The 65,458-nt window shown below is 37.9% G+C and overlaps 2 protein-coding genes across 2 annotated transcripts; both read right to left on the minus strand.

Moving 5' to 3' along the window:
• Nucleotides 1–227: 227 nt before the first annotated feature.
• LOC135466570 (heat shock 70 kDa protein 12A-like) lies at nucleotides 228–7,025 on the minus strand. Its single transcript, XM_064744121.1, has 8 exons — nucleotides 6,679–7,025; nucleotides 5,916–6,114; nucleotides 4,395–4,469; nucleotides 3,244–3,369; nucleotides 2,706–2,908; nucleotides 1,952–2,120; nucleotides 1,218–1,346; nucleotides 228–778 (listed from the first exon to the last, which is right to left on the minus strand). The coding sequence occupies exons 1-8, from the start codon at nucleotides 6,955–6,957 to the stop codon at nucleotides 300–302; spliced, it is 1,659 nt and encodes a 552-aa protein (XP_064600191.1). The 5' UTR covers nucleotides 6,958–7,025; the 3' UTR covers nucleotides 228–299.
• Nucleotides 7,026–22,970: 15,945 nt separating this feature from the next.
• LOC135467327 (uncharacterized) lies at nucleotides 22,971–52,999 on the minus strand. The gene is made up of 7 exons (XM_064745096.1): nucleotides 52,954–52,999; nucleotides 46,611–46,711; nucleotides 39,465–39,567; nucleotides 33,169–33,502; nucleotides 30,210–30,420; nucleotides 27,853–28,050; nucleotides 22,971–25,369 (listed from the first exon to the last, which is right to left on the minus strand). Exons 1-7 carry the CDS (start codon nucleotides 52,997–52,999, stop codon nucleotides 25,085–25,087), a joined length of 1,278 nt encoding a protein of 425 aa, XP_064601166.1. The 3' UTR covers nucleotides 22,971–25,084.
• Nucleotides 53,000–65,458: the final 12,459 nt, after the last annotated feature.

A 65,458-nucleotide genomic window follows, 5' to 3' on the forward strand; every position in this document is an offset into this window, starting at 1 on the left:
TTCACCTGGCACCTGTCTCGCAACAATCAGTTAAGTTATACATGCAGTGCAGGTGTATATCTTGTTACATTTCAGCTTGAGGAAACAACTCCTAAACTGAAACTCATTCTTTTCTTTCAGTATTATACATTTACAACCACAACCAAACTTCTCAGTGGTCCATTTGTGGTTACATATGTAAAGCAACCACACAGCATCACCACTCAGTAATGAAGTCTTTTGTAGTGTATTATTTTGTCCAAATCCTGTGATATCATAAAGCTGCAAACTGAATGAATTTTGTAACAAATGATTGCCGTTTATTTGCTAAGGAAATCAATTCCTGCTCGCACAAACTTTCCCGTCGCCACATCAAGGGCTGTAACTTTGATCTCTGTGTCACCGAAGAACATCCTTGTTTGAATTTCTCGTCTGTTTGGCATAGGCTGGTACTGGCTGTCTGTTAAATCTAGACAGAGTGTTCCACAACGCCGCACTCCATCATCTGTCACGAATCTAACATCAGGTCGCTCAGAGCAGAAGATATTGATGATGGTTGAGCGCTGGCCTGGTCTGGCGGGTGTGTAACTTCTCAACACTGTGTCTCCCAGAGACACCTCCTGGTTGATCTTGACGAAACACTCAAACACATCCGTGCACCAATCAACTCCATTCTTACTTAGCTTTTTCTCCTCCGGGTGTTTCGTTGGATCAAACCGGTTGAGGACTCCAATCCCATAGGTCAGCCGTGAGCGGCGAATGTTAACCACTGATGGGTCCCACCCGAAGAGAACAGCACCTGAGGTTCAATTCAGACATTTGTAAGCAAAACAAAACAGCACGTTCCAGATGAGTACATGTTGGATTCAAAAAATGAAATAAACCCAGTGTCAACCAATGATGGCTTCTGCACAAACAGAACAGCATCTAAGGTTCAATTTAGATATTTGTAAGCAAATTATAACAAACATTTTCTGTATTAGTAGGATTCAAAGAAGGAATAACACTGTCAATGTTTCATTTCCAAAATTTATAAAACTTGAGACAAATATTTTTATCTATTTGTGAATTTTAAATATCCTATATACTGCAACATTGTAAAAATTCACCAGCCTTGAACCAAACACACCATTACAATAAAATGTACTGTATGTATTTCCAATGGTGCGGCATAAAACACCAATCCCATAAACAATTAATCATTTCCAAGAAGATAACAGGTAATTAACCACACTCACCTTCTAATATGGCCAGCGATACGCCCTGTGGTATGATAACTCGTACTATGTGCCCAAACTCCTTTCGGATTTCACTCTGTAGGATTCTGGACTCGGCAAATCCTCCGACCAAGAACAGGTAACTCAGGCCTGCAGGATCAAACATCATACATTACAAATGACAGAATGGGAACAACAACTAACAGCAAAACTGTCTGTGCTTGTGTACATATGTTGTAAAATATGAATATATAAAAAACACGACTACAACAAAACGCAGCATCTTTAAAGTGAAACTATTTCTACACATGGACTGGGTGCATGTATATGTGAGATTAATATACTCCTCTATGCTAATGCAGATTATATTATGTGAAAAGTTTAAGAATCTGGTCGATGAAAGTTAACTTACAAGAGTTGTTCCCCTCAGTCCGACGAAGGCACAAGTCAGAATGCCATGCAGATGTACATGCAAGAGTTATTCCCCTTGTACCACAGACAGTTAAAACACGGGACACTCACTGTGTTTTGGCACTTTTCCTAAGTTAGGTACATCCATACAAGACATTGTTGTTACATTTTAATAATACCACATGTAATATGTGCCTTACACAAAAATTAGCATACATTTAATAAATTTCTAAACTTCTAATCTATTTATCTATAGAAATATGCTTAACTCCAAACTATGAATGGTCCATTGGCAATTCCTCCCAACTACATACAAACGCACACCCAGACAGCAATAGGCTCACCTCTGGCATCTGGGTTGTTCATGATGTCCCCGATGGTCTGCTTGATTCGGTTGAGGGTGGGGAGAAACAGCCTCCTCATTGCCTCTGGGGCAAGGCGTAACATGCCCTGGGAGGACCAGCGTATGTTGGGGTCACCATACTTCCTCACTGCACTCTCTACCTGACCACCCTGTTTAACACAGGTATGAAAATGTAAGGTCCTTGATACACTTCAAATGGCTTTCACTTGGATGTAAAGTCTGACATGATTATACTACACTCAACAGACTTGTGAAAAACCAGTCATGTTGTAAGTACCTGAATGGATCATCCAATCCCAAAATGAGATTTACACTAAAGCCTTCACAGCTGACAATCCTGCTACTTCTTTTCTCTGGGTTCATGGGTTCAGCATAAGCAAATATATCATGTATATCTGATGGCCAGGAATATGTGTCTTGTGTGAACTTTGGTGTTATCATGTCATTTACATGGTTAGCATTTTTATAGTGCTTCCCCAGTCACTGGAAATTATAAAGACTTGTTTGTGAGAGGGAATCATCTTCATGACATGTCTGAAATAATGTTGAATGCAACAATGGATGGCAATTAAGCAAATAAAACAGCAAAGTGCCATTTTCACACAGTAAAGTGTGGTGAAGCAAACTTCATGGTTAAGATCATGGTTAAGGGGCAAAACTGTGCAGAAGTTTAAGTGAATCGTATATTAGCCTTATTTCCTAAACATTGCACATTGGTATAACAACCCACATACCTTTGATTTCTTATACAGGTCTATGAATGAAAACGGTAGTGACACATTGAGGGAGTTAGGTTTGTCCGGACATGCTGACCGTTTACGAGATTCAAACGCAATCATTAAGTCATCCCACCCTGCAGGTCTCTTCTGCTGAAAGTGCTGGATAAAATCTGTGCCGAAAATCCCACACAACAGGTTCTCAAACTCAATGTCCACACCTGAAAGTCAAGAAGCAGTTCAGTTATTTTTATTACACTGACAAATGTCCAATTCCTCAACAGTTCAATGTCAAGGTTTATTCATTTCTTTCCTTTTTTTCAGAATACTAGCTCAAGGGAATCATTAAATATGAATAACATATGCACAAATATAGCTGGTTTCAAATTTTATGTAAGATGACACAAAATCTCTCAGTCTGTACAAAAAACTTCATCCATATTGGATAATACAAGTATGTGGAGGAGTAAGTGCATGTAGACCACAGCTGAACAGCAATATACGAACAAACAGAAAGTATGGGATGCTAGGTTCATGTATGACAGTGAGCACGCACCCACAGATCCATATGGTCCCCCTGTGGCCTTGTACAGCTCCCGCAGCCTCCCCCTGTTGTCCTGGATTTCATGCACTGTTATGTCTACAGTCCCACCTCCACAGTCTACCACCATGTAGCGGGTACCTGTGGGACAAAAGCCTCAGTCAATACACAATACACCGTAACTGTATATATAGATATATGTGTATATATAAATATTTATCCAACATACTGAACTTTAGCTCTTGAGTGTAATCATTTTGTTTTTCGACCATACCTCTAACCCCATTCAGTCAAAACTGTCAAAAATATAAAATGAAGTACCAGTATCTCCTCCAAAAGATGTTTTAATTTTCCAATTCTGAGTGTAAATTTTTATAAACCAAACCAAACCAAACCAAACCAAACAATTCCATATATTATTGCATGCAAATGTTGATCTTCAAACCATCACCACAATATGTATGCAAACTCACATGCAATGGCTATACATGTTAACAGTTCTTAACATAAAGGTTTAAGTGTTGCATTTTGTTACTATGATGTACACAAATGTGAGAACTGTTGATGAGATCAGTACATGTAAATTTCCAGCTGATGAATCTATCTTTGGGTTACAGGCACTTCCTGAGGAAATACCCATATGATTAACAATCAGCGTTGGTCACGACCAGAAATAACACATGAACTGAAAAACCAGGATACAGTATTTCCAGGTGAGCAAAGTAACATGAAAATTGTATAGGGGAAAATGTTACACTACGGGGAGGATATACAGAATGTAACAAAGGCTTTGGGTATCCCATGGGAATAAGTGTACAAATAATTATGATATATAACATAAAAGATACACAAGTACACAAGAAACTGTGACATATTACACAACAGATGAATACAAATGTACACAGAGAAGAGTGACCTAATTTCCAAGATGAACAAAAAGCACACAGAAATGTGTAATCTATTACATAAAAATGAAAAGTACAAGTAGAAGTGTAACACTGAATGTAAAGACAAAAGATGAACAGAAAAGTGCTTAGCTTGGGACTGTTTTATGGGGCTCCAGCAAGGATAGGTTCATAAGTTTTCCATCAGGGTGGACTGAGAAATGAGGGCTTTGGGTCCAAGTAGATGTCATATGTGAAACAAGAAGTGTTGTTGTAACAAACCTTTGGTAAGATCAGATTCCTTTGTTTGAGGAAAACCTGACAGTGATACTGACTCGGAAGCTTTGGTGTTAGGATCTGAAAATAAGGCAGTGGCCATTTATGTACTACAGGATTTGTTTACTCTTTCTTATTCTACACTTTATTGGACAAAGAAAATGGGACACAACAAAAACAGGCCGGAGAAGGCGTTAACAGACTTGTTGATAATTGTGCAGTGTGTAACCATGTGCAGGTATATGAAGGGGGATAATACAAGGTGTGGCCATGTCCAACAGCATGTGCCTTGTGCAAAATACGTAGTGTGGGCGAATATTGTTTCTTAGGAAAAAGCATACTGATAGAAGAAATAAAAATAAAAAAAAATAAAAATGCACATGGAAAATTAACAATTACAATTATTATTACATTATTACAACACAAGTAGCATGGAAAATTAAATATAAATTTAGGTCTGCATGCAAAGCAATTCATCAATCATCTTGGAACAAAAAAGAACATTATTTATATTACAGTAATCAGGCTTAAGCAAGTTGAAGTTTTCATGCCCATTTCCATATGTAAACTTAATAATTTGTTTACACGTAGGATAAACAAGCTACATTCTTGTCATCGTGGTACAAATATGCAGTTTCAACACAAGGTCATGCAGGTGCAACCAGTTTCAACACAAGGTCATACAGGTGCAATCGGTTTCAACACAAGGTCATACAGGTGCAATCAGTTCCAACACAAGGTCATACAGGTGTAACCAGTTCCAACACAAGGTCATAGTGACATTCCATATCAAAACTTTGAAACAAAACATACAAATTCTGAAAACAGGATCCATGCATGCATGCAGATGATGGGAAAGGTTCTGGAATATGTGGCATGCATCTCAAAAGATAAACACAGACAGACCAAAGACATTAACCCTACATAAGGTGTAGTACAGTAGGGTTCAATAGGCTGACACCATTTAAAAAGTAAACACATCACAGGTGAATACAAAGTGGAAGTGAATTCATAGGGTGCATTAAAGTATTAATTTTCATGCCTTGTGAATAGTACAACAATGGCCAGGTAGATATAGATATGAACTATCTTGTGGTTTCCCTTTTCTTTCACCAGTAGGCCTACAGTTTTCATGCATGGACAGTTAAATATCACAAGGACCAGCACACAATGTAGTATATCATGTAAAAATACTTTGTTCAGTGTCTTATTTAATAACCTGAATATATCAGAAATCATAAAACCAATTATCAAATCAAGTCAGCTGAAAGTGCTTCTGTCTCTGGAGCACTCTGTTACACTACACTGTAGAAACATTTCATACTGACTATGACAGATATACTGTTCACCATATAGGAGACTTTGTATTAGTATTAATTCATTTTAAAACATTTCTTTCCTTTGTAAATCATTATAAAAACATGCAAACAATAACAAAAGGTAATTTTAGAATTATTTTTACTTCTGGACAAAATTAAAACTAAAGCAGCATGCTTTGATAGATCAAAACATCCAAGTTCTGCCCACCTTCCTTTATATCTGGTAAGGCATGGTCAAGGTTTTTGGGTTGGCTGGTGGCTCGCCTTGGTACCATCAGAGGCAGTGGTGATGATCGGGGGTCGGGGACCATCTGGTGCATGCGGAGCTTCCTGCAGCACACAGACGCAGCTTCGGGTTCTAAGGCAATCAGCAGCTGAGTAGGGCAATCCTCAGAAGCGATTCCTGCCTGTGGTGAGGGATACATTACATGGAATCATGCAAATTGCTGAAAACATGAAAGCTTATGAAAAAGTAATAGAGATTTTATTGGCTTGGCTTTTAAACATATAACATTATATCCGAGCATCATATGCCACTGTTGAGGAAACCCTTCTCCAAAAAATCTTGATAAGATTTACCAAAAGCAAGAAACAAGCTGTCTTTGCTTTATCACAGCTATTTTGTCCTTTTGAATATGGGACTTGGCAAATACAATACTACTCCAGGTCATCAATGGAACCCATCACACTGCAAACCTTATAAACACCGGTTTCTTGTAGTTTTAAGCTATTACGAAGTTTTTATACATTCATACATTGTGTTTACATGGTTGTGCAAGTATGACCAGTGGTACCTTCAAAACTGTCAACAACTTGATGGTTCAAAACATAAGTTTACCTTGTACAAATTCATGTTGTCAACGTATAGTATTTAATAGTTATGATTTTTGGACTTTTGCCCTGAGACATAAAGTAAGCACACCCATCCTACCCAAGTCATACTGATGACAATTTTACGACAGTGTTCTCACCTTGTATGCAGCCTGCCTCATGAACTGTTTGGCCTGTGCTCTCCATATGGCAGGTACTGTGATCACCCACCTGATGTCCTCGTTAAGCATGCGAGTACCTGACAGATCACTTAGCTCTTGGAGAGCATGTGTCTTGAAAAACTCCAAAGCAAAAGTGAAAATATTGAGAGCTGGGATGAGACTGCCATTGCTGGAACGCAAGCAGGTTTCCTTGTTTATTTCCTGTAAAAAGGTAAAAGGTATGAAGTTTGATCCTTCCACAACTTCCAACTTTAACATCAAACATGTAAAATATGACAGATTTGGGCATAGGAAAAACCGCCATGGCAATTTCTTCACTGCCCAATAAAACAGACATAAATTTCCCTGTATGGTACACAATTCTGTTGATTTATTCATATTAAATCCATTTACCTCACACCCTTCAAATGCTAAATGTCTATGAATGTACAGATGTATGTTTAAAGTTAAGAAATAACAACAATCATATGTCATGAAAACCACAAAGAATGCTCATAAGTCTGTTTCATCACAGTATTTGTCAATAAAGTTTTCTTGTATTAAATGTGTACTATGACAGGAATTCTGTTTATACAAACTGGAAGTGAATTCATGGGGTCCATTAAAGTATAAATTTTCATGCCTTGTGAATAGTACAACAATTCACAAGGTACGGTCTATATAAAGGTCACCTTAGAATCTAAACTTGTAAGAATCTATGTGGTTAAGTAAAAAAATCTTGTTAAAAAAGTACACATACTGTATTTCAATTAAACACTGGTATGTAAAATATCACTTTCAGAAGGGCAAAAATGCCTTAAAATGCTACTTTTGATGCCAGCTTCACAAGAAACTCTTAATTGGTCATCTAAGAGGGATGAATCAATTGAACCAAATGGTGCCACTCGAAAATTCTAAACTTTAGGTGAAATACACTATATTTAGTTATATATTTTAGTTGCCTTTATGGTCATGTTTCTTTCATACTGCCTTAATTCTGAATTCCCAAAATATCACACTGGTTGCGAAGAAAACTCTCCTGATGTATGAGAGAGCAGAGCAAAATCTTAACTACGTTGTTGTGTCAAGTTCCTCTTGACCTATTCTGATATCGCAAGCCCTATAAAAAACAAAAAACAAAAGCTTTTTGTGGGTAACGCCCAAAAAAGGAATTCTTTTGTAGCCAATCCAAATGTAACATCCCTGGTGAATCATGCAATGACATGTACATCTGTGTACTGAGAACATTAAACAATAGCCCATTAATGTCAACCTATTTGAGTGGCACAAAAAGCTTTGGTGTAAGTCAGACTAATTATTAGCCATTTCTGGCATTTCTTTTATTTGTATAGTGACTTTCTGGGTAATCCTGGGTTCCTGATCAAGAGGCCTTTACCAGTAGGTCATTAAATATGGTCAAGGTCTTGAACCTGTATTACGAACCATTTTAACAAACCTTAGTTCTGCAGAAAATGATATTGTCCAGGTTATGACACAATATAATATGGTGTCAAAAAGTTATACATAAAAAACTGACCTACAAATTTGTTGCCAAAATGGGTACTGGTCTAGCTAATCTTTTTTCGCGTTTTACTGAATATAAGAGATAAATGTGCTGTAGAACTGACAAACTCTCAAACACAGGCCATTTAGTCCTTGCATACTAAGCTGTTGCTAGTTAGACAAGTTTAGCAATAGGCTACCTGTATAGGTACAGGTATACACAATCTGATCCACTAATCTACTGCAGTTTCAGGTAATACACACCAATATTTCAGCATTTCATTTTTGCTATCATCACTTAGGTCCTGATGATAGCAAAAGAAAATGCAGAAATTACTGAGTCAACAGGAAGCTTTCATTTTTTTCCTGTAGTCACACTAATAAGTATAGGTATATATTCCGTGTACACTTTTTGTGCCTTTCAGCTAAGGTACATGTATACTGGTATGTTTTGTGCCTTTCATCTAAAGTATACATTATGCCAAATTTAACAATACACTACCAGTATATGTATACATCTTGTGCCTTTAAGCTTAGAACACATCTTGTGAGTTTACATTCAAGTACACAGGTTGTGCATTTGATTTCAGGTATACATTTTGTTAGTGCCTTTCAGCTAAGGTATATATTTTTGTTGGTACCTTTCAGCTAAGGTATATATTTTGTTAGTGCCTTTCAGCTAAGGTATATATTTTGTGCCTTTAAACTCCAGTATACATCATGTTGGAAGAGCAGTGACATATATAATATGGTGACTTTGATCTCTGGTACATGTATACATCTGACGCCTCAGCTCAGGTATACATCAAGATATACATCTTGTACTTTTCAGCTCAGGTATCCATCTTGTGCCTTTGAACACACACATTCAAATGTAAGCATTTCTCCTCCATCATGTCCAACACAGACAGACACAGAATAAGAATGCCTAGGACATAATTTAGACAACATTGATGAATACAGATTAGTTCACCAACCATTTACATGACTGAACTTGTTAAAGGCTAAGAAAGGTATGTTAACCAGGTCACATGCACCAGCAGGTAATAATAGATTAGTTAATTCCCAGTCACACCTGGTCTGATCAGGACAGGTGTAAAAGCTGGAATCAGGTGAAACCGTCTAATTTGGAGAACCATTACACCTTAATGCACATTTTACGGAGTCATGATGTCTAATGAATGTAAAAAAATTGTACATGTTTACTAAAGGAAACCCAACTTGTAACGGAAGAAGGTCATATTAGTAGAAACCCTCCATTGGTTGTGTTTCATCTGCCAAATTGTTGTACTTATATATGCACACATTGTGAACATCACCATCACACAGTCCAGTTTTAAACATACTTTTCCCAAAATATTTCTTCACCTTCCTTGTGGTCCATGTATGTTTAATGACATAGTTTATGCATTTGAAAGGATGGAAATTAGACAAACAAGTAAAAGTATCTTCAGATACAATTTTCAATGGTCATTCTTCTCATGGTTATGCCATTTTCAATTTTTGTTTCCCTTTATTTCACTTATATGACAGCAGGCAGCATTATGGCATGAGGAAACCCTGCAGAGAGCAGGGGGAACCCACCTTATGAATTTTATTCAGCCAGATAAAAGTAATGCTGAACTTCATCACATTTGTTTTGAAATTACTACAAATATAAAATGCCTGAATAAGTTTACTGACCCAAGTTAAATGTCAGACGCACATGAACAAATGGCTTGAATTCCCAAAAGAATATGTTCCCTTTTGCAATGTATGCCAGGTCATGTTTGGAATGTTACCTAGTTGAACCGTAAAATTTACAGGGCAGGGTCTCACATAAGTTTGTGGAATTTACATAAGTCATAAATGTCCTGAGCTTTTGAAGTATACAAAGGCCTGTTCGAATTTCTACTAGACAATACTGCTACATGATGATACGTACAAGCCGTGATCAATTAAGGTAAACATGTCAAAGAGTAGATGATCAATGAAAACAAATATATGCCTAACAGTAATGGTCATCAAAGTTGACTGAAATCCCAGAAAAATGTTAAGTAAATCATGCCTTTTTAAAAGTTTAAACTATGCAAACTGAAACCCATCTTCAAATTAACAATGTACATTCCTTTCCAATGAAAATGATTGACTAAAAGAATTTAGTTCAACTGCATACATGGTTTTGTTTTAATACACAAATTGGACAAATATTGAATAGGTTTAGGGTGTTAAAAAGGAAATCAAATATTCAATATTTTTTGGCTTAAAAATACATCCACATATCATCTGAATCAGTGAAATAAATGGAATATATCTGGAAAGTTTGAAGCTCTACATAAAAATATCACAAGGACCTCTGACAGAATATTAAGGCCTTGCACCTTCTACCCTTTGGGAAAATCCTAAATCATGTATGTTTTTTCGAGTCCAGCTAGACTTAAGGCACCATACTGTAGTATAGTACCATCTTGAACTCTCAAAGTAGTGCCATTTTTTGCTTTCTTGCAGCTTAAGGTTGTGGTAAGTGTCCCTGGCGGTGAAGACGAATGAATGGAAATTTTTATCATGGGTAAGCAAGGAAGGTGGTCAGAGTCTTTTGGTTCATCTTTTGTCAGTGACATAAATGGAATATATTTGGAAAAGTTTGAAGCTCTAACATTAAGTATAACAAGGACATCTGACAGAATACTGAAGACTTTGCACCCTTCTTCTACCCTTTCGGGGAAAATGCTAAATCAATGCAGGACCTTTTGAGTCCAGCTAGACTTAAGGCACTTACGTACTGTAGTGTAGTACCATCTTGAACTTTTCAAAATAGTGCCATTTTTTGCTTTCTTGTGGCTTAAGGTTGTGGAAAGTATCCCTGGCGGTGAAACCGAATGAATGGAACTTTTCATCTGGAGTAAGCAAGATGGTGGTCAGAGTCTTTTGGTTTATCACTCCGGGATCTCCACCTTCCCTTTTTCTCATTATGTGAATTTTTTCTTTCTCTTTATTAAAGCTGAATGCATATCCACTGTAGGTTGTCCCGAAGTCGATGGCTACCCACTACAAAATGATTATGAACTTGTCGAACTGGATACGAGCCAGTACCAGAGTCTATGGAACCTCGATGACTCCTCCCTGCAATGGCGCTTCGAAGGAGTCATCCGTTCCTATGGAAACGTCTTGGCTTCCGGCCAGCCGTTGATCTGACAAATTTGTGTGGCCTGGAATCTTCTTCGCCATTTATCCTTATTTTTGGGATAATGACGCGTTCTTGAACTTCTTGAAAAGGTGTCCTGGGAAGGAGCTGCTAATGGACCGGTCATCATCGGGTGTTGACCCTCCAGCAATGTCGGATGATCCGCTCGGAGATGTTTCTCCGAATCTCCTATGGTCATGTTGGGTTTTGAGACGACGACGCCATGATGTTTTCATATGACGTGTGTCCTTGAGCCTCACTATTAAACGTATCACTGTTCTTTCTTGTAGCTTTTGTAGCGTCTTTAGATTCGCCGTCGCAGTTCACATAAACATGCACTTCATCTGACGACACGGAATTCAACGTGTCATTATCAGACGTGCTGTAGGCACTTTGCTGCGAAGTGTTGAAAGTGCTGTTGGCGCAAACTTCGCGTTCTGAAAAGCTACAGTGCGTTTGGTCATCTTCTGAGTCTAAATGTGGTTCCAGGTCATGCTGGGGCGATTTCACATCCCGTGGGGTGATGTTTTGTCCCATGGTTACCGATCTTGTGGGTAGATATATCCTCCCATAACGGCACACTGTGTTTTTCGGCATGTCCGACAGCTCCATCCCTTGAGTTTATCTCATCTGCTTCGCCTGCGTTTGACTGATGCGCTTGCCCTGAGTCGTTAAAACTGCAATGCTCCATCCTGTTGTTTGTGAAAGAAAACATAAACATAACACCGCAAAATATTACCAGTTATTGTACTCAAATAATGCGACATCCTGTAATCATCTCCCAAGGTTAACACAACTATCGCTGCCTCAACTGCATTGCTTTGGCATACTAACCCTGTATATTCATCGTGTAAACACTGTCAACTATGCAGACATTGAAATGCCAAACATTTCTTGCCCCCCCCCCCCCCCACCCCAAACGGTATACATGGACCTGTATAACGGTATATGGATGTATATATAGTGGATCGGACAGCTAGTGTACAAATTTTTCAAAGCTATGTTTGCAGCATACAGCACAAGTTCTTCAAACTACCAAACGCCTAGCTGAAATGGACATACCTTGAACCTGCCTATTTAAAATACTTGCAGTGTTTTGTTCGGTCATGAAAAGCAGATAAATTTCGCACGTTAGAGTTGTCGCACCAAACACCTATACATGTCAACCTATATGGCACACCTACTGACGTATTAGAAACCCACAAGGCATGCATACTGTCGCCTGGCATTTCAGCTGGGTCTCCCTCAACAAGGCGTGCACTATTCAGGGCCCCCAGATGGTACACATCTTCACGTGGCGCCGTCATCAGCGGCCATCCAGCTCATTAGTGCGGTCCAAGAAACAACAGACCACTATACGTTGCACCCCCCGGGCAACCTCCCTTAAAACTCAAAACAAATGATACCCTTTTCAACCGGTTACAGGACACGCCTCCTCCCAACCAATCTTCAATGTTCAGAATACTTCGCCTTTAGAGCATGTGTTTATGTGCTTTAAACTTTAAAATGCGAATTATCGCAAAACCATTTCCCACAGTATAACGTTGGCACAAACCATAATAGAGCCAGAGAAAAGTTGTGAATTTAAATCGAGAAAACCATAGTAAAAAATTATTATTATTACAAAGCTTCATAAAAGTTGGTCGTTCCAATAATCACAAAACCAATGTCTAAATCAACGGTCAATATGCACAAACCACATAAAAACTTAGGCAAGGAGCAAGGTGAGTCATGACACAAGCAGAAATAAATAGACATATTTCTAGGCGGATTCTAACTAAATAGGTTGTATTGCGTGAAAAAAAACCCGCCATTTATAGCATTTTACACTAAACTAATGTCAGGTGAAACTGAAGAAACTGAATATGCCTTGGTCTACAACATCAAGCTTAGTTTTTACAAATCACAAATTGTTTTTACACTATAGCTGTGTAAGAATATGTTCAAGCAGATAGGGTTTTCGAAAGTTCTTATTCCTGCTACAGTTATAGATATATTGGCTAAAATGAGCAGACGAGGTGTCCCAAAAATTCTAAGAAATAGGTATCATCTTGTCAGTGATAAATTGATGAACACGCTCGTAGCTTGCGCAACCACCTGTACAGAACCACATCTCGTCCTATGTATTTTCCTTAACGCGTGCCTTTCTAATGCCTGTTTCGCTAGGAATTCAATTATCAACGTCCTTTCCATTCGCCAATGTCTTTTACGAACCGACATTTCTTAAGATAAAACCTTCAGTCTTGACGACGTCTTGAGTTTATACGAGGATATATCGCGACAATGACAAAACACAGGTCGTAAGAAATTGTCAGCGTAGGGCAAAGTAGTCCGGTGGTGTCAAGGGACATAAATAGGGAACAGAAGAGCCGGAGCCTGTGACGCTGATAAAGGCACGAGGGATAATGTCACAGTTCCCTTTTCCTTATCCCGTCTGTCTCTATCAGGAGGGACGAGGACACATTAACACTGACAACATCCACAACCCAGGCCCCCAGAACAATAGGCCGGTGCTCTCCCGGGGCACGGGTTCAGCTCTGGAGTGGCACGTTTGATTCTCGTACGTAATGACGACGTCAAACTTGACCATATGCACCTGTATCACATGCAATAATTTACCCACAAGACATACATGATCTACAACTGTACATGTGATGCACACCCGGTATATATGGGTATACAATGCGTTGTTTGGAATCATACTACTGCTTTTTCTGACAAAATTGTCATAATATTGTCACATTCTAGAAAAATCATACATTGTAACAAATGTGCAATAAGATTTCCCGCAACGTTCTATACGTATAGGTATGCACCACGATGGAACGGGACAAGTCAGCATTTAGTTATCTGCTTAATTCCGTTTTAGAAGTCGCAAAAAAGGAAAGATTCAAATTTTAAGCTTCTGACGTGACATTTTTCAGTCCCGGTACCCTGAAAACTTTAACCCACAAACTAATCTTCTTTTATGAGGGATATATTTAGTGGACACATAGTGGACCGTGGTTATAACCAAGGATTTTAGTAGTCCTTTGGATTACTGCTACTGTACAAAGAAAGGGTTGTTAACATTGGAAGTTGCGAATGAAGGCATATTTTAGAAGCGAATGAAAACTGTTTTTATTGCAGACTTTAGCTGAAGCACAATATACAGTTGAGTTTTCCTTTTTTCTCTCAAGTATTCAAAGTCTTGGTGATACAACAGCTGTTCTGGTGGATATCCCGCTGCTTTAATCCAGTGGTTACCAGCCTTTCTTTAATAGCTGGTCAGTCATTAGCCGTGTCCCATGGACTATCTACGGCCGAAATCGGAGTACAGCCGCAAAAATCTAAACATATCACTCCTCTGGCTGAGTTTTATCAACAGAAACATCCATCGGAACGGGTGTAAAGTCAACACCTTCTACGAGTAATCGCGCAGTGAGGGGTGGGTCATCAACACCCAAATGGGGATCAATTAGCTGGCATCAGTATATGATCAAGGAGAGATCTGGAGCTAGGAGGAGCTATTTCTGCACCAGGGATGATATTGTCAACATGCAATAATGATTAACACCTGGGTATCGGTGTAAGAGAGTGGGACTATAGGGGATAAGGCCGAAAATGCAGCTATTTAGGTACAGTAAACTTATAACTGGTACATTGGCCAACGTATTCCTGTACGAATGTGTCGTCAATGAGGCCGGTCTATTTATACTATACATGTAAGAAGGGAGCATCGTAATCAGACCAAAATAATAATGATAGTAACGTTAAACCAATCAAGAGCAAAAAATTTTAATAGAGATTAAAGCGATATACCAGGTTACGGCTTTGATTCGCTTCTTTAACGTACGTCGCTTTCGTTATTAACAAATTCAGATGTCACGACATATTAAACATGCATCATTATTCAACCCATGTAATGGACATCAGGGTACCAAGTAGAGATAAGCTATACTACTGCGCGGTCATGTCAGCCTTGTGTGGCATTTGTTTTCTTCCCACTTCCTACCGGAAATGAAATCTTTAATCTACTCCTAAGTATATTCAAAGTCCAATACTATGAAGTCATGTATGTTTTATATTTAATATACTGGGATGGACAAGTAGTATAAGTGAGGGTTCGGTAGTAAAAATACATTAGACACACTCGTGTATACGTGGTCCTGTATGACGTGTCACGTACACATTCGCAACACGGTATGTTACTGACATTTTTTAATGTACATATTTCCTAGCGTTCTAAAGCACAAGTTTGTAATTAGCCATGAAATGTAATGTAATGGCTGTAAAAATAAAGAAATCGTCTTCTGGTAGGCGTTTCTGAATTTCTGTTCATATGTATAGATGATCTCTGCTACTCCAACATTAGCGAGCTATGCAAATGAGAAAGGATTAAATGTAAGTTTTTTTTCTAATTATGGAACCACGCATGAGACATCTAGTCAATCGTTGACAGGCATTTCTGTGAAAAACATATTCTGCGTTTTTGGTAAAAAAATTAATGTTACATGGCTATTGCTTGCATAACTGGACTCTAATATGGATATCTGTAGTAGCGCATTATTTACATATTTCAGCTACATTCACAACACCCCATGTTTCCATGAGCAATCACACTAGCTACATTCGCATTGTGAATCCACATTCTCTAACGTGATGATATGGCTGAACGAATTGCTGAAATTCCAACAGCTGGCGTGACCGAAACCCTCAACAGAATGTAAGTCATTCATATACATTCACGTATAGATATGACAAAGGTATGTTACTTGTACAGCATTCAAAAAAATATAAACCTCAGTTCATCACGAGTATTTCCTTACACATACCAGGTATAGATTTAGTCCACTTACCTTTAACATTAGAAGAGCAGTTGGCCACAAGCACAAACTTTCTCTTCTCGGAAACCGACTGCGGCAGCGGGATGGCATTTCGCGTCTGTCTGTTGACGGATCCTTTTTTGCCAGGCGGTCCTTGTAATGTTGGCCTCTTCGTCTTGGCCACAAATTCCTCGACGCGTTCTACTTGAGCTTGTCCAGAACCTTTTTTCAGGTCTCCGTTGGCAAAAGTATCAGGCCGCTTGGTAACAGCGTACATTTTCCCACTGTATGAATCCACAGAACTGTTCAGAAACTCTGTTTCATACTGTTCGCAAAAGTCGTCTGAGTCATCAACGCTTGATTCCTTGAGAGATCTTAGTAAACTTTCGCTAATATGTTTTTTCTTAGATCTAGCTGACTTGGGTGAAAATTCCGTACCAGAAATCTTGCGGTTGTCCTCTGGGTTATTTAAGGGTGGGGTCGCTGGGGGTGAGGTGGAGAGCTTACCCCTTGTCCTCATCCACTCCATGTACACCTCGTCATCAGTCAGCTTGCGGTACTTTCCAGGGGAGGGCTCCCGCTGTAAAGCCGTGTTTTTGGTAGTCAGATCGTACCTTCGGAAATACGACATTGCGAAGCGGTACGCTTAGCTCTACCTGGGTAAAACTAAGTCTAATCTGTCCCCTAATGCGGGAAGATTGAAACGGTTACAGAAATCAGCCCGTGAGCGAGGTCCAAACACGGCGTTCCCTTCTCCGACAGCCAGAAGCGAAGTAGAAATAAGGATCGGCACTCGTAGTTCTGCGATGGTCCTGGTCGGATACCGGATGCCAGTCCCCACCTCCGCGTGGCACCGTAGGAGCAGGAGACTCAGTGGTCTAGAACTAAGCAGTTTCGGCTCGGTTGCCTAATTAACCAAATGAAACCCGATCCGATTTCCTCTGGAACCATTTGAATTGCATATCACTGAGAGGAGCGGATACCTTCAAATTATGTATATAGGCTACACAATACATCCCGCGTGACACAGTTTGGACCTGTTGACAGCATTGCCCGAGAACCCACGACCCTGAGCATTCAGCAATAATAAAAAGCCCGCGGCGCGAATATTTTGCGTTCCATTTGTTCCATTTTAATTGTACCCCAGAACATATATGTCTTTGTTTTATTGCCTTTTGGAAAGAGACGACACCCCAAAGAGGACGTGTAAAGTTTCAGACTTGCCGGAATCTCTAAGCAATTAAGTCCCGAAATTCTCTCAGGGGATGGAGTTTTGCGTTGGAAGCCAAAGAACGAGCTATGTTAATGAGCATGGCTTTGCCCTCTGGGACATGGAGTCAACTGCATGTACACACCACCCACACACCTACTCTGCATGCAATTGCCAGCATCCTCGCGTTGTTTGATTACACTCCAATATATCGTGTTTCAAGTCTGTAGTTTTTATTCCTCCGCATACCAATTTTATAACTGGTAGGATGAGTGTTTGGTTGGTTAACTGATGTGTTTTGACTGAATGAAAAGACGTGTTGACGTCAGTCAATTGCTCAGAAATCTTATTCAATTTAAGGTCACTTTTCATAATTCATGCTTCAAGTCAGACAACAAACGTTACAATTCGATAATCTCATTTGAAAAGACTACAGAGTCAAACCAGAGGAGCGAGCAAAGTGGAATAGTTAGCAAACGGTAAGTCGTAATCGGTGGAATACGTCTCTCGTCAGTTAACCTTTGGGATTTATTCTAACTATTCATGTGAACGCTTAAATAGCAGCAAATTACACGTCCCCTATGAGATGACGTTAATATATTGGACGCCACTGGTCTAGAGTTTTACTCAGAATGCTGCATTGTCATCATATTTAATACACAAACATCAAAACAATGTCTCGGGGGAAGCTTAGTGCACAAACACGACTCGAGATCTGTTTGAAAAACAACCTAAAACATCAGTTCCCAAAGAAGGATGGCAACATGTAATAAAGGAGCCGTCACTACAGTTTTCAATAATTCACGGATGACACTTTCATATTGTTGGTATGCATAACCTCCGAATCAAATTTCGAATCCGCGCAGTCAGAGAATAATTTTTCGTTCTAAAACAACTTACAGATATCTCAGTCGTGCTTGATTTTAAAAGTAGCATGTTGAAGTAACTTGATGAACAAGAATGCGTAAATAGCCCCTATAGCTCAAGCATTTAGCGGAATCACATATCAAATTCTGAACGTTCCGGCAATAGGTCTCACTATTCGGCATCAAGGATGAAAGGAATGTAACGTTTGCTTCGTAAACGTACATCTTCGTAATAGTGGGCGCCGTAGCAGACATTGGTATACCAATCGACAACCAAAATTGATCTTCTATGTCAAACATGTATGTTGAAGCACACAGGAGCTAAAGGAATGTCTGGAAAGCTTGGGGAAATATGATGGAGCAGACTGTGACGGAAACTGTGAAAACGTTTGGGACCTATACTTTAACGTAGGTTGTAAAAGAAATTCAGGGAAACTTGTCTGATTAGTTTAAAGTAGATTGCAAATGATTCTCTGGAAACCTTGGGAAACTATGTTGGAGTAGGTTGACAAAGAATCTCGAGAAACTTTAGTGGACCATATATGTTAGAGTAAGTTGTAAAATAAACATTGGAAACCTTAATTGGGGACGATGTGTTGGAGTACGTAGGAACAAAAACCTCGAGAAACTTTGAAAAACTATGTTGGAGTAGGTTGCAAACTCCGCAAACCTTACGGGACCATCTTGCAGTATAGTTTGTATAAGAACCTTGGGATACCTTGGGGAAAATCAATCGATTTCTAAGTAAATTCCATACATTTCACGCAATGTTCGAAATGTTTCAACCATGGGACGGTGTCTTGGAATGGGCTCCAGAGGAAACAAGTCATTTGGACCTCGAGCTAATACTTCATATGAATACATTATAATTAATTTAAGCAATCGTTAGGTTTCGTAGCTAGAAGATTTCGATAAACAGGTTAAATACTTCTCAGAATCTATTCACGTGTTATTTATGTTTGCCGCTTTTAGGAATAATTTCAGAATTTCAAATTTTTCAGAATGGTTAGATACATAGTTTTGGGTGTAGAGAAACTTTTTTGGGGTGAAATAAACGCGACATGTCATCTTCTCTCGTCGTATAGCGCTGCTAATTCCACATGAAAACATGTACTTAATTACGCTGAAATGCCAAGGCAGTCAGAAAAGATATACGAGCGAAGGAAACAAGGCAATATCCACATAGGACAACTGTCATCCGTTTTCTCTTATACAATTATGGAATGGTATATACATGTATATGGATATAAGGCGTCATTTCTTATCACCGGCAAATAGCTGTCATGTTGGTACCCTAAAATATTGAAAGTCACAAACACTGTAATCCTGCCTTTCAAATTTAGATTTACACTGAGTGAGTGGATGTTTATCATCAAATTCTTAATACACAAAACAATACACATGCCATTACATATGACCTACATGTATTTGTCTATAACTAATTTTGTCTCTGTGTATGTGTAGGCCCTCGGCTCGAGACAACCCTACAGACATTTGCCGACAAGAGCCAGCTCACGTCAGGAAGTCGTACACATCCGCTTTTTCGCCTTTGGCCGAAAAACCACTTTAATTACGCCGGTCCTGAGAATCTGGGAAAGTAGCGGGTCAAACTGAACTTAATGGACATATGAATATAAATAATATATAGTTAATATACAGCTGGGAGGCAAAACCATGTATCCCGATGGTGTGAAACTCGGACCCTGCAGGCTGGAAACTGCATGAAGGCGTTGTACCCTTTTTTTATTGGATTCGCTAAATCTGTTTACTGGTTAATGCTCAATTATCTAGGTGGGGGCGAAAGAGGGGAGGGAAGGGGTGTCGATTCCACAAAAGATAGTTTTGATGTTTTAAAATATAAAATTTCAGTTACCTGTAATATGATGCATAATTTATAGTTGCGACATAGTTGTCTTCACATAACACGTGTAATATTATCAAAATTTTAATATCCTGAATCCCAAAAATTAGACTTTTATTTTACTGATGCGTCACGACATTCTCAAGTATATTTCACTTGAAACACGTTGGAGATCAGATACATGACTGGAACAAAACAGCAACGCAAATACACAAACTTCTGACGTTCAGGTGATGACTCAGGCAATCAGGCAGGCCCTGGATTTGAGCACTTGACCACATGACCACATATATATTCCTATGTGGGTTCTAGATGGACGACATGTGACATTTGCGGTCGTTGGCTAAAAACCTGAGGTGGTCTCGGCCAATGCCCAGCACTCCATTCAGAAATATTCTTGAGAACGTCGTAATGTACCAGTAAAATAAATATAATTTTTAAATAACCCAACGAAATAAAGATGGTACTTTTGCTTATTTGTCAGTTTGTACATGAAATCAATTGATACGAATAATGTAACGCAGGCCATATTTTATGTTCTAAGTGACCTGTATTAATTTATTAACTGTCAATTGTTAACAGTATTCACTTATTTTTCGTAAATGCAACATTAGGTGTGACCAGTGTTCACTTATCACCCGTGGCTGTAATCAGTATTCACTCACTGACTAGGGGAATGACAGGCACTTGGTCAATCTTGACTGGTATTCACTTATTGCATGTGACCAGTATTCTCTCACTGGCTGTGAGCATGACCAGTATTCTCTCACTGCCTATGAGCAGGACCAGTACTCTCTCACCGCCTATGAGCATGACCAGTATTCTCGCACCGCCTATGAGCATGACCAATACTCTCTCACTGCCTATGAGCATGACCAGTACTCTCTCACTGGCTGTGAGCATGACCAGTATTCTCTCACTGCCTATGAGCAGGACCAGTACTCTCTCACCGCCTATGAGCATGACCAGTATTCTCGCACCGCCTATGAGCATGACCAGTACTCTCTCACTGCCTATGAGCATGACCAGTACTCTCTCACTGGCTGTGAGCATGACCAGTATTCTCGCACCGCCTATGAGCATGACCAGTATTCTCTCACTGGCTGTGAGCATGACCAGTATTCTCTCACTGGCTGTGAGCATGACCAGTATTCTCTCACTGGCTGTGAGCATGACCAGTATTCTCGCCCCGCTTATGAGCATGACCAGTATTCTCTCACTGGCTGTGAGCATGGCCAGTATTCACTCACTGGCTGTGAGCATGGCCAGTATTCTCTCACTGGCTGTGAGCATGACCAGTATTCTCTCACTGGCTGTGAGCATGACCAGTATTCTCTCACTGGCTGTGAGCATGACCTGTATTCTCTCACTGGCTGTGAGCATGACCAGTATTCTCGCACCGCCTATGAGCATGACCAGTATTCTCTCACTGGCTGTGAGCATGACCAGTATTCTCTCACTGGCTGTGAGCATGACCAGTATTCTCACACCGCCTATGAGCATGACCAGTATTCTCTCACTGGCTGTGAGCATGACCTGTATTCTCTCACTGGCTGTGAGCATGACCAGTATTCTCTCACTGGCTGTGAGCATGACCAGTATTCTCGCCCCGCTTATGAGCATGACCAGTATTCTCTCACTGGCTGTGAGCATGGCCAGTATTCTCTCACTGGCTGTGAGCATGACCAGTATTCTCGCACTGGCTGTGAGCATGGCCAGTATTCTCTCACTGGCTGTGAGCATGACCAGTATTCTCTCACTGGCTGTGAGCATGACCAGTATTCTCTCACTGGCTGTGAGCATGACCAGTATTCTCTCACTGGCTGTGAGCATGACCAGTATTCTCGCCCCGCTTATGAGCATGACCAGTATTCTCTCACTGGCTGTGAGCATGACCAGTATTCTCGCCCCGCTTATGAGCATGACCCGTATTCTCTCACTGGCTGTGAGCATGACCAGTATTCTCTCACTGGCTGTGAGCATGACCAGTATTCTCTCACTGGCTGTGAGCATGACCAGGATTCTCTCACTGGCTGCGAGCATGACCAGTATTCTCGCACCGCTTATGAGCATGACCAGTATTCTCGCACCGCCTATGAGCATGACCAGTATTCTCTCACTGGCTGTGAGCATGACCCGTATTCTCTCACTGGCTGTGAGCATGACCCGTATTCTCTCACTGGCTGCGAGCATGACCCGTATTCTCGCCCCGCTTATGAGCATGACCCGTATTCTCTCACTGGCTGTGAGCATGACCAGTATTCTCTCACTGGCTGTGAGCATGACCAGTATTCTCGCCCCGCTTATGAGCATGACCCGTATTCTCTCACTGGCTGTGAGCATGACCAGTATTCTCTCACTGGCTGTGAGCATGACCCGTATTCTCTCACTGGCTGCGAGCATGACCAGTATTCACTCACTGCCTGTGTATGTGTACCTTTGGCTTTGAGTTGTAAGTAATAATTTCCATATGACAACACGGAGCATCAGGTGTGTGCACACAAGTATATACTGTGTCTTCTTGGGGCAGGGTAAATTCTTGCTGTTACTAAAGTATCATGGCGACGACACCGGAAATGACACCCCACCCAGTCACATTATACTGACACATGGCCAACCAGTCATGTCTCCTTGCTTTAACTTCTCAGTGCTGAGCACTGACAGCAAAAAGTACCATTCAAAGTCTTTGGTATGACCCAGCCCAGGTTTGATCCCAGGTTTCCCGACAATGTAACCATCACGATACTGAGCGGTCTCAAAGACTGTGAATATGACCTTATTCACTCAGTAACGGTGGTTGTGACCAGAATGCATTCGCTGACTCTTGGGTGTGACTGAAGTTCAGTCAAAAAACTGTAGGCTATAACAGGCATTCAATCCATCAATGAACTAGACTTGGACTTTTTATTTTTATCTGACTCAATTAACCAAAAAACAAGAAAAACAATTGGTCTTCTTATGTTGCAAATCTGAATATCAAGTTTAGCACAGTCTGTGATTCACAGAAACAGTCTAAGAAACCATAAAAAGTAATGACCAAGTTATTGTAAGTAATGATAATTTGATAATCTCAATGATAGCAGAGAAATGAATCTAGACAATGAAAACGAAGGTTAGTGCCAAGTGAACATTATATGCATTATTATCAATGCCACTAGACTTGTCAGCATGTAGGTCTATCAAAATTTACAACAATTCTTTGACTTAGTTTTGGCATTTGTTAAACCTAAAAATGGCTCACGTTTAACATCTGTAACGTGTATAGATGACTTAGTTTTAACATTTATAATGCCAATATATGACTCAGTTTTAATACCTGTAAAATGTATAGATTACTTATTTTTGACATCTGTAACATGTATAGACGACTTAGTTTTAACATTTGCAATGGATAAAGATTTGTAACAATAACATATAGTACCAGTAGTGTAGCAGGTCTTTAAAAATAGTTATCACATCTCCATCTTCATATTTGCATATGCAAACTCTGCACTTGTCTGAACATGTAAAAATAACTTAGAATCTACCATGAAACATGCAGTAGGTCAATATGAATTGTTAATGCAATATACAAAAATAATGTAAACTATCCCACTTTGTCAAATGTTATTAACAATCAAATCAACTGAGGAGACACAGCCTTTCACAAGAGAAGAACGAACTGAAAAGTGGCTTTAAACAAACATATTTTTGATTATAAAATGTCATGTTGACAATACAATTCTCCAGGTATGTTATAAAAACTATATGAGACATTAGACTTGTGTGGTGATTGAGATATTCATGCGGATGCAGTATCACAACCACAGATTAACTCCTATCCAAATCATGCTCTCCCCATGTCAAACAAACATTTGTTTATTTATTCATTTATTTGATTGGTGTTTTACGCTGTACTCAAGAATATTCCACTTATACGACAGCGGCCAGCATTATGGTGGGAGGTAACCGGGCAGTGCCGGGGGGAACCTAGGACCATCCATAGGTTGCTGGCACACCTTCCCACATACGGCTGAGGAACATTTGTGAAAAAAGAATTAAAAATTCAATTTTTATACACAATATTTATGTGACTCAATCTTCTTCTTCTATGTTTTAGTTGCATGCATCAATCAAAATCCAAATTAGTGGGTGATAAATAAGTCTGTATTAACGGACTGAATATGTTATATGTGCATGCATAGAACCCAAACCTTCCTTCGGTCAGCCTAAAAGCAAGAAATCTGATTACACAGGATACATACCGAAACTCGAAAATAAATCAGACTTCTGTTCTCGACACTGAGGCAAGCTGCACAAATACATTTAAGGAACAAAAACTTGATGGAGATTTAAAACAAGATTTAACATCTGAGAGGACAAACTTGGAGTTCAACTGTCTTTGTGTAAATAAATTCCAATAGGCTTGCATGATTTCAAGGCACCAGTCTGGCTAAAAGTCGCAACTATTGTGTACGTATACTGTAACATTCAACGATGCTCAATCACACAGAGTCAGAAATACAAGGATTGAGAATTCAAAGTTTAGCACTTGAAAAGATTGTGCCCAATATCTTTAGACTTCAAAATTCAAGCTGCAATTAAAACCTTGATGCACATCCCTTGACAAGTTAAGTTCTTACATGTGTGTTTTTCTTTGTTCCATGTACAATTCTCATGTCCACCAGTCCTAACCGGTGAATATCACAGAAACTCTATATTACTGGCACAACACTATGTCTACATGTGTTGTTATCTATTAATTTTTCTTCTTTTCTTGGTGGTCTTGTAGACAGCATTCATACAATCTGCATGACTGCCTTTTGCATTTTCTTTGAAATGCAAACAGATTTCATATAATCTCCATCACTGCACTTCCTTCCTGTTTGCTTTTACTGAAGTAAGATCACAACACTTAGCAGAAGTTCACTATTGTCAAGTACACATGACAATCCTGCCATGCATTGTCCAGTAAGTCCTCTGTCTCTTAGTTTCGTAGCTCTGACTATTCTGATTAGCTTACGTGATGACGACCCCCTTCTGAACACATGCCCCGTCCTCTCCCTCCAGCAGAGCTGGCCAGATCACCGCTGAGATCTCAGTGTTCTCGGGGTCAGACTCCGCAAAACGGGTGTGGTAGTGAGGGTGGAAAGCCTTGGAGTCATACTGCAGAACAAACTGGGGATTTTGTACTGTCAGGGCCCAGGCCAGCTGCACAGAGTCTTTAATGTATTTGTTCAGCCCTTCACAATCAGCCAGGCTTGGATAATCAAACAGAGTTCCGTGGATCTGAGATGTGACCTCCTGCAAGACGCCAGAGAAAACACAGATAATCATCCAACATAGTACATATTTTAATATTGATGTTAATATAAAAAGAAATTATGTTATACATTTTACTTATTACCTATTACTGCCACAAAAGTTTTGTTTTTTAAAGGTATCTGTTTATCTACCTGTTTAAGTGACGGCAACATAATGGGAAAATTATGAACAGATCTGGCTAAAAGTTTGTGCAAAGTTTAGCCTTGGGTCAAACACCAATTTATTAACTTTTCATAATGATATGAATCAAGAACCACATCCACAAATTACTTGAACACGTCTTCACCACTGTAATTTAGGACACAAATGCAGAGTATTGTCTCTTTGTATTTGGAGATTTGTACACTAACAATGTAGTGGTGGTCAAGGTTGTGCTCTTGTAAAGCCTTATTGTTTAGTTATTTAATCATCATTTCATTTGATATTTAAGAATACAAGTATATAACCTATGTAACAAAAGGAAGGCATATGAGAAGATTAAACCCCCCAGCCAGCATCCGAAGGAAACTAGACAGAATCAGGAGGAAACCTCTGCACTACCCCAGATATCTGACAAACTTTCTGGTTTGTGGCTGTTCTTCAGAGCAGAATTCCCACACATTACCTCATTGGTAAACACAGACTTACACCCAGGCTTTTCTTCCATCTTATTATCTTCTATATTTCACATGTTAAGACTTCATCAGAAATATTGTGACACTCCCTTACTAAACTTCATGGGTTGGTACATAAATAGTGGTTTACACTGAAAGATTCAAGATCGCTGGATCACCCTTTATAACAAGCTTAAAAGTTTTATAAATGAATGTATCTGAAGAAAACTGATTTGTTTAACATAGATCTGGATAAAAGGAAAAAGCTGGGTGAGTGGATTGACACATCCAGTGTAAGCACTGTACCCTAATTCTTCTAAGTTTTGGGACAGATATTATTAGTGCTGAAAGCAAAGAATTCCACTTCTCTCCCACTTTTTTGAAAAGTAGAGATATGAATATGTTATCCATTAGATGGTCTAACCAAGTGAAAAAAGAAACTAAATATTCCTGCTAAAATTACATGTATATTGGCTAAAAAAAAGCAGACCAGGTGTCCCCAAAATTAGAAGAATTACAGCAAAGCAAGCCAAAAATTTTTTTTATCATTTATTGGCTAAAAAGGCAGACCAGGGTCCCAAAAATTAGAAGAATTATGGTACATGAAGCCCCAAAAAAATATTTCATCATTTATTGGTTAACCAGAGCAGACTAGGTGTCCCCACAATTATAAGAATTAGGGTATAGCAAATATTTTATCATGTTTTTAGCCAATCAATGAGTTAAGATATCTTATCAAAGCAGCGATAAGAAAACATATTAAGTGATACTGGCATATCATAGGATCAACAAACTTAAAAAAATTAAACCCAAATTTAGTTGTCAACAAATGAGAAGTACCACAAAATAACCGACATATTTTTCTCAAGCATCGCCGAAATATATCTTTACTCCCAATCTTGATCAAAACTTTTATAATTGTATGCTTTTTTAGCTGATCTAACAAGACTATGAGGTAAGATCACAAAAACAAGTCATAATCTAATTTATAAACAAAACTATTAAATCTTAAAGCATGGCATTAAAAACCTGGTTGTGGTCATGTCCTTGTAGGCTATGAACATATTTTTTCTCACATTTCAAGTACATCAGCCTTTCTGTTTCCCATGCACATAATATGTCACTTTAGTCTTTGCTAGCCAGAAATATTATTAGAATTTTTTATAGGTGAATAATATCTATGGTAAAGTGGGTTTGAGTGTAATGTCATGAGACAGGAAGGAAGTCAGGGTGTACCCGTCACAACATTACAAGATTGCCCCCACCTCTCTCTCTCTCCACCCCCCCCCCCCCCCAAGCAACCCAACAACAGAGAACAAGTACGTAACTGTCTTGTTAAGAGCACTACCAGGTGATGTATAAGATATCTGACAACATTTTTAATCAGATGATGATGTAATCATGCAGGTACATGTATAACAAGTATGAGGATTTGTGGATTACAATTCAGGTATCTCTCATCCCTGGTATTCACCAAACCTTTCCACCCAGAAAGTGCAATTTTTAAAGGCAAATAAATGCCGTATGTGTTAGTTAAAACATTCAGCATTCAAACTTCATGTAGAGTAAAAAATAGTAAAAAGATGCAGAATATTCAACTTTGAATGCATTATATACAGTTTGTTTTTTGTTTGTTTGTTTTAGTTTTAATTATCATGTTTTATTCTCCCATTACATCAGAATTTTAAAATGATACCTGTATACTGTACAAGAAAGAAATACTTTCTACTTTCTATGGGAAAGAAATGACAGGGAGTGAGTTGATTATCATGCATCAAACATGATTCTGAAATCTTAATTAAAAATGCATCCTTTTAAAAACAGTTCATGTTCTCTGCTGCCCACAATTTTTTCCCCATTTTTATTTACCTGAACATTTTTGGAGACATCAAACCTGTCTACGGTCTGACAAAAATACTGGTCAAGGTACAACTCCATCTCCTTGGAAACCGAACTAATGGGCACAGTGTCTTTGTTATTGTTTTCCGCTGGGCTTGGAAGTTGTAACAGTTGTCTGATCTTTGAACGCAAATCCTTCCATGTGTGCTGGCAAGATCGAAAAGCGAGCTGAAGAGAAAAGACATGTACATGTATGTTTTATACTTGTTACTCTCATCACAACAGGTACCCTGCAGACATTACCTTTTTTAAGTCACTGACATAAAAGCATCTTCAACCATGCAAGGGCCTTTTTTATTTATTAAGGATTCATGATATACATGATGTACATATGATGTCCATGACACCGATGGATGTCCATGGCACCGATGGATGTCCATGACACCGATGGATGTCCATGGCACCGATGGATGTCCACGACAATGATGGATCTCCATGGCACCGATGGATGTCCATGGCACCGATGGATGTCCATGGCACCGATGGATGTCCATGACACCGATGGATCTCCATGACACCGATGGATGTCCATGGCACCGATGGATGTCCATGACACCGATGGATCTCCATGGCACCGATGGATCTCCATGGCAACGATGGATGTCCACGACACAGATGGATCTCCATGGCACTGATGGATCTCCATAGCACCGATGGATGCCCACCACGCTGATGGATGTCCATAATACCGATGGATGTCCATTGCAAGGACGGATGTCCATCGCACAGACGGATGTCCACCACACTGACAGATGCCCATTGCACTGATGGATGTCCATCGCACTGATGGATTCCAATCATGCTGACGGATGCCCATCATCCTGATGGATGCCCATCACTCTGACAGATGTCCATCACGCTGATGGAAAACCACAAGGACCATACCTAGAAACCTGCCAATAAAAAGCCCTACATGGACAAGTCAAATTGAACTGGATTTCAACATAAAATTTGAGCATCTCAATAATGAAAAGGTCTAAACTTTTCTCTTTTTTACCTTTACCCGAAATGTAACACAAACCCAATTCTCTTCACATAATATATAGCCATAAATACAGACAGAAAGTGAATAACTCTTGTTGAGGATATAGCACATTATGCACAATGGATCAGACTCTCAGCTCGGCTGTTTGGGAAGGCATGATGGTCACAGATAAGATCTGACAAATGCCAAACTGTCCCCTTTCTCTGAGACTTCTAAAACGCTGCAACCATGCCTCTTGAACATTACTGCTATAAAATTATTGCTCTACATTATAAAGAAATACATCTACACCAGATAACTCTTTAGTATAAAGTCAGCAGATTTCTACCTGAATATAAGATGGATCGACATATTACAGGTGTAAAACAATTTAAGCTCGAGTTCTGCATGCGTAAATAAAGTTTAAAATCATATATAACAGACAACACAGAACATGATAACATTTTATAAATGCTTATACAATATCTGTTTTTTTTTGTTCCAGAACAATTTAAATAACAAACAAATTCTTAGATACTCGGCAAGTAACTTAACTACTAAAACATTGCAGAGATCATGAAGTAATGCATAACAGCTGAGAGGGCCTGAAAATGGCTTACATGCTGGTTTGACATTACACTTCATAATTTTGAGTTGATTAGCTATGAAACAATAAGTGCCTGTTCGGCATCTTTGCAGGACATCATCTGTCCATCAGTATGTGATTAAACTGACCACTAGCCCCAAGCATGCTGAATTATTAGACATTCAATGCTGAAAAACCCATACGAGTACTTGAGATGAGTATAGATAGGTGGTATTATTGGCTGTAATGGCACCCACTCTGCAGCCATTGGTTTGTAGTGATATGCTGGAAAATGCTGTAAGATTTATGCCGTTTTATAATACAAATATGAGTAAATATGTTGTAGTTCAGATTTCAAGCCTTCCACACCCGAAAATTCTCATACAAGGTGTGAGTGGATTCAAACAAACCCACACAAACCACAGGATTAGGCCCTAACACAGAGTTCACCAGGGATCAAGGATGGGGAAGCGGAGGGGGTGACTGTGAGAGTTATAAGCTGGGAAGGGCTGTTGGTGATAAAAGAAAGACTGCCTAAAGTGGTGAATCTTCACGCCATTCAGTCACGTCATTCATGTGGATATTACATTATTTGGTGAATGAAATGGACATTTGTGGTGCATGTTCTTAGTCTTCCGCAAAGTACATGTATTACTGCAGTTATATAGGTTAATGTTCAACAATACATTAATGTTTAACCACACACAGGCACACAAGGCAAAGACTTTCGGATTTTCTCACTTACTTTCACTCGATAACAACAAATGCAATACTTACTACTATGACAGAGAAGAGTAGCTTCCCTTTGAGATCATCCAGTCCTGCTAGTTCCTCCAAAGCATCTAGTGCGTCCAGGGCATCCACCCGACCCTGCGAGTACAGATCGCCATATTTACTGATTAACGCTGTGGGGCGTTTGTCGCCCAAACTCAGGTCCTCAAAACGGGTATTGGACATGTGGAACAGCTTCTGAGCCTGATCAGACAACCTGTAACACAGCCAGAAGTATAAGCACATGACTATAATATTGTAAACCGGTATTCACACGTAACATAATGCATAAATGCTGGAGGGACAAATACTGCTCACAAATTTGGATACCAGTAGGTATTTCAAACTAGGAATAAAACCTCAACAGTATACCATATAACTGGTGAATGCAAATAAATGAACAAGAAACTCTCTCTGAAAGAAGCCAAAGACTTGCAATCAAGAAACTGAAAACAGAAAAAAAGATTGAACAATGTTAAGCATGTACACTAGTAAAGGCCAGAATTTGAGATTTTTCAGCAATTTTCACATATTTCATGAAGAATAAACGGCATTAGCTTGGGTCAGAGACTGCCCCAATATAGGGTAGATTCTCAGCAATAGACAAGAGTATGACAATGCAAATGCCCTGCATAAACAAATATAAAAAGTATATACATTACATTACATTTACATACTGTATACATGATTTAAACATTAACTAGTGCTTCATTAACATTATCCAAATATCCATTTACCCCTCCTGCTTCAGATCTTCCTATCATGATTTAGTTAACAAAAATCCAAAATGCCTCAAAATCACATAAACCCATTGAATTGCACGCTCATGTATCTTTCTGCGATAAAATCTATTTAGAACCCCCGTACAACAAGATCTGACAACAACACATTCTCCAGAATTCAAAGTTATCACTGCAATTAAACCAAGACTTTACCTGGAAAACATCCTGGACATTTAGCTATAACATCACATTGCCAAACACACTTGCTCATAAGACTTATCCCCTACAACCTCCAGCAACACTCTTCCCATGTGTGCTGACACGGTTTACAGACTTTCAGCCTAATAACCCTTAATGTGGGAAGAGTTACCTGTGTTTAATGTTGAAAACCCCGCCTGTCACCTGAGAAAGACAATTGCCTCCAGCTGATTGCTGATCTTGTAGACAACACTCTGACCTCTCTATTATCTAGAAGCGGTCAGCCAGTTTTGTCACTCCGTGCTTTCACTTATCTATTCCTTTTGAGAGTCATTTTCCTAGGCCTTATTACATTGTGTTAAAAGGTTCCACACAAACAAGAGCCCTTTATTAACCCCCTCATCTTTTCTTTCTCCCCAGTGACAATTATAGCCTGGTCATGGCATAATAAACAGCAGGAGGTAAAAATAAACATGGCTATGTGTACCTAGACTTCCACTGATGACATGCTGTCCTACAGGGTTGACCCATGCTTCCCAGCCTTTTACACATATTCTGGTATTTACTTTCAGCATACCACTAGTCTAACCAGCTGCTGACAAACCAGCTTCACACAAAGCTTCTGAGTTTAGAATAAACACCTAAAAATAAAACCAGTTAGTATATCCATGTACATGACAATAGTTTTACCCATGTTTTGCTTGTCTAACAGCAGCCTACCAATAAGAACTTCACTTCACTTTATTTACAGAATGTGACAGATATGTTTTGAATGCAAATATTCAAAGACATGGCCTTTGTTCTTGAAAATGACAGAATGCACATGTATATATTTAGGCAGCAGCTGCATGTATCTGTCATACACTGCAATATTTTCAGATGTGCTTTAAACAGGTGCATTAATTAAATTCATGACTTTTTTCTGTTATAATGTGGATTAAGTGCTAATACTAGGAGAAGGAATATTTATACTTCTATTTATAAAACTTCACCTACTGAACATGTACATGCATAAATGTATAATGAACAGTAAGAATCAAGTTTAGGTTTATTAGCCTAACTGCGGTCAATTTGGGAGCTGGCACTACCTCATTGTATGTCAAAGAACTAAAAATTATAGTATATTTAAATATAGACACAAAATTATATTTATACTGTATGTGAATATAAAATCATAGAAATATCTTCTGAAGATGACCTTTACATTTGATTACAATTTAATTCAAAGATTCAACCATATTTGCCTAATCATCACTGACGTGTTCATAAATACAGAGTTACATCTAATTTCACTGCTTTGAGTACACATATGTACCTGTACGGACCAGATATACAAACCCCAACAAATATTTATTTATTTATTTATGTGCTTGGTGTTTTATGCCGTACTCAAGAATATTTCACTTATACGAAGGCGACCAGCATTATGGTGGGTGGAAACCGGGCAGAGCCCGCGGGGAACCCACGACCATCCGCAGGTTGGTGGCAGACCTTGCCACGCAAGGCCAGAGAGGAAACCAGCATGAGCTGGACTTGAACTCACTGTGACCGCATTGGTGAGAGACTGCTGGGTTATCACGCTGCTCTGGCGCACTAACCAACTGAGCCACGGAGCCCCCCCCCCCCAACAAATAATTCTACTAACTGGGTAATGTTTATATATATTTAAATTACCTTTTTTAATGTCATCTCAACGCCATCAAAGGAAGTGAAAATTTCTAGGGTACTACATTAAAAAACTAACAAATAAATAAATATACATATTTAATCTTTTACCCAAGAATGTTTCATTTATTCAATGGCGATCAGTTTTATGAGAAGAGGAAGAGTGGTGCGTCTGGGGTAAATCAACCTCTAGCAAGGTAATGACAAACTTTTCCCATATGTAACGTATTGTCCTGCATGCCAATACTGGTGGAAGACTAGTGGTCTGGAATGGATGTGAAGGTGTGAAAATGGCCAGGTGAGCATCAATCGTTTCTGGTCACCAAGGCCCCACGAACAATGACAGTGGGTAATGTTTAAGAATGACAAATGTCACTGACCTGTCCCTGAGTTGTCTCTCTCGATCCCGCAGCAGTTTAATAGACTCTTTCGCCTTCTCGAGTTCGAGGCAGACATTTTGAGTTTCCCTCCTCAAACCGCTCATATCTGTTTTCTCATTCTGTGGGTGAGATTCTGACATCAACACAACACTGTTCGAATCGTTACCAAGAACACTGTCAGAGACAATTACTTCACATGTTTGAAGGCTATCTTCCATGTTTGCTGCCATCTTTAAACCAGGGTTGATCATGTCATTGTTGTTGTAACAGTCCAGCACACATTCATTTCTCCTGCAAAAGCGGACGCTACAGTTGCTACGTAGTTTGGTCAGTCCTGAAATATAAGAAAAACCACATTTTAGACTGATTTTCTGGTAGTAATCCAGAATTAAGAAAAGTACGAGAACTTCGTACATTTAATTAAGTTTCTAATACACACTAATAAAACTTTGACAGCATTTAAGAATTGGTGTACATTTTTCTCTTCTGCTAAGTATAACAATCAGAATTTTATCTGAGGAAACCTGATAATAAAAAGATAATAAATCATTTTTCATTTGCCACTGTATATTTCTGAAGACAATTTTAAGAATTTAACTCACCCAGTCACAAACTATAACATAGTAGCACACTGTAGTATTAATGCACATTCAGGTACACATGTAACAATCCAACATATACACATATATACACTGTACACATCTCTAGTTCACCTGGTCAACAGTACTAATATGCAATGAGAACAGTACCACCTTATTAATCATAGTGTATGTACACTATCTCTAAATATATACACTGTATCTTTATTTATATCTACATGCAGCATACACTGTTCTACATTGTTATATATAAAAATCTCAATATATACACTGTTGATCTTAACGTGAGCATAAAGTCAGCCACTAAAGCTGAATTAATTGATAAAGTAGTACTCCAGAAATGTTCTAAAAATGTTTATCAACAAAGTAAATAGCAACCAACCATCAGCCACTCATTTGGTGATGCCATGTTGCCATGTTATGGCTATCTAGAGTGACGTCACAAAACCTGAGAGCTCTCCCCTACCATCGGTATTAAACGATGTGACAGTAAGAAAATACAAACAAAAACATCTGATACCCAAACAAAGAGTATCAGCTCTCTTCCATGTTCAAAGGACCGATGATTCTTTTAGTTTTCTCGCTCAGGGCAATGTCCGTGGACACAAGCGTTGTGTTTTAGAGGTCCTGCTCATCCTTGTCCTGCATGGGGGTAAGCATTTCCTAGCTGGCTGTACTGACTTCTGGGAATTTACCGAACATAGCAGAACCTTCTAATTGATTTTGTAACAAATCTGACTTTATAGAAAACATAATGCTTCAAGCAATGCCTCTCTTGAGGCCGATTTTCTTGTCAGCTCACCATGACAAGTTACCGCAGTATCCTGCCCAACATGTATGCAATGTGACACGGGCAGCCGTTCTCAGTTCTCTACTCATCAATGTGTAGGTCCAAACACATCAGTTTAACATTTAAACTAACGTCAAAATCCAATTTACTGCATTGATATCTGCCTAGCTACTATAACAAACCACACTGCATTGATATCTGCCTAGCTACTATAACAAACCACTCCATGACAATCGAGAGCTAATAGGTTTTTTGATGTGACAGCTAATTATAATGTAACGCTTTCAGCTCTAGTGATTGGCCAAGTTCATAAGGGCTTCCACAGCATGACTACTCCGGGTGAATAGTCCCTCAGTGCCATATTCTCAATGCTGAACTTCATATTCTCCGCTTTCAAAACTTTATAGAATTTTTTGCACATTTTTCCATGACAACAATGTCCCATATCATTTTCCTATGTATACATAGTGGCAGACTGTTCACTTCATATGTTCACTTCACTCATGATTTGATACAGTCTGACATATATGTGCCGTAAACCCTCTAAAAATACATGTATATTATTTTTTCCCACCTTGTTGTATACAAAATACTATTTTACAAAGCATTTGATAAAATGCTTAAAAATATGTTAATTAAACTATTTTATTACATCATGACATTATTTGTCTTAATAATTAATAAGGTCCATTATGAATTAATAATCAGCTGCTTTAAGAGAAAAAAGGAAAAATTATTAAGGTACATTCAGCTAAATAGTATATGGCACTTCCTTTTCTTGTACAAAATTGAGGCTAATTATATGAAATTGATGCCAATTTGCAACATAGTGGTCATGTGAGTAACAGTAAATGTAGACATAATTAACATAGTTAGCTGGGATAATTGTATTCTCCAGCTAAAGTATGGCAGTGTTCATGTGATTTACAGTGCCTTAGTCATAACTGCGGTGCATTAGACTTGCTCAAGTGGAGAAGGATGTTCTCCATAAAAATGTTTGAGTACATGCAGTAAAGCACATTGGAAAGTCAAGGAGAAAAGATCATACAACCCTACACTTACACTGTAGCCCTATCTTTCGATTCTATCTAAGTGGACAGTACAGCATCTTCACCTCAGAATCCCAAGTGCATTGTTTATTTATTTGGTTGGTGTTTTATGCCATACTCAAGAATATTTCACTTATACAATGGTGGCCTGTATTATGGAGGGAGGAAACCCAACCGATCTGGTGGGGGGTGGAGATGTGGGTGTCAGAAACCCACGACCATCAGTTGCTGGCAGACCTCCCCATGTATTGCCAGAGAGGCCTATATACATGTAAACAAAAAGGTTAATGTTAAACACATTTTATGCGGTGATCCACCCTCCCCTCCCTCCCAAAACACCCCTCCCTCCCCAAACATACACCCTCTCCCTGCCCCCCCAAAAAACCATCATACATTCAACAAGTGATGCAATCTACAGAAAGAAATTCAAATGAGAAATGAATTCATGACTAAAAATTACTCAAGGACATGTTCAGTTTTAAGACCAAGCCAAAGCTCATCTTAAGAAGTTAAGGTTGAGAGAATCTATGTGTTGTGGGCTAATCATTATCTATGTGAGGACGGCGGAAACTTAAGTAAATAGTTAATTACACTGTTTATCTGTCAGTCAGTCGGATCAAACTGCTTGTGCAATCTGAACAGGACCAGAAGAAAAGACTAAAAGAACTGAACAGAAATTTATCTTATTTATTTATGTATTTTATTGGTGTTTTATGGCATACTCAAAAACATTTCTTGCCTCTACTACAGTGGCTAGCGTTAAGGTGGGAGGAAACTGGGCACTGAACAGAACAATGACATACACTCATGAGTAGTCATGCAGAAATCTGTGTAGCTGTTTACATTAGATCCCTACATGTATATCTACAACTATAGTCAACTCAGTTTAACATTTGTCGATGAACCATCAACCTTAGGCTGGCAAAACAAAGTCATTCCCATGATTATAATCTGTGTACACATAATGGCAATGCATGATATTATCTGCCCTTGTTTTCCCCGCCTGCTATAGGCATTATTGCTAAATGGAGATGTGAAGTGTTGCAGGCTCAATTTGGCAATTTAAAACTAAATAAACTGTGCACTGACCCCTGAAACATACATGTACTGCACATGATGTCAAGAGGAAATTAATAAAAAACGTAACACTGGGTTATGACCACACGTACTTTTGTGAATTAAGCCATGCATAAATTATGCATAACAATGCCAACAACATATACATGAATATATCTGAGCTCTATCTACTGTACTTCACATCACCCTTCACTTCATCAGTAAATTTAAGCATAACCCCTGAGGGGCTTTTTTATCACCAATTTATACATGTATGTACATAGAGACTATTAGCCTAGGAAGAAAAAAACACGTAACAATCGCAGTATTCTTGAAATTACATGTATTATGTATATCTGAATTCACTTGAACTAGTAACGAACAAATGGCAATGTATGAAGCAAGAAAGCGTCCAGTGTAGTTCGCCAGAAGACATTACGTGTATGAAGAAGAAATCCTTCAAATATCTAGAGATTATTTCAATTGTGAGAGCAAAATGGGCTTATGTATTTCCGACATTTGAACTCAGCGAAGACTCTCTTCAGTTAAATGAACTAGTAATGTCTAAGATCACACAGTATTGCTACATGTAAGGTGGAAGAAAAACTTTTATGGCCATAAGTACAAATTTAGTGGAGTTAAGAGATTCTGTATCACAGAGAAGTGGTGTAATACTTGTCCCTGTAATAATAAACAAAACAAGAGCAGGCAGCTAACCACTACAGCATGTACCCAAATTCCGCACCCTTTTCCCCGTATGAAACAGCAACTTTCACTACAATTTAGATTTTGGAGACAAAACTATACATTGGTTTGATTGGCCAGTTTCAGGGCTTCACAAAAAGTGTAATAATCATACAGTCTACATGTAAACAGAACAATGCCTTCAGAACATGCTTGAATAAACACCTTACAAACATGTCAAAAGGTTGAAGGATTATGATAGTCCACATCGATGTTTTCTTGTAATCAAATTAAACCTTAAATTCTTATATGTGCTGTTTGTAAACAAAATCTTAGTTATTCAATCATATATGATACAAACATCCTCATAAATGTATGCAAAAGTTCAAGCAAATACAGAGTACACAAACTGTTAACAATTGATGAGGGTGACACTCAGGACTGGCTAATTGCTCACCACAACTGCCTGGGTATACATCAGAAATGACAGCGGTGACTAATTAACACTGATATTTACACCCCAACTGACAGAGAGATTTCTCCATTTTTTTCTAGTCACATGTCAGAAGAAAAAATATATCATGCATCAGAGGTATTTTTAAAACCACATGTACAAGTATGAAAGAGAGTGCTCTCTGCACGTCTAGTAAGCTAAATTAAAGCCCAACTCTCAAACTCTATTGGTATGAATTTCCATGTAGAAACATACATTAATTCTTCAACTGTTTTACATGTTATTGGCAAGATGTTTATTCCTGCAAATTCTGGGGACATTATATTATGTAGTCTGATAAAATTATACTTCTTATAAAGCCCTGAAATTGGCTAATCATTGTAGTTTTGTCTCTAAAATCATATTTATAAAGTGTATAAATCACACCAAAATCTGCTGTTTCATAAGTGAAAAAAGTTGAGGAATTATGGTAGATATATGTAATGGTATATCTGTGTAATGAATGGCCTCTATCATACCTTAAGTACTGGTGCACATAACACAAGTGTCTTGACAAAACTGTTTCGTTAGAGAAATAGAGATATATTTATTTATTTGATTCAATCACAGCATGTGTATACGAACACCAAGTGAAGTTCTATGCTATTAGCCAAATGACTGGACAATTTCTATAACCATTCTAACACATCTGTACCTACCATGTATGCACTGTGTGATTTGTCGTACTACTTGGCAGAAATGAAACTTGTTTTTGGACGAAAATATACACAGATTGTACAAAATAGAGCTCTATTTTCATTCAACATGTGAATGAGGCTTACCGTATTTCACCTAAAATTTTGGTTGATTCTGTTTAAATTATCCCCAGCCAGCCCACTTGGAGTTTGAAGTGAAGTCTGATAAATGTGTAGAAAAAATTAAGTTTTGGTATTAAAAGTACCATTTCAAGGCCTTTATGTACTTCTGAAAGTGCACATTTACATCCTAAACTTTAGGTGAAGTACTTTGACCTCATATATCATGCACTGTTTAACAATCTGGGTTGCAAGGAAGGATGGACATGTATGTGTTTATACCTAAAACCAAATGCTATTCCAGCCTATGTGTGTAATATTTCTCATGAAATCAAACCACACAAAGGCATATATTGTATAACAATGTGGATAATGAATTTTGTGTTTTTACAGTATATCAATTGTGTCATTCTGTAATTAAACCCTTCATAAGACACCGCTCTGGTTTAATCTGACTGAATATAGTCATAATATAAAAATATCTCAGAACTTCAACACACCAGTGAGCACACACAATATGACTTCAGTGGGATAAATGTGTGTGTATACTATAGGACAACAACGGAAAATATACAGAATTAAATACAATAAAAAAAAACAAAGATAATAAAAAAGCAGAATACCATATTAAAATCCAAAGAAACTGTCAACTGATTTAAATGTCAATGCAAAAAGGCGACTTGGACAAATCAAACAGATCCAGAGCTGAGCCTAAAGCAAACATCTGCAGGCCTATGTTCATGAAATGCTATCTGCTTTGCTGTATACATTACAGTATACATAAACACAGGCAGTCAACTCACATACATACATACCTTTTTTCTTTCGCCACCAAATCAGATATTTTACATTAATGAAATCAAAACTTACCAGGAAAACATATGCTGTATGTCCACCTGTTGCTTAGAATGTTCTGCACATCTGGCCCTGTTACTCTGCTTAGAATGTTCTGAACATCTGAACCTTTGAGTCCCTATACACTTACACACACAAGGACGGTTTATAGCCTGATAAAACCATTGACAGTTAACCACAGTCCTATCACTGCAAGGAGTTTGTTCCACTCTAACACAGGTCTCCAAACTCTCTGACTCACTAGGTCACAATGTAGCAGGCTCGTTATGTAATCAGAAATGGCTCGCACACATGAACACACACAACCTGCCTTCACCTCATTAGTGGTAATTAATTGCAAATCTTTCAAGGAGGTGATTAAGATAGGAAGGCATGTGACCATCAAATGCATCAGTAATAAAAATAATTGATAAATGTGTATGTAATGCCATATTTATAGCCTACATGCATGCTTGTATACACTTATCGTTATAAGCTTTTTGAGATACCTGGAATTAATTGCACAATAACTTACCTGCAGTTATGGTAATATGAACTGGATTACTCTTAGTTTTTGTTCTAAACATTTATGTATATTAAGTTTCAGATTTAAAACCTGGGCGACAATTAAGTTTCCACCAATACATTGTTGGAGATAAATTGCATATTGAGTATGTCCAGTTGATGTAATGACATTAAATGATGGAAACAAGAAGTGAAGAAAACAATAAATAAAATAAAAACATCCTCTTTACAATCATGAAGCTGAAATCATATTAAATTTGTGTATGTTTGGTTGGTACTCGGTGTTTCATAAACTGTCTACAGGATACTTTATCAGTATTCGTATGCACCAAAATCTCACAAAAAATAAGGTCTCAAACTGATTTGTATTAGTACATATTATATTCATGAAAACTGAATATAAATCAACTATAACTCTATTCACAAATGTGACATTTTACACAGATGAGGTTGCAAACAGAATGGGCTTAATTACTACACTTGAGGAAAAAGAAACTGTTCTAGCTTTTAAGAGACCTATTCCTGACGGGGATTGTATTGTTATTTTAGATGTGATGTACATACAGCTGAGACTTCCAGGTGTCTACTGATATGAAGCTGATTATGACTGAATGAACAAGTTCAGTTCTATCTGGGGCTTCCCTTCCACCATCCACTGACTCAAGTCACTATAGTTAGAAACATGGCCAATGACTGACTTCTTAGACTGGGTTACTTCCTCCTGTTGTCTAGACAATGGGGGATGTTTAGCAAATTTAGAAATGTAAGACATGGTATTGTGTTGTAATTATGCAGCCTACAAGGTAACTCAGATCGTTGGAATATACTAATATTTTATAATACATTACCGATACAAAGGAAGATCATATTTGGTTTACTAGACTTATAATTCATTTTCGTTCTAAAGTATTGTTTACATCGGGCAGATAGTTTAGAATTTACCTGCATAACTGTATTATTTGACACTTTTCAAAAAAATATATGCCCATGAGGTTTAGTTAGGCGTCAAATGCTACTCATTGTTTTATTTAGCTGAACCAACTCAAAAATCCTGAATTTCTTGCAGCGGTATGTCCCTTTAATGTACTAGAGATTAGAGATATAGAAATGAAGGTGTACATGGCTATTTTAGATGTATACTGGGTACATACAGATGAAAACACAAATGTAACAGATGTACCATAGTCGGTTGACTACCCTATAGAGGAGATAATGCAAACAGTATAAAGGTTGGGCAACACCAGACATCTAGTGATGAAGATGCAAAATTTTAAGCTGTGCGACACTAAGCATAAAGAGGAGGTAGATAGTGAAAACTATACAGCCTGTTCTGTATACTGGGTAACATGCTATGACGGATATCATACAGGCTATATCAATACTGTAACAACGCCCCAACGGCAACGCCACATCAAGGACTGTACAATGGGTTATAATCAGTAATGCATGGAGGGAACGTGATATCTCCCTTAGGCAATAGGTTTGTGAGTCAGCATTGTGTCTACTGATAACATACATGCTTATTATCTACTAGAATTATAACACTTCATTTGCATGAAAACAAATATTTACATGTGCAACACCACAGAATTTCACATATATCACATCAATCTAGGTATATGGGTGCAGAGGACGATCAAAAACCCATGACAACTTGAGTAAATGCAGTTTTAACTTCAAAGGAGGAGGCCTCATTGGCTGAGCAAACAGTCTCATGACCAGCCCTTGATTAGTGAGGCTGTGGAATAAGCTATACTGGTACTAGCAAAGTTGGTGTGGCTACTCATTTTCCTCCACTCACAAACATGGCCACAAACACCCACATTAATATGTAAATAATTTTAAATTTTCTAAAATTGATATCAACACAATCAAACCTAGAAGCCAGACGTGACCTTAAATGAATGCCACTGGTACACAGGTTGTGAGATCAAAGGACGTAGATTGGTTTTACATATGTTACTAATGTGACATACACAAATGATTACTAAAATTGACTCAGATTTGCCAGGTTGTCATCAAAATGAGGTCAAATATTCCTCTTGTATTTAAGTGCGCTGATTTTTAAGGACCTTACCAGGTAAATGGGACTTGCAGGTCAAATTCTCAAACTGATTGATGTTTTAATGTGGAGGACTGCAACAACAAAATCTCTTCATAATATTAATTAATACTCCTATACATTTCAAGTTTGAGATCAAATGTTGACAAAAACATGTTTTTCCTGGGTACTGAAGATTCACAAATTGTTCAAAGATTTTACTCTGTAAAGAGCAAAACAAAAATACCTGTTAATATATTTTGACAATTATGCATCTGTAATTCTTCAAACCGTTTCACATGTTTACCAAGTGATTATTCAAGCATATTCTGAAGGCATTTATATTCTATGTAAACTCAACAAATTATACCTTAAATTGACATTCAAATTGACCAACCAAATCCATATAGTTTTGTCTCAAAAATCAAATTACAAATGTGCATAAATTGCACTGAAAGTTGCTCTTTCAAATGCAAAAAGGTTGAGAAATTAGGCTGCAGGTCCATTGTGGAAAGAATGAGAAAGTTTTTCATGTACAGCAACATCAAATAAGTTAATACACTTCCAAGTCATTCTCATCACAATTACATAATAACACCTTATACACCTTGCAAGTACATTTACCAACTGCGTCAACTCTAGCATTACCGCCCAAACTGTACACGTGGACTGTCACTTCATTGTTGGGTGACTCACACCAAAGTGTAAGGCTAGAAAGTGCTTTGAATGCAACATTCATGCAGATGTTTCTATGTACATGTACTTAGCTGCCAAAAGCCCTCTGACACGTGTACAAGGATGTACATATAAGAGGACGTGCACGGTTTTTATCCTAGCTGGCATACAGCTTCTGTTCTGTCAGATCTTACACATTCAGCGTTGAGTATCGGTACATGGACAGGCATGTTAATGTACAAGTGTTGACCCAGTGGTCCCACAGTGGCTGTTTACATAGTACATGTACATCCCTTGACAAACAATGCACCTGCAGATCATAGGGCATACACATGTAAGTGACATGTGCAATGTATGTATACCGTATCTTCATGACCACACATGTGATACTGATGTATATATGTAACTCTTCAGTCCTAATAACAAAAAAAGAGATCCTATATATACCTAATAAACTGCTTACTCTACAATAATTTATATACTGTGTTGCCATTGGGCAGAAATGTTGTACGAACAAAAAAAGATGATATCACAATTGTAGAAAGTAATGTTTTAATCTACAACAATCTGTTTCAAAAGCCTTTTAGTTTCTACCAGAGTACAAAACCACCAAATTTATCCATTTTTCTAGATAAATAATTAATAATTAATTAATAATATTAATTAATAATTTAATAACATCAAATCCTAAGAAATACAAATACTACTATGGATAATATACATCTCAACCATACTTGTACATGTTACTACCCAGGGGCCAGAATGTTTCAATTTGTCATCCCATTTACTTTTGTCATTACTGTCTTAAACTAATCAGCTCACAGCCTTGTCACAGCATTTAAAAAAGCTTAGGCCTTCAGATTATTGATATACAAAGTTTTGTAGAAGTTGGCCCTAGTCTATGATAAACACTGTCAATAAAATACCTTAATAAAACAGGATGAAAATCTCTGTATTGATCTGGTAATTAAAGAGCTTACCTGATTCCTGTGGGGAAAGTCCTATTTGTTTATCACAAAGATCAAGTCAATATAACCAGTATAATCCTCCGATTCGGTAAGCCACGGAGGGGCACCAGTGTCTACTTAACGCTCCGATGACACAGACAACAATGTCACTGGTGAAAAACTTTCTGTTCGTAGACTAGAGATCCTGTTCCTAGCTTAGGCCAAAGATTGACCAGATTTCGGAAAGGCTCGGCAGATAGTGGGTGGCGAAAACTGGCTGGACAGATAGTACATGCGGTTGGTAGAGAAATGCCCGATGATATGCCTGAGCAGGATATGACTAGATACAGAGACAAGCTGACTCAGTCTTCCCATCAACTTCCGTTTATCTCCTCACCTCCATACTCAGATGACCGCTCAAGCATTACCGTGGTGACAAGCTGGATGTGTATCATGTGGATCATCAAACATGATATTCACAAATCCTACATTCAGTGTCATGATAAAAAAATTGCACCGCATATTAAAATCTCTCCAGGCGTCATTTTCTGCTATTAAATAAATACCAGTGTATAAATACGAACAAATAGCTGGCCACCTGTACCCAACCACAAAGCACACCTGTGGTTTCCATGGCAATCAGGTGTTTAGAGAGGTAAATAATGCCGATATAAATGCTTCTGACAGCAACACGTGCACAAAAGTGCAGTAATATAATCAACGCTCAGGTACAGCCCAGTATTACTATTAATTCATCAGACAAGAAATTACATAATTCAAGGGAATATACAGTGGAGAATACAAAATTTCAGATCACAAGATTAAGGATTAACTGAACACAAATACTTGGAACACTGTACCTGGGAGTAACATAACCATTAACCGATACAAGTTAATATAACATGTACAACTATAGAGGGATTAAGACTATATAAAGTCTATGTTATGTACCCTAATTCTTCTAATTTTTGGGATGCTTGGTATGTTCTTTTTAAACACTATACTTGTAATTGTATCAGGAATATTTAGTTTCTTTTTTCACATGGTTAGTACATCTAATGACCAACATATTCATATCATTACATTCCCCAAAAAACTGAGAGGGAAATGTAATTTTTTGCTTTCAGCTGTACTTTTATCTCTCCTAAAAATTAGAAGAAATAGGGTATGTAAGTAGTAAGGCTTCATAAAAATATCATATAAACTACACAGAAGCACTGTTGATTTGAGAAATTTATTTGAAATTAACTCCATGTACTAATATATATTCTTACTCATAAAACTTTCCATGTAATTTAAACTGACTGTTATCCTCATTCCTCAATTTTCAGTGCAAACTATGAACATCATTAACTTGATTTTGGAGACAAAACTACATTAGTTGGATTGGCCAATTTCAGGGCTTCTCAAATAGTATAATTTTATTAGTCTACACACAATTATGCCTTCAGAATATGCTTGCATAAATACTTTGCAGACATGCGAAAAGGTTTAAGAATTAGGGTATTCATTTATTTTTTGTTATTTATTGATGTTTAATAATTCGGATTGTATTTTTTGTCTGTATACATAATCGCACCTGTATATGAGTGTATGTATGTATATATATATGTATATATATATATATATATATATATATATATATATATATATATATATATATATATATATGTGTGTGTATGTATGTATGTGGTGCAACAACACTTAGTGTTTGAAAATCTGTAGAAAATAGCTGCAGGAGATGTACACTACAACATTCAAGGATGTGACTAAGACTAGCTGATTGTGCCTTGGGTTATTCAGCACTTTTTAGTAAACAATTGAATGAACAAATGCTATTATGGCCGAAAGATAATCAGGAAATTCAAAACTTGTGTCATTTTGGGAGGGGGGGGGGAGAGGAGGGAGAGAGAGATAAACAAAGGGGTATACACATTCGGGAACTCTGGTTGTTTATAACATTACATATTGGTTTGGTTATAAATGCTCTTGTGCATAAGTTTTTATTTCTAGCAAAACAATGTATTCTTCTTCATCTTTCATGCAACATGGTTATCCACAGCTAAACAATGTATTGTTCTTCATCTGTCATGCAACATTTTTATCCACAACTAAACAATTTGTTCTTCATCTCTCATGTAACATGGTTATTCATGGCTAAAACAATGTTTTGTTCTTCATCTGTCATGCAACAAGGTTATTCACAACTAAACAATGTTTTGTTCTTCATCTGTCATGCAACAAGGTTATTCACAACTAAACAATGTTTTGTTCTTCATTGGTCAGCAACATGGTTATTCACACTTTGGCCCTTCTTACTCCCTACACTTCATTATTGTACAGAACAAGTTTGCAATGAGGCACATCTCCATAAAAACAAGTTTTTATTTCTAGCAAAACAATGTTTTGTTCTTCATCTCTCAGGCAACATGGTTATTCACAGCTAAACAAGGTTTTGTTCTCCATCTCTCATGTAACATGGTTATTCACAACTAAATAATGTTTAGTACCCTGACTCCTTTAAGTTTGTCCCAGGAACCAAATAATGTAATTTATTCATATATTTATTTCATTGATTGGTGTTTTACATCACACCCAAACATGTACATAGTTCACACTGTTATATTGTTGTTTAAACTGTGAATAAATTCGGCCAAAAAGCTGTTAAGTGAAGAACTTTACTAAAATCGGAAAATGAAAATTTTCTTGATACTTGTTGAAAGTTAAACTGACAGGTACAAATCGTAAGAATGAGCGATGGCAGCAACTTTCTGGAGTGACAAACATGTATTGCCCTATAAACCACTTCAGCATGTGTTGGTACTTGTTTCTACAGTACAACCTTTACCCCATGGTCACACAAGGTTGTTTCTAAAATGGTTACATTTGAACACAATCAAATATTTCTCTTCATCTCTTTTGTCCAACCATTTGTATGTAATTGTAAGAGAGTCCTACATGTAGCTGATGGAGAGTGGACAGTAAGGGACTCACCTCTAAGGCAGTTCTGGGTCTGATGTTGTTGTGTCTCCCTGAGGTGTTGGGTGACTGAATAGCCTCCTGGTCATGGGATCTGCTCCCCCCATACTGCCACTCTGTCAACAGAAACAGAACACCATTCAGCACTGAGCAAAACCAGATGTTTTACCCTGACACATCCCTCCAGACCCTGCTAGGGCTTGACCCACTAGGTGCAGTAGAGGCCAGATACATCTGGTGAGCGGGATGGAGTGTGGACCTGGATGGTGGTTAGGGGGGAGGGGGAGGGTGGGGTGGGGAGGGGAGGGTAAGGTTGGGACTGGGGCAGTGCAGGAGGACATGTAAAAATAGAGCCAAGAAGTGAGCCTGTAGAGTAGAATGTTTTGGTGCAGGGGGACATATTTATTTATTTGATTGGTGTTTTACGCAGTACTCAAGAATATTTCACTTCTACCACTACTGCCAGCATTATGGTGGGAGGAAACCTGGTAGAGCCCAGGGAAAAACCCACGACCATCCACAGGTTGCTGGAGGACCTTCCCACATACGACCAGAGAGGAAGCCAGCCAGGGGACATACAGTACACATACATCTGCATGTACTTACACATATACTTTTCAAGAAGCAAAACAACTTCACAAAGAACATGTATCCATGAAACCTGCGCGTACATGTGGTGACTTGTAATTTTCATTGTAATTGTTCTTTCACACTGGCAGATTTTATAAGTTACATGGTTAATGAGAGATAGAATATGCAAACATATGGTGTCAATAATCCTGTTGACATCTTGCCCAATATAAAGGATTGCCGACACCATATAGTTGCGTATCCTATCACTGAGTAACCATGTAACAAATTTATCCTGCAAAGGCCCATCAATTCAATGCAGAAGACCGATGTATAGGTGAATCGCTTCTGCGATTTGATCACTGTATTCATAACCCAACAAAGGGTGATAACCGACTCAGCAGACACATTTGAGGTCGTCTGCAGGATTCAAGAATATATTTGTACCCCACATGACTGTTATTGTCCAATGAAAAGCAGACTATTTTATCTGATGCAGGGTAAAATGTGAAATGGCTGCTGTATCATATGACCACACATGCATACCCACTTATCATAAACTGAATATGTCATTATTAGGTTATTAAAATAAACTTTAGGTCATTTCTATGAGCCACAATCAATGAGAGACCTGAGGACCAGCCACACAGAAGGTCCAAACGACAGTAGAATGTAACGTTTCCTTCCTTGCAGTGCATGTGTACTTCATACGTGTTTTATGAGCACACATATACTGATTTATTTATTTATTTGATTGAAGTTTTACGCCGTACTCAAGAATATTTCACTTATACGACGACGGCCAGCATTATGGTGGGAGGAAACCGGGCAGAGCCCGGGGTAAACCCACGACCATCCGCAGGTTGGTGGAAGACCTTCCCACGTATACCGATAATTGTGGCTCAATAAAGGAAAGAACAAATGCGTTCATGGCTTTGGACTGCCTTGATTCAGGCGAGTTCCCCATTGTGTTCATTCCATGTCAATGCACACTATTATAATTCTTTTTAGTTCATACAAACCAAGCTTATTAAACCAATTAGGAAAGCACAAAATTTTGTCCATACACAAACAGGCAAAAAGTGACAACTTGATTCTGACGGCATACTTACTGTACTTACATGTCAACTTTTGGTAAGCATGTTTAGATAGCAATCTACACAATTGGCAGGCTGATGAAAATCCACTTTTATCTGTAAGTGGGGGTTGACACAGGAAACATGTTCTTAAACCATACATGAAGCTCTTGGCCTTTCATTTGTTTATATTGTATATATGGCCGATATACATGTACAAAAAAGCTTCTTAGCTTTTTTCTTGAGGTGTTAAAATGTATTTAAACTACAGTTTTCCTAAGCCCCTAGCTGTTAGTCCAGACATTAAGCAGCCTGCTGTGATGATGTCAACATTGATAGCTGTCAAAACAACTATAATGGAGGAGGGTCTGAATTGATGGGAATCCCTGGAGCTAACCTGGTCTTGCATTTCCAGCAGGGAGTTCACGGATGACTTCATTTCCAAATAGTACTGACCACTAATGGAAAAGTTTGCTTAAAATACAGCGGATATTGAAAAAATATAAAATATGCCTCAACAATGTAATTTCTTCCCCATTTGTATATCTTTCTTCATTTCGTTTAAACCTTCCTCTTTGTTTTACAGTGCCTTTTCATGTATCCTTTAAAGCCCTAGAGAAACGTTACAAATAAACTTATCTCAAACTTTAATGGTTAAGTCTGGAAGATTAGTAATATGCTTCCTCAATGAAGTCGGAGTATATCAGTTAAAATATTTGTATACATAAGGAAACACATATAACACCTTTTTTAGAAAAGGTGGTTCTTATGAAAAATATAATTTTGACAATACTTTATATATTTACATGCATAGTAATTGGTGGTTGCTCGACAAGATTTGTAAATTTTATCGTAAGTAACAGCATATAAAAATGATTCTTGGACACTGCCCCACTAGAGATTGGAACAATGTGTGTCTCAATCAAAGAAAGTTCATGGAATTTTTCAAGCTTCCCTTTAAATTATATCATTTGTTTATTTCATAGGTATGTTTAAATCATCACACTTTAGAGTCTTTCACTTATAGCAAGGTGGTCCACTTTAATTTTTGGAAAACCATACCCTGAATAAACCACAGGCCTTCAGGAGGTATCTTTAGAGCTTTTCCACCTTCAGCAAATTCTCAGCGCAGATAGCTCTACCTGGTTTCCTCTCACTATAACACTGGCCGTCATCGTCGCAGACAGGTGACCTCCATCGAATGTCTTGTAAAATCCATGCACCTACATAAAGTCTGCCCAAACAATGCTGTGCACCACTAATTACCATCATGTCCTTGAGAAAAGTGACAGAAGTATCTGAAAAAATCCCTGTCCGAGGTTGGACATCTCTTGTATCCTAGAGACTGAACGATAATCAACTTTATAAAAATAGCTGGTTCACCTGCAAACTTCTTCGCGCAAAAGAATACCTATATACATACCGTAATCCTTAGACATTCATGATCAATTTAGTCAAACTTAAAATCAACTAAAAATCCATACTGATCAACAAGTATGCTTCGCATTTAAAATCATAATGATTGCCTAATCCAATAGAGCAATAAAGTTTCCTTAAATAAAATTCCATGCATAATTTCTGCTGGGTATTTTAAAGTATCTGTCAGACTGAAAGAAAACAAATTCTGTTTTCACACAATTGAGGGCCACCATCTGGCAGCTGAAAGCTAAGGTTAATGTGATAAGTCAAAATCTGCCACTGCTATTAGTAAACTGAGTGTCAAATATAATCTGGTGTCGAGTTTCGCTATACATGAAAATCAACTATAATTCCAGCTGTGGGTTTTTAGGGTAAAAAGTAGGCCATTTTGTTTAGTACAGGTGCATGTTTGATATGAAAATAATAGGAAACTGCATACGGGTACGCAAACTTTTGACATGTATGAGTCTTACTGATGAAAGTTTGAACTCTTGGCGAGAGAATACAAGATGTAATGATTGGGCTCAGAGCGAAAATCCCTGACATTGCTCAGTAGGCCTACACACCATGACAGCTAGCTTTCCAAAATCTCAGCTTCCATTTTGATTTCTATGGCTTTTTTTCCAGAGGCTGGACAAGGTAAGCAACAATGTCTTTTTGTCCTCAAACTTTTGGACCTCAGTTAATATTGTTTATTTATTTATTTATTTCATGGGTGTTTTATGCCGTACTCAAGAATATTTCACTTATACATGAGCCCTGGGGAAACCCACGACCATCCGCTGGTTGCTAACAGATCTTCCCACTTACAGCCAGAGAGGAGTCCAGCATGAGCTGGACTTGAACTCAGAGTGAACGCATTCATGAGAGGCTCCTGGGTCATTGCGTCGTGCTGGCGTGCTGGCGTGCTAACCCCCTCGGTCACAATAGGCCCCTGAGTTAACATTGTAACTTACTGAATTAAAAGGCATCAAGAGCCCATTTCACAAAGCTCATGCAGTGTTACACGCATGTAACTTCCATGGCGACCAGTGCTGTGGGTATTATGTTGCCCTGGTAGTTACATGAACAGAGTGATATGTACGTTTTGTAATACGTGGCCAAGCTCCAATACCGAATTGGTTTTCAACCCTGTCATGAATGATGTTACAAAATTTAGCCCAGTTTATATAGAAAAATAAAGTTATCTACTCTGGATCTGATCATTCTCTTAACTTATCAACTTTTAAATGCAACCCACTTAACTGTAGTTTAAATAATAGAACAATCCAAATACTTTGTTATTAAGGTACAAATGAAAATGAAATACACAATCTACAACTGAATTGATCAAAACTATATGAAGTGAATACAATTATTGAACCTATTTAATCTCTTGACTATACATTTGTTTTTTCATACGTACAAGATATGTTAAACTTTCAGTACACAAGCAGTACAGAAATCTATTCCTTGCTTAGATCGCAAATGTAATCTAGGGGAGAAAACTCTTTAAGAACAAATAATCCTGAGCACTGTACACTTTTGTGTTCGTTTTGACCTGGGGTAAAAATTCTGTTACAAGTTATTATAGTTATTACTAACACTGGAGAGATAGTGGAAATAAGAGAATAAGGCATCAAAGAATACTGATAGCACGCCTGACTGAGCAGTTCGTAAAACTGCATAATGTTCAAGTGATGTGATACCTTCATATATTGACCTCTACACCAAAATAAAGTAGAATGATTGACACTGTCATACACGGATATTATTCTCTAATCAGACACTGCAAAGATCTTGCCATTATATTAAAGCAAAAGAACAAAATTATTATACTGTCACAACTTTGACTCTTTATTGTATGTGTAACATTTGCAGAGCAGCGACTTCATATGATATGGAGCTGTAAATCCTTGGGGTGGTAAACGTCACTCTGAGGAACTTGTGTACAAATTTACCGTAGAGGTCTTTGATACGCAAATCACGAACTGCATTTGGCAATCCATGCAGGCTACTATCAGGATACTAAATACCTCCTTGGTGTTTGATATGCAAATCCCTACAGATGATTGGCTACATGTGCACTATGGGTGGCCACTGCAACCCTATGATTTAATGAAACTGGACACCGACACTGCCACCACCAGCACTAGCATCTAATCACACTCTCACAATACATGTACCTCTCTTTACCTCATACAGGCAAGCTAAAAACTGGAAATGAGACTTCCTGATCAGAACTGCTGACTAAATCTAGGAGTTGTAGTCTTGATATCAATAATTAAATAATTGGTCTGCTAATTCGAGAGGCAATGTTTTATATGTAACAAATTCGAGGCAAAATGTACATGTACAAACTGATAAAACATAAGCAGGATATATAATTTAGTGTTCATAAATACTTTGGAAACAATCAATACTGCATATATAATGGACTGACATCAACATGCATCACATTAATGCTTGCTGTGTTACTGTATTTCACCTAAAAGTTGCCCTGTAAAAATTGCACTTTCAAAAGCACATGAAAGCCATAAAATGACTTTAGATGTTGAACACATCGGCACATAAGAAAATGAATCAATGTTAACAAAAAACTGTGTGGCGTTGTGAAGTGGATGAATCAATCAGAGCAACACAATCCTTATAAAAGGCATGAACAGGTACGCTGTAATTTTTCTCTTGAAAAATGCTGAATTTTATGTGTACATATACGGAAACTAATGACAGCTGATACTACATCCTGTTCTAAGAAGACATTAAACATTCCACTATGAATATTTTTCTGACAGTTTTATAACCCTATCAAGGTCATTAGAAATTTAACAACACCCACATATACATATCATCCTAACTACACTCCTTTACAACTTACAACATTCAGGGTTAACACATGCAATTACATGTAATTATGGGGGTGCCCAATCTAACCTAATGCCAAAAAGGCCCAAATTAACAGGAGATTAAAGTCTGTTCATCAGATTTTAATCAATCTGATATTGAAAAGCATGTAATTTAATCATTACTTAGCAATTTCATGTTCATAAGTTGCATATTTTGCCCAAAATTTATCAACATTTACTTGATTTTAGTTAAATCTGAGGTACACGTTCATGTAACAGTATTTTCTACAATGAAATAATGCAGGACATGTTTGAGTTTCAACAGGGAATTTCATCAATTATGGTATAGAACCAGAAATATATATGAAATAAAAACATCAAACAATAATGCACATATACACACAATAACTAAAGATAACAAAAAAAATGTCTTAAAAAAAATATATATATATATATATATTCACTTACTTGAATTGAGCAGTTTAGCTTCTTCAACGGATAACTTTGAACCCATTTGTAAGTTGGCCAATATATCAGTATTACTGTAATCATGCAGTAATACAAAAGAGGGATGTGCCTTGCATATGCTGGTACATGTATCTACATGTAGATGAGGCCAGATAATTACTTTTGTCCCACTTCCTGTTGCTGTGGTGTATGGTATCATAAATCAAATACCAAAATTTAAGCAAAGCTTGCTGTGATGACCCCTTGAGGTAAAGCAAACTGAGGTTTGGTTCTTCTGGTGAATCTTCTATATGAACCTGATTTTGGCAACAGAAGATTAGGAGGAATTCACATCCCCACAGCACCGTTCAAAGAATATGTATGCTAAAGTATACTGAACCAGCTGTTTTCATCCATGCACAGAGCACTCAATATAACTACATAGAAAGGGGGACCATTTTTCTAAGTCTGTATCACATAGAACAAGCCCTACCTAACTCAGTAAGCATTCAGCCTATCTACGTCTGCTAACTCCTTGATTCTGATCCCAAGACAAAGTCTACACGACCCTAATATAAGTTTCTAAACAGTAGCTATGGGCTCTGGGATTGATGTTGGTGGAGGGTAGGGGTGGGGGGAGAAGAGCACACTACAGCAGGTGGACAGATAAGACAGGTTTTAATAGAGTTTGGTGCCAGCAGGAATTTACTTTCACCACAAGCACATGTCTTCAAGACTTATACATGTACTTGACAGACAGGGATGAGTCTAGGCAAAGACAATAAATCCGCTGTTCGGCCAGCTGTGCTGGAGGGCCTTACTGAGACAATCTGAGAGGATGTGATACTCTGGTCAAGAACTTGACCAGGGGGCAGAGCCAAGACAACTGACCAGCCTCCAGATGCTGTCAGCATCTCCAGTAGGTGTGTATATGTATCTTAGACCTAAAGGTCAAATGTCATGGGAAAATGAAGATGAAGACCCTTGCTGGCACACTGTGAGCACAAGTTTTTGCCTAGTTTCAAATGACCCTACAAACTGCCACATGGCTTAGAAACCCTCACTAGTCATTGTTTGGTCTAAAAATCATTCTGCTTTTAGCCGGTTATTTCTTTTAAAAGAGAAAATTCTTCATCATACAGATAATGCATCCATTTTGCATAGGGTAAAATGGTCAATACAATCATGTTTTGTGGACACTAAAGATGAGTTAACAGACTTTTACAAAAAAAAAAAAAATGAACATACTTATTCTTGTGGCAATTATTTATATGCAAGTACATGTCATGTGGACTATACATGCTTTAGTTGCACAGCCTTCAGAGTAGAACTGTTCAGCTGTCAACCAATGGAAATTAATGTTCCTTGTTTTGGCATACTCCCATAACAAGTACATAACGCTGTCAGTAGTTCATTCAATTATGGTACATCCATGTGTCTATCTACTATACAATCTTTATGATCTATTTGATCATAAGTTGATTTATGGACAATACCAAATTACATGTAAACCACAAAATCATTAAATAGAGATATCCTTCGATAAATGTAATGGAGAATACCTAAAACTTCTTCCCACCTGCAACAAACCAGTTCAAAGCTATGAACTTTCCTTTATTACCTTACAATACTGACTATTGGTGCATGTGTGCTCATAAAACACCTTGGTAGTGCACAAGCACTGTATCGTCACAAAAGAAAGCGATATGTTCTATTGCAATTTTGACCTTTTTGCACAGCCCGTTTGTTGACCGAGTCACCCAAGTACCAATATATATGTACATGTAAAATAGTTTAATGTAGTTTAAATTGTAAGTTTAAACTGTAATGTAGTTTAATTTGGTACTGTAGTTTAGTAATTTCAATGAAAGCATCTGCATATTACTGTATAGTACATATTACATTACATATGAACTTTAGTAGTAAGAAACATAAGTTGAAGATTTATCATGGCAGTCATACTAAGCATACAAAGAGTGTGAAGTATGCCTTTAATAGTGCATTTCATATCTCTACAACATACATGGTCAAAAGAGTTAAGCTAAGTGAGCTTCATGAAACCTGGCCCATGCTGCTTTCTCTGAGGTTCTTGATCTGGCCATAATATCAATACCTTAGTATTTAATGGCAGCTAGAGTTGTGGCAGTTAGCCTTTGGTGAGAACAGCACATCAGTTACATCGGAGCAAAAATGGTAGGGTACTGGGATAAGGTAGTAGACTTTGTCCATCTTTGTCCATGCTAATGTTAGTGCCTTACCCATCATGAACTTTGTGCTTTGCCCATGATATTAGTGCCTTAACCATGATGTTTTGTTTGTTTGTTTGATTGTTTGGTGTTTTACGCCATACTCAAGAATATTTCACTTATACAATGGCGGTCAGCATTATGGTGGGTGGAAACCGGGGAAAACCCAAGACCATCCGCAAGTTGCTGTCAGACCGTCCCACTTACGGCCCGAGAGGAAGCCAGCATGAGCTGGACTTGATCTCACAGCGACCGCATTGGTGAGACACTCCTGGGTCGTTACGCTGCGCTAGTGCGCTAACCAACTGAGCCACAGAGGCCCCTAACCATGATGTCAGTACGTCCTTTGTCCATGATGTTAATGAGCACTTGCTTCGTGATGTTAGTGACTTTACCACGATGTTAGTGCCTTGCCCAAGATGTTAGTGCCTTGCCCAAGATGTTAGTGCCTTGTCAATGACAGTAGTACCTTGTACAGAATGTTAGTGCCTTGCCCAAATTGTTAGTACACTGCCCAAGATGTTAAACCCTTGTGCATGTACATGCCTTGCCCAAGCTGTTAGCAGCTTGCTCAAGATATTAGTGTCTTGCCCAAGATGTTAGCACCTTGTGCATGATGGTAGTGCCTTGCCATTGATGTACAATGTTAGTGCCCTGTCCATCATGATAGTGCCTTATACATGATGTTAGAGCCATGCCCAAGTTGTTAGCACCTTGTCACTGACATTAGTGCCTTGCCCAAGATGTTGGCACAGTACCTTGTCCAAGATGTTGACACAGTATCTTGCCCAAGATGTTGACACAGTATTTGCCCATGATTTTGGCATAGTACCTTGCTTAAGATGCTGGCACAGTACCTTGCCCAAGATGTTAATGTCGCAACTGGCAATAATTGGCACTGGTATAATAAATTCTGCACTGATATTTGTGATTGGTCTCACCACTGGTGTGAACAGCAGCCGCTAAAAACAATCCTTAAACCCTGTTCTGTACACATGACTTTATGGTTAGGGAATGAAATGTATATTCTTTGTTCATATGATGAACATACATTCTTAAAATTTCAAAATTAATGGTCACCCAGATGTATTTGGACTTGTCAGCTAGTGACATCTCAGGTGGACAATCAGTCTATGACAGATGTGAATTACTGAATTAATTATAATCAGCACACAACTACTGTAAAAAGTTTAGAATATACTTAGGAGTCTGTAAGTACCCAAGCTAATATGAAATAAAATCCCACAATATCAGATATACCAAAATCATATGTGTAATGCCTAAACTACCTAGCTTGTTGTAAGGATTTTCTGTTTGAAAGTCTCCCAAGCTCTTAATTACAAAGTGCATGGTGTGGTATTTCCAGATGTGAGAGTTTCATGCTAACTTTCCTATCTTTTTTCCCCAGATATGGTGACTCAAACACACATGACGATGATCTGCTGAAACCTTCATTGTACTACATACTGAATAGCAAACAAAACCACAGCTTACAGTGGCCACACCCCAATGACTTCATGCTACACAGACACAGGTGACACAGAAGATGTTAATATTTTAAATCTCAACATCTTGCAAACCATTGTGTTTTTTGCCACAGAACTTTTTGTCAATTTACACGTAAAATATATTTATTTCTTGTTGACAATTTGCAGGTGATAGCTGCAAGGATACTGCCACACCATAAATGAGCTCTTTACCTGACCGTCATCATTTGCAGCCTGATGCCTAAAGTGATCACAAGCCAATAAACCACCAGTGTTAAGCCTGTCGAGACTATCTGCATGTACCGGAACCTTACCATGTCACCTGCAACCATAGTATGTATATAATGTACAAATGTTCCTATATTCTACTTGTCATTTGTATTATGTTAACCCTATTGATATACTTTCAATAACTGAGAATTGTGTAAAAAAAAAGAAAAAAGTTAAATACTTAAAAATGGACTAAATGGGGTTTAATGCCAAGTGGATTTTCTTTTTTGAAACTTTAAAATTTAAAAATTAAAACTGGTTTAGCTCTGAGTTATTGTTTTGTAAATATCAGGTAAAAAAAAACTGTATTCTGTGTTACTTACATGACAAATTAATAGTCCTTATATCACACAGCTCTGACTATCTATAGATCAAGATTGTAGATTAGCTACATCATGTAGGTAGAATAGTCTACCTCTGTGGTTACATTCACCCCATGTTTCTTTAAAGGTACTCTAGAGAATGGTTGAGTCAAAGAACTGCCAAAGGGCTGTCTTTGGGTAAATCAGCTCACGCCAAGTGTAGAAGCAATTCTGATAATTAGCAGATTCTCTGTTTTGGGGGCTTGAACCAGAGTTCTTTCAAATTATAAAGCCTCTGCCATTAACAGGTCGAATTTTTCAAGGACTTTCTTATAGATAGCCAGTACACGAGAGGTTTAGGCAGATGTGTAATTTTATGGGATGTCCAAACAACCTGTCTGGAAGCTGTTTTCTTTGAGAAAGGTGTCTAGATTTCTTTTTTTATCCCTCCTGTGTTCATGATCCTGACAACGGTGTCTATATACCACAAATATTTCACCTATCCGCAGATGACAAGGGGACCAGGCTAACCCTATTCATTAAAGTACAACATTCATCCTAGAACTTATTATTTGTAATTAATTTGTATATATTATTTATCAATTAACACCTTAATTAAAACCTGTCCGATGATGTGAGACCAGTTTTGATCATACCAGCCCATTTTTGGAAAAACTACAAATTTAGCCTGACTTGACAGTTGACAATTTACTGATTTATAAAAGAGGAAAAAGATGGTGTTTGACTGAATTACTTGACAACAGAATTTATTTATTTACTTGATTGATGTTTAGGCCATAATCAAGAATATGTGACTTAGAAGATGGTGGTTAGCATTATAATGGGAATAAACCATGCACAGCCCAAGAGAAACCCACAACCATCCGCAGGTTGCTGACAGACCTTCCCACGTACTGGCAGAAAGGAAGCGTTGGAACAACAAAATCCTAATGTGGAAATAATTTGCAACTGGAGTATCAAAGCCTCCTCAAAACACAGAGATTCCAGGTTTAGAAGACATCGTGGTAGTGAATTAACAATTTTATACTTTAGACTTTCCCACTACATGCAACGTTGAACTTCAACAGGTCGAAAGTCAGAGACGCACACTTTCAACATACGTGCATAACGACTCGTGACAGAAAACTCTACCTTGGACAACACATTTTGACGTGTCATTACTTCTTAATTATAGAATAAAACATCAAGCACATACAGTATGATGTTGATGCTAAAATATATGTTACATGTAGCAATGTTTCGAAATGTTCTCAAATGACCAGAACATACACATACTGTGGAGAACCTGCTTCGGGTTAGTACAACCCTAACAACGCAGAGCAGCTGGAGACCTCTCCTCATTAAATCTGACCCTTGTATGCATTCTACCCTGCTACAGCACGGATGCCATCACTAACATATCAAATGAGAGCCCGATACCGATCAATGTTGCTGACAAAACACTTTCTAACAACTCATGTGGTTGGGTCAATACCTGCTATCAATGAATTTGCATCTACACACCCAAAATAACCATAAAGTTTGTCTATGACTAACTTGCCCATTTTTCCTGATTTTGAGAATTCTATTGATTTTAGAAACGTGTTTTGATGTTTGCTTGGAACATCGGATGGTATTCTACTGGAAAATTGCAAGTTTCAGCACCAAAAATGATATTTTGTGACATTTATTTGCCTCTAAAAATGCACTTTTGTGGGCAAAATTTTAAATCATTTAGGGCATATGAAACTAATTACTGCTGACAATCTATCATGTTTAGTTTAGAGTAAGGTACATGTGTCACTGTACATGCAGTTTTTCTTCCAACATTATCTTGCACAAAAATCAGTTGCAAGCCATTTATGTTCAGCATTTCGAGACCTGAGAGGCCTTTTACAGCAGTTCTGTCATTTTTGATGCTTGAAATCCATTGCACAAGATCATGGCATGTTATCATGGCTTCGTCACAAAACACAAATTCGCCACTCCTTGAGGCACCGATTGACACACTGTCAGGCTTAACCCTACATAGTGATGTCTTGAGTTCTATGGACATGAAGCATTTTTCAACCTTGATTTTATCTTGGAATGACATTTACATTTTGAATAAAAGGAAAATGGTTGTGGTGAATAGGTAAAAACATGTCACCTGGCACATAAATCTCTCTTGAGATGGAACAGCCGTCTGTAACTGGAACCCAGATGAATTGTACAAGGATACCCTAAATGACCATTAACGTCGTTCATGACTAACTTGCACAATTGTCCTAATTCTGAGAGTTATATTGAGTTTAGAAAGGCGTTTTGAGCTTTGCTTGGTACATGGGCTGATATTCTACTGGAAAAAAGTTCCAGCACCAAAAATAATATTTTGTGACATTTATTTTCCTCTAAAAATGGACGATTGCAAGCGAAATTTTAGGTCATTTAGAGTATTTGCAGGTCCCCAAATTACCATAAGAAAGTCCAAATTATGGGGAATATTTCCTGAAACCATTAAATTTTTTAAAAAATGGCTATTCATTCTTGTGTACTGACGGTACAAAGACATATAATCAGTGTTAAAACTGTGCTTTGGCATACATGTAAGAGGCTTTAAGTTGAGGTTACTTTAAAGTCAATATCTGGAAATATTTGACCCCGAAATTAGCCTCCAGAATGGGTTATTTAATATAATAACAAAATATAATGTATTTGGCCATGGAAATAAGGCAATTAAAGCAGCCATACAGTTCTCGATAAAGTGGTAATCATAAAAACACATTCACATTTATGTGATTTATGCCTTATGAATACATGAGTGATGTTGGCAATGAGAAACACCAGTGAACAGTGAAATTTAAAAAGGCTCTTCGATTGCATTAATGTTTCAACATCTACAGTGATGCATACTGTACTCAAATACAAGTGTCCAGCAGAGACCTTTGAAGTCTGTTGAGATTACATGTTTGTGTCACCAACATTGTATTTGTTTAAAAAGTCAGGTCATCATGAAAATATGTTTGTTCTGTTTATTAGCCAGGACAGAAGACATAAAAATTCTCTGTTGATGCAGCCTATTTTCTCTGATAGGGTCAGGTTACACCCACTAAATTGATCATCATAGTATATCCCACTTCAGACCTCTTCTGCTTGTCAATATGACAATAAAACCATCTCCTGAAACATGTCCAGAAATGTCCTTTCACACCATATCTGTCACTTACCCAAACATGGTGGTATGAACTCTCAGTCCAGAAAAATTACCCACACAGCTAGCTCATTGGAATGCATTTAAGTAACAAAGAGTTTCATACTTTATCTATTCAAATATCCTGTTTTCTGACTTTTAACTGCATAATCGTTTTTTGTGAAACTTTCCTGAATTTAATATTGTGTATTATATTCACAAAAGTAGTCATCCTAAGTCATATACCACTGTAATTTTCTTGATATACGTAACTCCGCCACTCAAACCCCTATACAGGTATTTCAGCTTAGGTTTTGCACCCTACGTAAATATGCAGAATTTCTGAAGCATATAAATAGGTCTTAAAAAGACACTTTTTGATGCCAGCACTAAAGATTTCTAAAGAAATTAATCCAACCTCACAAAGTGGCACTATAGGGTAATCAACCAATTGGTATCAAGGTAAAATGTGTCACTTGAAAAATGCTAAACTTTAGATGAAATACAGTATAAGTATTTTAACTATCTATTTAATTATTTGATTCATATTCAACGTCATATTCAAGAATATTTTACTTATAGTTATAATGTCAGTAGGTTTCAGTTGTGCCATGGTTGTTAAATCTCCACTGCAGGCTATGGTAAGTACCAATCCAGTAACTATTGACCCTTTCAACATGTAACGGTGATGATGTTAATGATCGGCAGTTGGAAGTACTGAACTTAAAGTACATGCAGATGCCATGATTACAGGTTAGACATAAAAGCTACACTCAGGAAAATCAAACTGCCTTGAAAGATTAACGCGACAGCTGGGAAAATTGTCAGCCCTTCAAGTCCTGCTACATTGTACATATATGTAGCAGTGTTAATGCTTACGTCGCTGTGAACTTGTTCAGTCCTGAGACTTTACTGCAGTTAAATACACACACACACACAATGAATTCAACTAATTAAAACTGATCCCACACGTGTGTTCCACTTGACTGATGACAGTCGTTCGCACTTTTGCAACAACTGCCGAACCTAACTTCTAGAAAAGAAAGAACACCCACTTGAAAATTACCCGGCTAGGAATAAAAGGCCAGAGCGTTCTTCTAAAAATCTTCAAAATCATTTCCGATATCATTTCCTCAATCCACAAACCTGACAAACCCGTCAAAAGTTAAATATTCTGGAGAACAACGTTAAACACCAATAAATCAACCAATCGGACATTAAATTTTTTTTGTTTAATCAAACGCCTTATTAAAATTATGTGACAAAACATAATCATGTTAATAAAAAATAGTAGGCCTATTAATTTTTAAAAAATCCCTTTCGCGTAAAAAAAAGACAAAAATATCATGTTCTGATTTTATATTATATTTTACTTCATGTTTACATTTAAAGATGATAACAAAAGTACTAAATAACTCATATGCCTTCTTAGTTCCATCTGCATGATTTAATAGACTGCAGCTGGGATTAAGATGGATATCTATCTTAATCCCATGCTGTTGTGACTTAGTGGGATTACTTGATAAAACCTACATTGTCTCTGCTGAATGTTTATATAGCCTCATGATAATGTTTGTCTATATACCTGTATGTAAACCACGTCAAAGCCTAGGGCAACATTGTAATATATGACATCATAAGTTATATACACATTAACAAAAACTACAGCTTTTACCATCTCACCAGAGTACATCAGAGGATGGGGTCGTAAATGCATGTGTATTCCAGAATTAAGGTTTTGCTTTAAACTGTCCGTAATAAAATGCTAATTTACGCGTTCTTGCATACAACATGATAAAGGCCTTTGATTATATAGGCTAACCATTTCAAAGATTTACTGGTATAGGTCTATGTATTTTAAACATTGTAAATGTAGTATTGTAGTCTTGGTGATTTTGTAAGTTTTAACATTAAGGAGAAAAATTTGTTGACAAAGAATTAAAAAAAAATATGGGACAATAAAATTTAGAAAATGTTTAAAATTTGCGAGAAAAAAACGCAAACACACAAAATTTTATGCTGTTTGACTTTTGCTTGATTTCCACCAATGCACGAGTGAAATAGATTTTGTCAGTATTTTGAAATCATAAGCCTTTTAGCTTTGATATCATCAGTGATTTAGTTCCAAGTCACATTTTAACTTGTTGTTTGACTGTTTGATCTAATTTCAAATTTCACGCCCTCTTTGATACGCTCTTGTGTAATCAATACAGACAGTTGTTGCAAGAGGAAAAAAAGAGCTCTGAGTGACTGGAGTTTTACCTAGGGTATTTTTAATCTAGGTAATCCACGATGGGGATTTCCCGCATGCCTGCACAGGCGGGATAATAAAGCTATAGAGGTCGTCTGAGCCGCCGAAATTTTCTCTGACGAAATGCGTTTTCAGACCTTCACTATGGAGTTTGATGGAAAAATATGACAGGAAAACTTATCGAGGTCATATGGATCAGTTCTGACGAATCTGATGCAATTGTGATATCGGACAGTGATGATGATTTTGACCCAAAAATCCCAAATATAGGGGGTGTATGCAAAACAACAACAACAACACATTCTGGAAAACCGAGCAGCGTTGAAACATTCCAAAAAAGAACTGTGACGAATGAAAACCATCGGTATGATTTGTTGCCAACTGAAATCGTATCACGTTCTCGAAACGACCTCCATATGGCCCAGAAGTGTTGCGAGAAGGTAAGTTATAGGCATAACACCACGACATAGTGTACTTGGAAGTGGACCTGGAAAGTATAAAACTTGAGTTTGCGTATTAAACCAGTTTTACCGTGTGGGACGAAACTTGTACCAATGATAAAATTTTGGTTCGGTTCTTAGAAAATTATATGCGACCTGCATACTAGGTGTTAATTTTATGCAGATAATGAATGTTGTATGTGTAGCATTTTAAAAGAACACAAATACCAGTTTAAAATAAGTGTGCTTTTCATCTTCCCCTGAGGCAGAGGTTGTGGCAAACATGTAACTCTGATTTGAGTGGTGCAGCCAGGAGAGTTACAATATTAGACGGCGTCTAATGTCTTTGTCGCAGCAAAAGCACATTTTGCCTTGTCTCTTCAAATAAGAACAACGCCTGCATCCCTTACCGTCACTAATGTTTGTTATTTGATGACATAGCAGTTCTAATGACTGTGCAGTGTAAAGTATCAGAGAAAAGGAATAATGCAAAAAGGTGAGTTTGTCAGTGGGATTTCTCTTAGCAGTTAGTGCTCAATCAAGTGAACAAATATCATTGACAGCTATGGATGCAGGCGTTGTTTTTATTTGAAGAAATTGCATACACAAGTAGGGTTCTGCTTACAGTGGGTGGTGATGGGCAGTCACACCCTGTACTGGAATTGAGCTCCCAGTGTCAGACACCAAATCTTGATGCACTCCAAAATCAAGATAGCTTTATTCATAATTCGTGGAAAGGACAGTAGATTAGCTGTTGGTCGAACCGTTTGGCAACTCCATTTGACCACCGTCTCTCGAAAGTGATCACACTGCCGCAAGTGATTGTAATTGTTGTAAACACTGCCGAAAAGTGGGGTGGGCAGAAGTGGGCAGACTTCCTCAACTTTGCCTTTGCCACATTTCATAGTCTCGCTGGTTCCCTCCACCTGACGTCAGATGGCACTAATCGCTTCAGATTCAAGGTACGTAGAATATGCCAGAGACCAGAGTAATTTCTCGGTACAGGTAAGCAAGGATCCCGATAAGTTGTGACCCAGTATGAAATGACTGACAACAGCTGAAAAATACACTGTCCAACCATTTTTTCCGCACTGAACGGTTGCTATGATGACATGTCTGACAAATCTCTGTTCACAATGGGCTAAGCAAACTTAAATAACGAACCGTGAAAAGAGTTCTTTTCTAGTAGCAAAGTCATCCAAACAATGGTCATGTTTATGTACACCACAGCTTTTAAAGCTATATATTAGTGTGCTGTCAGGATGGGGTGGGGGTAGGTTGGCAAACAGGATAACAACTGACTTCACTTCAAAATAATATAAAAACCTCATGTAATTGAAATATACTTAGCACTGTTTAGGGTAAAGATAACGATGCACATCTTTTAAATGTGGATTGATTGCCAGCTGAAACCTGAAGATTAACAGTTGATTGATATAGTGCATATCTCCAATCAGTTTGTATTTGTTGAACCTATGCTTAAAAACAGCACCCTTCGCTGAATGGTCACAGTGTATACACAGCTTTCTGTCTTGTATTCATATGGTACGTAACTGTGTAATAATGACAATATACACATTTAAGACGTGAACTGTGAAAAACAATTGGGTGGTTACAGTTCTTGACAACTGTGAAATGTAGTATTAGTGCCCAAGAATATGTCTATTTATTTAAGTGATAAATGCATTGAAACATGCATGGTTATCAAAACTAGAAGGTACATATATAGTCATATTTTTAAATTTGTTGGTAATGGGTAGGCTAAAATATTGAAATTAAATACAAAGCATATCAAAAGATTTGTTGGTGGAAGGACATATACACCAATAATTGTGACGTATTAAAGGGAAAAAGAAATGAGTTCACAGTTTTGGACCCGTTTGATACAGGCAGGAAGGAGTTTTACGAGCTCCCCATTACGTCCTACAATCCACTTGATTTTGTCAAATATTGGATAGAAAAAACCTATTTGGCTTCTATTGCCCTTAAGACTGGCTTGGACGCACATAGTTTTTAGATTTTCTCAACATGTTATTGAAAATTAGTTACACAACCATGAAGGTGCCCATTATAGGTGTATGAATTATGCAACAATGTGCAAATAATTGCAGTGACTGTCCCTGTGTCCCAGTGTTTCTGTGAAACTGTAAGGTATTTGTAATTTGAGGATCACATCCTCAGTAATTCTGTACACCTGTATTGAAATGTGACTGGATTTAATATTACAATCTGTCTTTATTATTTTCCATTATATTTCCTTCCTTTCAAACACTGACCACACTGACATGAGTGCTTTAAAAATGCAGTTTCTTATTGTGGGAAATTAATTTAAGACAAAAGATAACAAAACTGTTGTTGCAG

Source organism: Liolophura sinensis, chromosome 6 (assembly GCF_032854445.1).
Source record: "Liolophura sinensis isolate JHLJ2023 chromosome 6, CUHK_Ljap_v2, whole genome shotgun sequence".
Taxonomy (NCBI): Eukaryota; Metazoa; Mollusca; class Polyplacophora; order Chitonida; family Chitonidae; genus Liolophura; species Liolophura sinensis.

Excerpts from the sequence above, each read along its gene's own strand:
- LOC135466570 (XM_064744121.1), bottom strand. The coding sequence starts at position 6,957 with ATGTTAAAGTTGGAAGTTGTGGAAGGATCAAACTTCATACCTTTTACC. Across the intron at positions 4,470-5,915 it reads CTTACCAGATATAAAGGAAG|ATCCTAACACCAAAGCTTCC; the intron begins GTGGGCAGAACT and ends CCTTATTTTCAG. Across the intron at positions 1,347-1,951 it reads GAACAACCCAGATGCCAGAG|GCCTGAGTTACCTGTTCTTG; the intron begins GTGAGCCTATTG and ends TTGATCCTGCAG.
- LOC135467327 (XM_064745096.1), bottom strand. The coding sequence starts at position 52,999 with ATGGGTTCAAAGTTATCCGTTGAAGAAGCTAAACTGCTCAATTCAA. Across the intron at positions 39,568-46,610 it reads GACCCAGAACTGCCTTAGAG|GGACTCAAAGGTTCAGATGT; the intron begins GTGAGTCCCTTA and ends GTAAGTGTATAG. Across the intron at positions 28,051-30,209 it reads TACTCTTCTCTGTCATAGTA|CTCGCTTTTCGATCTTGCCA; the intron begins GTAAGTATTGCA and ends TTTTCTCTTCAG.